Here is a 72089-nt window from a genome sequence, read left to right on the forward strand (position 1 = left end):
CCACACACAGTTTGTGCTGCAGTTTCCAGTTATGAGACTCGTTTAAATGAGTGTGTCCAGGCGAATACTGAAATCCTGACTAGTCAAGACTGTTTCAGCACATTTTGGGCATTTAGAATCAACAAAGAAACTATAAAAGTGAACATACTTACCCACTGCTGACCCCTGCTACTTATCAGTCATCCCAGAGAGAGAGTATGTATGCATCCAAGTGTGTTCGTGCTTGTGTATGATTGTGTTACGTAGTGCCATGATTCAAAGAGGAAGGAAAATCTGTAATGCCAGAAGAGGCACTTTGTGCCTGTTGTGTAAACTGCTGTATGATCTGAATGTGTATGAGTAGCGAATGATACATACACGCTGTGTAAAACTTAGATGATGGTATGGGAGTGGCCTGAACTTCTGTGAGACTGGGGTCGCAGGCTACGGGAGTTGTAGCCTCCTTCTGCCCTCCATCATCTTCCTTCATCTCCTCCTTTTCACCTTCCTCCTCAGCCTTTTCTGCTAATCTCTTAGACATCCTACCCGACCTCTGACCCTGTGATGAAAATATTTGTCAAAAATAAAGATACTTCATAGTATAGGTCTCACATAGAATCAGACACAAAATGTAGAAAATACTCTACAAGAAAATATATTGCCTATACATTTTTAATGGCTATCTCAACTTCTCTCCATGTTGAAATGACTTACCTTTGCTGTGGGTTTGGTAGTGGCAGCTTTTCTCGGTGCCCGTCCTCTGGACTTTGGCACCTTAGGGCCAGAAAGAGTCTTCATAGTCACGGCAGCATGCTGAAGGATGCAGTCAGTTCCACAGTAAACAGAGTCCGGTAGGGCTTGTTTGGAGCACCCGGGTCCAATGCACAGAGGAAAAGAGCTGTCTGTCTCCATCTCTACTTCAGGTTCAGGCTCTGGCTTAATCACAGGAGCCTCTTCCTGCTCCACCACCTCTACAGTTTCCTGAAACCAGAGACTCATCTTAGACCCCAAGACCCGACTTCCGTCATGCAAAATCAGCCAATGACTGATGATACAAATATAATACTGTGATGATGTATCACATATTTACTGTCACGCAGGAATGAAGGCTGCAGCAAACAAGTTGAACAGCTATTTATATTTTGTTGTGACTAAGGGCAGTGAGCCATCTGGAGATCAGTGAAATCTAAATGCAATTCTAACCTTGAGGGCTTGCTGCTCCTCATGCACCTCCCCTTCTTCACCAGAATGAATTAGTGTCAAGGAAAAGCTAGGCTCAGGTTCTGGCTTAAGGCGAGGCTCAGGTTGGAGCTGGCTCTGCTTCTTTGTAGTGCAAGGAGGGCAGATGTACTCCTGCCCTTTCCTCTCCATCTTACGGCCCTGTGTCTCGCTGATACCGACACAGTTGCCATGGAACCACTCCTGGCAACTGTCACAGCAGATCATGAACCTAGAAGCAGTGAACAAACAACAGTGATCAGGAAGTGAAACTGACAGTTGAGGTATGCAAACCTCCGATGTCCCTATTACCAGAAATGAGCATGTACCTCTTATTGTGTTTTTGTCGACAGATGCAGTACAGAGCATTGGAGTCATAACCCTCAGAGTCCGATATGCCAGAATACTCTCCTACATTCTTATTGTCTTTCTCCTCATCCTCCTCCTCCTCTGGTGCATCATCATACTGGCCAGGAGTTACAGTGATCTGGTCTAAATCAGAGTCTATGATTATGCAGTCTGAGCTTGATTGCTGATCAGTAATATCAGATTGAGCAGGCGATGTCACTATTTCAGCAGGGCTGTGTGGATTTTCTTTTTGCTCCTCTTGCAACTGCTGCTGTTCAACTGGATTAACAAGCATCACCTCATCATTGTTGTCCTCATCGTCTGCAGTGCTTGGCTGAAGCTCCACTGCCCTGCCCCTCCCTCTGCCCCTTCCTCTACCTTTTCCCCTACCTCTTCCTCTGCCTCTCCCCCTTCCTCTGGCCTTTCCTCTTCCACCTTTCCCACCTCTAGCTCTCGTGTCTCCCTGCCTGCCTTTAGATGCCAGATGCTCCTTAATCTGCATCAGAGTCATTTCATCACTGTCCTCTTCTTGACTAGAGATCAACACCACATCTTCGATTTCCCCTCCTGCAACATTGTCAGGAGCAACAGGCTGCGAAATCCCCATGTCATCAGCAGCTTCCATATCATCAGGCACCTCACTTCCATCTATAACCTCTGGAGGAGGGTCCTCAATGGCATCAGTGGCTTCCGATATGTCAGGGACTGCCAGTGCATTTGGTATTTCCATTGGCAAACCCTCATTCCCGCCGAGCAGTGAGAAGGCAGTGTGGAAGGCAGACCCAAAATCTTGCCATAAGCTGGGGTCAAGGCTTCCTCCTGCAGAAGCCTCTGAGGTTGGCTTGCCCTCCTCTGATACAGGTGAGGATGGGGCAGACCACTCGAGATCATCTATAACACTCCTAGTTGCAGGAGCAGCTCTCTGGGTTTCTGGAGTGACCCGGAGTGTCTGGTTGCTTCGTCGACCTCTGCCTCTGCGTACAAGTGGAGGACTGTGGGTTAGGTCTCTGACTTCTTCCAAGAACTCCCTTCTAGCAATGGTTGTCCGCCTGAAGCCCCAGGACTTTTTAACCTGAGACAGGGACGGCCTGACACTCGACTCTGCCCCTTCTGGCTGGCTCTGCTGTTCCTCTATAGAAAGACAGGAATAAACAGGAACCAACATCTCAATTGTGTTCTTTTACAGCAACAGCCCATTTAAGCAAGTCATAGGCTAAAGGATTTGTTTTACCAGAATTATTATCATCAGTGACGCTGTTATTTTCCATTGGGTCCATGCTGACATCCATTGGCTGTCAAAATACAGAAGATACACTTGTTAGTACACAAGCTTAAAGGAATGTTAACTATTGGGCAAGTTGGATGAGGACTGAATGCATAAAACAGGTACCTCTACAACCAATAAGCAGATGGCTGCCAAAGCCTAATTTTCAGGACGTGCAAAGTGTCATTCCACTGGTCTCTCTTTGCACCTGGGTAAATTAAGGAGGGAAAATACACGAAACAATCCACATTAGATTATGAGTCAATAATAAGCCACAAACATGTACCATAACAGTTTAACTCATTTACAAATACCAACTGCTATGCTAGACGACGGTAACGGCCATCCATCCCACATTGAAAGGTTAATTCAAAAACTCAAATACCTCTAATACATGTACAAATACACTCAATTGCCAGTTCATTTGGGTCACCAAGCTAAAAGTAATGCAGTCTAATACAACGTCCCTGCAAGAGTCACACTTTCATAGAAGGTTATAATTCTCACTTTTTGTAGAAACTGTTTGAGAGGTGTTTCTAGTAATTCAACAGCACCACAAACTGTTTTTTTAATCAAAAACTGAACAATATAATCTTCATGAAGGTAGGACTTACTGCAGGGCTGTTTGCATTACACTGCATTTGCTTCAGCTGCTGAGCAACTGAATGTGTATTTACATCCATAAGTCTTGACCCTGACTCAGTCAAGTCAGCCTGGAGCTTTATTTTATCCCATTTTACAGATTAAGATAAGAAAGGTGAGTCAATTGGGATTGATAAATAATAAATAATTACAATACTGACACTGGGCCTAACACATTTAATATGTGAAATATTAAGTTCCACTTCTTTAGCAGTGCAGACATTTCATGTTTATTAACGTCATTAGAGTAAAGGAATGTACGGCTAGGTGTATTTACAAAATCCATACAGTACTGGTATTATCTAACGTTAGTTGGCTGCTGTGTTGAGGCCTAAAGATTTTACCAACATGCTACCGTTATGTCTGGTGCAAACATAGCAGTATCAGCCTGGTGCAGATGGTTTATTTATGCAAAGACTCGTCAACATCAGTGATACGTGGGTGGACAATCCACAACGTCCCTGTACTGTAAATTTAGACTCGCAAAACAGAAACGAAACACCAACCCTAGTTTCACTATCTGACCCCAGTTGGCTGTAAAAGCACAGAAACAAGGAGTCCTTGCGCTGCATCTGCAACGCCTCAAACACTTAGAGTTAATCCGTTAAGGGAGTAGAGGAGTCTTTTTTTCTAGTGACGACCGACATTGTTCTCTGCAGCTAGTTTAGCTAACCGCTAGCCGCTACACTGCCTGGTAATACATGCAATACGCTGCGAAGCAAATTGTCTCCGACGATACCGACACAACAATTAAATGTTGCACGCTTATACTTCAACACCGCGAGGAAACTGAAAGCATACCTTGGATACAAATGATTACTTTCCAGTTACGAATTGATTCGCTCGGCTAGGTAGCTAGCACACAGCCTTCCATTTTCTCAGCCTGGGTGATACGTATCCTCGCGAGAATTACGTACAGACGGAGAGTACCGTGGTTTCCTGTTATACTCTGTTTCTCAGTGATAGTTTGATTTGTGGTCATTTCCATAGAAACAGGTCTGACACTATAAATTAATCAAGGTCCACAGCACTAAGTTGTTCAGAGCATTTTTATTTTTTCTTCACGAGTCCATTTATTGTATGTACAATATGTAAACACGAACGAGACACAAGCTCAAAACAGACATGCTCACAGGAAATAATATCCAGCCAAAATGCAGTTCCTATTTATGCCTACCCAGTTCTTAGACACAGTCTGATCAGGATTCACATCAGCTTTGGATAACCGGTTAACCGGAGACATCGCTCCGAGCTGACATTCATGTGAAGTAATTTATTTTCAAATAACTTTGTTTAGACACATAGAAATGTGATTTCATTAAACATACTATAAAAACATATAACACTATAAATATTGTTCAGGTATTTTCTTACAAAAACTTTGTACAGTTTATATTTTTTAGTTCTTTTTAATAAATCACAGATTTTTTTTTTATGTGGGTCTATACAATGCAGAACTACAATACAAAACTGGTATGAGCCAAAAATACCACCGCTGATATGAAGAGGAATAGTTGAAAACAACCAGCATTACTCAAAATACGTAAGTTGACAGGAAGCAGACATGGTTTAAAACAAAGATGAAACTTGCATAAATCAAAATACCTCTGATGGCACATGATAAATGAGTATCAACGGTTGATGGCTGTTTCAAATGTTTTGTCTCATAATATGGAGAGCAACAAGATAAAAACAGCCATGAAGTACTTAAGAGCAGCATTGAAAATGTTAATGTAGCAAATATTCTGTGGGTTGATACAATCTTGCTCAGCCTTGAAACAAAGTGGTAACAGAGCTATAACAAAACTACAGTATGAAAACATACAGACTCACGTTTTATTTCTCAAAACAGACTACTTTCACATGGTGAATCCACCTGAACACAGACTTGTGAATGAGAGATGAACCAAAAAAATGTCCACCTAGCAGATGTACATATGGGAATGGAAAAATCAAAGTGATATGTCACAGAGGTGCAGGCCTTCAAGCTTTAAGTTTGACGCCAACGCGACAAGCCCCACAACGGCCTCGCAAAATGTGCAAGAGTATCTGTAGTGTAGCAGTTAGGTCACAGTAACACCAGCGCTGTCCTTGCTCTTGTCCATATATGTGGGTGAGTTGCTTTTGTCTGATATGGACCCTGCTCCTGAGGGCAGGGTCTGTGTGGCAGGAGAGTGGCCTGATGGTTTGACTGAAGGGTCCGAGTTGGACTCTGCTTCTGGCTCCTGCTGTGAAGCTGTGGCTGGAAGGAAAAGCAAAATACAAAATGAAAACACTGTATGTGTGCTTGTGTTTGTTTGTCTGCAGAATTTGCCTCTTGTTAGGTAAGAGACAAGGCTGTGTCTACAAAAACAATCATTTGTTATTGCAGTCACATTATACTTTATCAGTTGGTTAGATACATTATGTGGAACTTTAAGGAATGTGTTGAGAGGGGCTGGGTGACCATGGGGATGGGCTTTATAGGAAGTGTATTGAGGTGGTGTCATGTTCATTATACATTTGACATTCATTGTAAAATACTCTAGCATGAATCTAGTTAAAGGTAGAGAAGGAGCTGCCTCAGAATTTCCATGTAATGCAGTCAAGAGTGAGAACACTTTCTTCTAAGAAATCTGACGGAAAAGTGAGTTTTACATCAGATTCAAATGTGAGTGGATAGAGATTATATTTTTTTAAAATTCTACTTCTACTACCACATAATCTGTTCTGCTGCAGATTACCTTCAAAACTTGAGCATGACATTTTTGTGTGCTTCCCCATCTTTGGCAAACTTCAATAATCCAGTTGCCAAATCATTGTGTGACAGCTTTGTGCATCACAGCACTCCAATATAAAATCAACAACAGATGTTGGTTACTTTATTAAAGCAGGCTGCCCATATTTAATCTATATATTGGACACACTAGTGTGCCGTGAGTTTGTTTTCCGTTACCTGACTGTGTGCAGGACTTCATGTGTTCTGGCCAGTGGGCTTGCTGGCAGGGGTAATCACAGTAACTTGTATTCCAGCAGCAGTAGAAGATGGCCTCCTTCCTGCAGTTAGCGCACCACTGTTTCTTTTTGGTCTCGTCCACTGCCTGCTGCTTCTCCGACTCCATCTGCTTTTTCACGTCAGCCACCAACCGTTCTCTTTCCTGCTCCAGACTCTGCCTCATCTCTGCCATTGTCAGTTCTGCATTTAGGTGAGACAACATAAAAATAACTTGAAATACCACGTGTGGAAGAAGAAGCATCTGTATTTATATAATATTCATGAAAATCTTACCGAGATTGTGCTTCATCTCTGACAACTCTTGTTGATGCAGCCACTGGAGCTTCTCAATTTCTATCCTTAACCGTCGAATCTGTGGAAAAAATACACCGAAATTAAAACTTGCCAAGTATTATTACGACACATTAATAAGCACCAGTCTGTATGTCAGAATCTACCTCTGCAATTGTGTTTCCTGATGTGCTTTTGGAAAGGTCATTGTAGATTTCAGTCATTGTCCCTTTTATTGAGTCCATGATCTGCAGAGGTTTGGCAAAAACATGTCACATTAGTCAACAGTTTTAATTACTTTCTGTAAAAATGAAGTGAACAGAGCAGTAATTCAATTTACATGAAGTAAAATTGGCCCTTAATTGTTTTTATGTTGTGGTTTTTCCTTATAGTATGTGACATACATGATAATCAGTGAAAAATTACTGATTTAGAGGGATAATGCAGTTTCTAAATGATAAATCACTGCAGTCCTTTTCACATTTCACACATTTAATCATGGAGCTGAGGATTCTAACTTACTTTGTTTGTGTACTTGGCTATATCTGCAGCCACGTCTGCAGAGACTGTGGGGATCTGCAAGTCTCCAGACGTGAAAGAAGAGGAGCTACCAGATGTGACTTGGGCAGCTGTCGATGAGGAAGTACTCTGAGGCAGGTCTTTTTGATGCACTGCAGGGCATAAAGGTGGAAAAAAATACACATTTTAATACATGTTATCATGTTAACTTTAACGTTCAGATGAATGATTATGCTGGTGTATATACCCTTGGCTGCTTGTCTGGTCTGATAGCGGGTACTTGAGGAGGAGTTCTGCTGTTGTGACTGCAGCTGCTGTGGGCTGCGTGTCTGCCCTTGACTCTGGGCCTGTGTCTGCACTGCTGACTGCTCTCCATGCTGCTGCTGCCTCTGCACCTTCTGCATGTGCCACTTCTGAGACGACGTCTGGAATTTGGTTGGATTCCAAACCACTGCCCGCTGCACAGCCTGAGCCGTCTCTTTAGGCAGTAGAGGGCGCTGTTTCTTTACAGCCGCAGGTACCGGGGATGTTGTGGAGACTGAGGCGGAGGCAGGAGAGGGAGCGCTGGTGGATCCGCTGGTAGCTGTGGTGGCACTGGGCTGACCAGAAGCTGCAGTGGAAACAAGGTTGAGGGCTGCTGTGATGGCGGGTTGCAAAGAGTCTTTCAGGTTAGAGGCTGCTTCCCGTGATGGTGCGGCTGTTGCAGCAGATGAAGGCAGTTTACCTGAAATAAAGAAAATCAGTGTTTGAATTGCACCGTTCCTCAAACCCTGAAGAAAATCATATTGCTCCTTAAGAGTGAGGCTGGATTTCTAAATTGGGCATTTTAAGCCCATGAGGGTTAAATGAGGACTTAGACTAGACGTAGACTTGTCTACTTGTCCTCCAGGGACAGGATTTTTTTTTTTATAATGATTGGAAATGTAGTCCACATCCAACTTGACACATCAAAGTCTGTTTACAGGTCTTGAGAAGTAACACTGCATACGTGAAAAAAGTCGTATTAGCCTTTTGTAGGTCCAAAAGGAAATCTGATTTAGCATAGTTTCTAAATCAGATTTAGCGTCAAGTGATCACTTGACTTGAGTCAGAGTCAGTTAGGCCTGAGGACTACAAGAAGGGAGCTTACCAGACCTCTGTAGCACGCCCCTCATCTCTGCTTGAGGCTAGCAGCTCCATGCTACATTACCCACTACTAGGATAACACATCTCTGACCAAACTGTTGCCGGTTGAATTATATTGTGGGTAATGTAGACGAATGCGTGAAATAAAGCAAAGCAATATCTCTGGTTGTGCTGCATCGGTTTACTTTAAACTTTCCATTGTGGGTCCAACAATTTTACTGGAGTGCAATGCTACATCTGGAGTACTCTTTTAATGGATGGATGTGTAAAGGTCAACCACAGACTTTGAAATTACCAAGGGTTAAACATAAATGTTTAGAGACAGAAGGGATTTGTATATACTGCGTTTTGAAAACTAAAGAATACATAATTTGTCGCACTTGTATATGGTATATTCTGAAAAGATCCTTGTCATACATTTTGTATTTATGGCAATTTATATTTCTCCTGTTTCTCATGTTTGTAGCCACTAAGAGTAATGGTATTTTGTTAATAGCATTTCTGAGAAAAGGCACCACCCTGAAGACAAGATAGCTGAGAACGCTTTGTGAACTGGAGTACTGGAGAATAGTTGTGCGACATGTTTTCATTTTGATGGCACTCACACAGTGCTGCACCTCGCTGTGTGTGTTCTAACATTATAACATAAGGACATTATTTCCTCCCAGTTGTCCTTCTGAGACACAAGTCATAATGAGAATAACAGGAGAAAATGGACACAGTATTTCAGAGGCCTCACCTTCCAACTTGGCAACATTAGACTCTTTGGGAGTTTTGGCAGCAGACGCTCCTGGCTCTCTTCTCGCCCTCTTTGAGTCACGGCCTCCATGTTCGTCCCCCAGGTCAATCACCAGCTCTCTTTCAGAATCAGAGTCTTGCTCAGCCACTGATGTGGCAGCGGCTGCTCTGCCCTCCTCTGCGGCTTTGGGTTTGTCAGTGAGGGGCTGAGACTGGGGCGTTCTGGGCTTGTCCTGGAGGTCCCGATCTGGGCCATTGCTTCCCTTTTTGTCTTTGAGCAGGGGTTCAGAGGTGGCTTTATCCGCGGTCCCTGTAACTCCCTCCTTATTCTCTCCCTCTATGCTTGCTTTGGGCCTTTTTCTCTCTGCTTTGTCCTTGTCGTCCTGGACGGAGCTCTTTGGCTTGTGTTCCTCGTCGCTGAGATACTCGCTGTCACTTGAGTCAGATTTCTCAGAGTCCTCAGAGTCACTGTGATCCACACCTTTATACACATCTTCAGAAATTTCATCTATTCCTGCAGAGAGAAAAATATATTCTTGATTACATGTTTTTAAAAGAGTTAAAACACTTTGTCAGACAGAGCAGAATGAAGAAATATAGACTTTTTTCTTTTGCAATAGCCTGACACTGTTTCCCACCACCAATCCTAAATCAGGAGCAGTCACACTGTGTCCAATATCACATATCACCTGGGGCACGTTGTTATTATAGTTGATATTAATATGTAGAGTCAACACAGCATGAGAGGTACGAGAATAGAGATCTGTGCCAAAAAATAGCACAAGGTGATTGTGTATGTACCGAGCTGTGCCTTGCAGCTCTCAATAGTCTTGTCCAGGCTCCTGATGGGTCTCTTTGGGGTAGGGAGGGCCGCTGACGAACCCTGTTGATGCTGATTTTGCTGTTGTTGTTGTTGCACGGTCTCACTCAGCTCCTTCAGATCCATCTCAGCCTTCACCCGATCTGAGAGGAACAGGTAAATGTTCGATTTCAGAACAAATTCAACATAATGATGATGACATGTTGATTATTAGCCTTTATGACAACATCCTTACAGTATATTTGTGCTATTGGTACTGACCCAGGTTGAGATTGAGGATGCCGCCTGTGCCTGCAGTCCTTTCCTGCTTGGGTACAAGTGCAGGGTTAAAGGGCTTTGGGCTGCCTGCAGGACCCATCTTCCCTGAAACAGGAGATGCTGTAACAAAATAAAAGAAAGGTTCCGGTATTTTTGCTTTACACGTTGAGGTAAAAAAAACTTTGGCTATTTGAGGGCAACGGAAACAAGTTGTGAACAAACACACTGGCATATCATCGCCTCTTAAGTTGATATGGCGAACTTGTTAGTAAACAGTTGCTTATTTACACATCTAGCAGTTACCGAGCAACATGTCATGTTTCTGGCCATGTTGTGAATGCAAGTCAGATATTCACTTTTTAGCTCTGGTATGTTTCATATATACCAACTGCTGAGGGAAATATCTGGCTCTTCAGCTGCTAAATGCTCCACTATGGTCACCAGCTACTCGCCAACTATGTCTGTCTGCTGTGCGGTGCTGAGCAGGTAGTGTACAGTGGATTTCGAGAGCTTATTACTTAAAACAGAAAACGATGCTAAGGGAGCTGTGAGAGTGAACCAAAACAGTAAAGTTGCTGGTCAGAATAGCAAAACAATGAGTTACAAAGCTCTGTAAAGCCGCCAAGGAGAGCCGCAGATTCAGGTGTAAAAATATAGATGTTAGCCACTTTCACATGTTATTTACCAGTACAGTCCATTGATTCCTCTCCAGTGCTGTAGTGGAAGGCTGGATTTCTGCTGGCCTTTTCCATATCCTGTTCCCCATCAGACCCTGTGTGAACTGAGGAGTTGGTGCTCATGGGAGACCGAGGCATGTCCGTCATTGAGACCCTCCGACTCATGCCACTGGGTGTGGAACTCTTGCTGAGCACCATCTTAGGAGATGCGGTTATATCAAAGTTGAAGCGAAGTTTATCCGGTTTCTCCGTTTTCACTGTCCCAGCACTGGGGTTGGAGGGGTCCAGTAGCATCTGTAGTTGGTTGTTGGGTGTGTAGGGAGTGCGGAAGGGTGCATAGTTGAAGACCCCAAATTTCTTGCGAATGTTTTCCACATAAACTTCCATCTCTTGCATGGCGCTGTTGAAAATGCTCTTCGTCTTCTTCACAGAGAAAGGGATCTCTTTGGACATGAGGTAGCAGTTGTTGATGGGGACCCAGGCTCTACATAAAAGCACAATAAAACATTATATTAGCACATTAGAATAACCAGACTAATCTTGGCTTAGTTTCTCTGATACAAAGATTTCCTCTACAATGCTTAAAAGCTTATTTCACCTGTCATGTTGCCCAAAGAAGCGTGCGTCTACCTGCCCATCCTTTTCTCGAAGTGCTTTTGCTGGCCAGAAAGGAAAGCCCTTTAGCTTAGCCCAGACCAGGGGGTGGGGTTGACTCTATTAGGGACACAGCAAAATAAGTCAATGCTTCACAGATCTAAAATCTAAACCAAAATGTATAAACACTGCTTGAATGTAGTATTTAAGATCGTGTAAACACCTACACATGGCTCACAAAACCAGTTGTCCCTTTTTTGGCATGCAGACAGGTAGCACTCTGGACACACCTCAATCTCATTCATCTAGAAATACATATTGAATGACAAAGATGTAATTAGTTCCTAAAATCAGACACATCCACAGAATCTTTTTATTACTAAGTTAGTAAAGTTTCTTTACCTCATGCTCACAAATCTTGACGATGACTTTCGCAGTTGCTGTTAATTTGTGATTACCTGGAATAAAGTCACAAGCTTCATTTAGGTTTTATTTTGTGAATTTGCAGTGTAGAGGGATTACTGATATATGCCAAAGTGGCCTACCTCCATTATAGATGATGCAGTTGTGTAAGATCCATTTCATATCAGCAAGAAAGGCTTCAGTGCAGCCATACATTTTCTTTTTGATATTCTATGTAAAAGTGAAAATAACTAAATCAAAGACAAGATACTCCATGGTGTCCTCAAATATGTTTTGTCTACATTCTGCATTTCTTTAAAGACTTTTTTGGATTTTTCTTTGTGCATTCTGTTGTTACCATTTTTATGTGCAAATCAAAGGAATTAAATAATGTTACCTTCTCTAAAGTACACAGGTCCATGGGGTGGAAAATGTACTCTGCGTAATCTGGGTGCTGTTCCAGAGACACAGGCTTCTGAAAAGGCTCAGTCTGCTCAGTTTAGGCAAATATGGAGAAAGAAAAACAGATGCATTAGCCAAAATTCGGAAGACTCATTTCCTGAACTTTTGTGCTTGATTATATAACACTTTCTTAGACATAGAAAGATTAAAAGACATGTATTAAACCAGCACACAATGGATCTTTACAAGTCTTACCCCAGGCTGTTTAATCTTTTGGAGTGCGAATTTGAGCAAGTAGGAGAGTTGGTCTATTGTCAGCATTGTCATTGCCTTGCTCTGGGTTTCAATGCATTCGGCAACTGTTATTTTCTGCAACAACAAAAAGTTTAATAATTAACGACATTAATGAATACATAAAACATAACATGAAAATAAACATCAAGCAAAATGCCTGAACACTGATACTAATATAATTTCACATCTCATCTTTTTTAAGTTTACATTATCAGCTGTCTTTTAATTTAGCTTGTACATATATTTGAAATTGTGCCAATGAAAGAAAGTGGATAGTAAATTTTCCTGAATGTAAAGAAGCAGATCAAAACCCTCTAGCATCCCTCAGACTTGTAGTGTGAGCAGTTAGCTTGCAGGGGTGTCACACCATGTGTCATGGAAGGCCAACAGTTCACAGATTTGTTCCTCCTCTCTGGCTGAAGCAGCTCATGGCACATAGTCTGACACCCCTTTTGTTAACTAAGCAAGCAAGCTTATGCCTTGAGTCACACAATCATCTGTGTACACCCACACACATACACATGTCTTCAGCGAGATACCTCACACTCTGGACAGAACCAGTCGCCCTCGGGCTCGGCTGGTAGTTTGAGGCACTTGGCGTGGTACACCCTGGGGCAGAGCTCACAGCAGAGCACCTGGCCCTCGCGGTGGCACAGCCAGCAGTAGAAGTCGTTCCTGCCGTCCTGCGGTACAACATCAACAGGGTCTGTGGTGAGTGCTGGCTGCTTCATATAGTAAAAGGGACCATGTCTTAGCTCTGACTGAAATGCAGGCAAGAGAAACAGGGGGGCAGGTTTCAAAAAACACGCAGGAACACAAAAAGGTGCAATGCAACATAAACAAGGTAGCAGTAAGGTGGGGTAAGCAGGGTAAGAAGCATAGAGGGCAGTAAAGGTGATAAACCCAACAAACTTTTTAAAGCAAATAAACTATCTAACATCTAATCAATTGACTGTTTCAACTGTGAGTCGAACACGACTAACCCAACAGGTTTTAGGGAGTGAGCTTCAGGATAACTGCTGTTTCTTTTTATGTTGTAATTAGATGGCTCATCTCTCACCCGAGACTAAACACAACCCATTATATTGTACCCAACTACTACTTTACTGATACTACATTAATGGATCAATAGAAGCTGATGCAGTTGCTTTCACATCTGGTATCACTTGAGCTTACACCAAATCAATGTTTGGTATTAATCAATCATCAAGTAGTGGTCAAATTTAAATTGCAGCTTATTTGAGAAGCATATATTCTAAACTTCAGCAAGCCACGAACTATGTCCACATCAAACACCTGTCAGGACATTACACAAAAAACTAGGATTAACTTTTAATATCATGCAAGTTCAACAGAGGACTGAAGAGCAAAAGGGAATCACTCCACTCAGCACCACATTCATTTGGCAAGCAGATAATAAAAACATATGCATCAGTCATATATCACCAAAATGCATGACACTTTAATTCAGCAAAACAACAGAATATAAATGACCACGTGATTGATAAAATGTGCAAAATGTCGAAAAAACTACTAAAAATGAACAATTAACTGTGAGTTGACCATGCACTCATGGCAGTGCTCCAAACCTACACAACATCTATTACAACAAGGTAACATCTATACATGTTTGTCCATCTTTAAGCTGACAGTATACTACATTCAAAATCAACACTGGCGTGCTCTCGTAGGCAACGTGGCGTGTTTTCGACCAAGAAAGAAGTCCTGCATTGGGCTTTGATCTCTGCAGTGTGTGCAAGCCTCCAGTCAGAGTTTGTTCAAATTTATTTCAGTACCTTTTTAATCATCTTTCAGATAGTCTAGGTTAGAGAAGTTGGATTGGTGGTCATTGTGTCCAACAGTTTTTGTAACTTTTCAAAACCGACATTCCCACCCACTTCACGCCACGATCAGCCAGCTGTGTGGAGATGAAAAGGGACCCAGGCTTTGAACTTCTCTCTCAAGCGCTTTTCTTTCATTCTTTGCACAACTTTTTGTGGCCCTTGTGTGTACAACAGTATGAATCCATTCCAGGAGAGACTGTCTGAGAATCCCTGCATTTAAAAAGGTATCACGTCCCCCAGTTCTCTATAACGGTAGGCTTTTCACTCCACCTTTGAGTAGGGCCGTTCGGATCAACTATAAAAACATTTGATTTCCAACAAGGTCGGAGAACAACGTGTACGAACTACTTCTTTTCGACCATAACACGGCCCTCAGCAATTTGTTACGGTTCATAGCCCTTTCAATGTGAGGAGTTGTTTTCTTGGTGGAAGACGAAGAAGTCCAAACTCGTGTTGTCTTTATTTTGGATTCTTTTTGGCACCATCTCCTTTGCTAAACTCCATTTTCTGGTGTGGAAGGACAGACCTCCAGTTGCAGCGAGTACATTGGCATTTGCCCCCAGCACCAAACTCCACAGCCTTTGAGAACACGCCAGATTTTGAAATCAGTACACCGAGCCCTTACCTGGTCTTTGCTGTTACTGTTGACGGCCCCAGGCTTCTTCTTTTTCTTGAGAGGGCTGGGGGAGGTGTCAGACGGAGAGTGTCCATTGGAGGAATGGGTGGGACTGGACACCTTTCTCTTCTGTGGTGCAACTGGCCGTTCTGCTGACCCTGGTGGATCAGGAACTGGATTCAGAAAGACAATCAGTTCATCACGTGACCGGAGACAAGTCAAGTCTAACACATTACACAAGCTTAAAAAGATTAAAAGACATGTCATCGCGGTAATCTAAATATTCCTGGAATAAATCAAGAGGATGAAAACAATCATAAACCATAATACATCATTCCCATCATCCCACATTCTTAGAGCTTATTGAGAAATCAAGGAAGCGCAAATTGAAGCAAGTCAGTATCAGCTGAGAAACTCGATCAGATGCAGCGTTCAGCTTTTAGAATTTTGTCATTGTGATAACATTGACATCTTTTACTGACAGCCATCACACTGATCCAAAAAGCACAGAAAGTATTGAAGATGCCACATATTAAATTACTACCTAATAGTAACAAATAGCCCTCTAAACTAACTAGACCCTATGTTGATACTTGACACAAAATCTAAACAGGCAGGCAGGCAGCCATTCATAATGGATTATCTTTGTAGTCCTAAGAGACCAACAAAATGCATTACACTGCTCTCGAAACTTACAGTAAATAACCTCGACATTCTCTGAAGCTAAGATGCCTGTTTGACTCTTAATGCAAGGTACTCGGCCTTAGAGACTTACCTTTGGATCGTGCAGATGCATCCATCCCCTCTACCACATCAGACTCTGTCTTTACCTCCTCCTCAGCCAGACTGCAGAGCACCGAACAAGAGCACACAGAAACACAGAAAGAGAGGCAAACACAAAGTCAGAAAGGGTGTTCAGAAACCACATCAGCATAACAGTAAACAAGTGGAACACCACCTAAGGCACCCGGGTCCCAGAGGATCTGTCAATAGGGACTCTGCAGGTTTCCATTGTTATTGTTTTCATTTGATTTCATCACATCTCTGACACTGTGGTGCGAGGTTCAAATCCTTTCCATATTATCAGTGACAAACGAGTTTGAATATGGTCTTTATGTTTCAAGAGGGAGAATGGTAACAATCACCATGGCAACGATCCTCTCCGCTAAGCACAAGTTGATATTCACAACACATAGGGCCATTTAGCTGACATTACCCTGCACCTCTGTCCTTCAGGAGAGATTGCAGCTGTAGATTGGAGTCGGACTAGGTTCTGATCTTTGCTGTGCTTTGTTTATAACAAATCGTGAACAGTCCTATAGTAAGGAGAGAGTCAAGAGGGAGTCGGTCCATACTACTGGAGGGACAGTGTCTCATGGTGATTAACAGTATATGTCTCTGCTACCTCTCAAGCCCCTTCAGTATCAACAGGCTACACCCAAAGGATTTGGGCCCATTCTTGGAGAGCAACAGCAAGAGATCCATGGAACAAGCTTCAAGCAAGCCTAAATCTTCCTGACATGCATTATCACCCAATCTGTAAATTTGCTATTCTGCAAATATTCACATACATAATTGTTGAGTTACATAAGCATTTTTAGGTGTTTTAAAATCACAACTTAAAATATCTGGCTATTCTACTGCTGTGTTTACAAACTGATGTACAGATCAATATTAATATAACTGATTAATACATCCATAGATTATGAATCAATCCAAAAGCTAAGAAAACGGTACCTCCAACACACACACTAGCATGAGAAAAGCCTGATTTCCCAGGTCTGCAGACCTGCTCTCATCTCATTTCCTCTGAGGAAAAAAAAAAAAGGATGAGAATAAAGGGGGTCTGGCGATAAATGAAAGTCTTTGAGTGTTTGGCTCCTCCTTTGTCAGAGCAACAGAGGGCCTCGTTCCAAGGATGTAGCCTTTATTCACAAGCCCCGAGAAGAAAACCCTCGCAAGGACCCCTGACAGGTCACACACTTGACCAGTTCATAGCTTTGGCTGCAGCTCTGGTTTCCAGCTAGGATGATGGGTTTACAGGCTACGACTCAAAGGTCAACCACATTTGTGGGATAAGCTTTTTTTTCTCTTCTGAAAGTAAAGGAATGCTCTTCATGTCCCCTCCTCCAGCCTTAAAGAGACATTCCACACAAAGTTGATCAAATGTCAGTTCGCTGATAGGCATAGGGAGGTTAAAATACATATCCTAAAGGGTTTCATGAACCAGATATGGCAAAAGAGATTGGATGCGATCACATCAGCTACTAGACCTACACTCATTTAAACACCAAGACAACCTTGATGTTTGCTTCACACTTCAGAGCTTTAACAATGATTAAAGATCTTCTTTCTACCAAACAAAATACCAAATGCTGTTACCAAGCCAACACTCTAGCTCACAATCAAAGCTATTCTAAATACATTCCTTACTCTTTCGGGCATTCAACCTGGCAATCACAGACAGCTTATCAAACTGAAACTTAGGACAATAAATGCATCAGAACTTGCGTTGTCTGAAAAATGACAGTTGAGTAGAGTTTCTTTAAAAACATGGCATATGGGTATCTTGTTTCAGCCTGCCAACAGTCTCACACACACACGCACACCCCAACCCCTCCGGGGCCTTCCTGTTCCGGACTGAGTGAACAAACGAGGCCCACATGAAAATAAGAAAACGTTAGCCGAGTCGCTCTGCTACACGTACCACAGCCCTGAAAAGAGAGAACATTCGCCATCACCAGGCAGCCCAGAGCTGCTGAACAAAGTGCCACAACCCCATATTATATACACACACTTAATACCAATGGCAAGACATTGCTGCAACTACCAGGAAGAGAAAATGACCAGCAGTAAAAAAGTATGCTGATCCAAAGGGCATTCTCAGATCAGGAGCTATGATCCATCACACAATGAGAGTTAGGCAAATAAATCCTCAGCAGAATCTGGGATATATTCCAGAGAGACGCGGGTTCAAGAAAACACTGACAGTATTCCCCCTCTGCAAGTAGTACCTGATGGACAAAAAGGAAACAACACTGACTCAGTGCCTTTAGATTCCAGTCCTGTGAGAGACGAGCAGGGTTCTCTCGTCACAGAAAATGGAGGCCACAGCTTGTTCCCCTCCCCCCTCTCCCCCATCCCCCACTCCGAGGCTCAGACTCAGGCACTGGCACATCCATGCAGGAGGACCAGAGAGATCTGTGGAGATTACAGTCCAACATTTTAAAAAACACGGCTATGTCAAGACAAACCCTCACGGCCGATCACAGAGACAGAGCAGAAGCACAGAGAGGAAGACACGAGAAAATCCAGCAAAGTGAGAAGCACTCATCTGTGGGGGGGGGTTTTTGCTTTTCTTTTTATGTCTTCGATCTTGGCTTCCCTCCTTCCCTGTGAATACTGCTGTCATAGAATAATTAGATTTCATTTTCAAGAAAGAGACGAACACTGTGAAGCCACACTCAGATCCTGGCAAAGCTATTCTTTCTCTATGCCTTAAAGACTGCGTAGATTTTACACATCAAAGAGACAAATACCTGAATAAATGGCCTCTCTACATGGCACTCCAGGAAAGCCATTCGACGCAAACATCATATTGTACTCTCTGTGCTGGAACCGCCATTGAAAACACTTGTTATTAATACCACTGACCAAAAAAACATCCTACTCACCCTGCTACACAAAACCCCAGAGAGATTATTAGGTTTTGAAAAAGGACTTGATATATTCAGCTTTCACAAGACCAACAACCACATGCAGACAATGAAGAAATGCATACTATTAGCTTTTGCTTTTCCTGAAATCAACAAAAACTAAATAATTAAAAGCTGAAGGTATAATGTCTACATTTCATAAAATTATGATTTTAACTACATAAAGATGCCTGTTTTAGCATTACTCCTTTACAATGTTAAAATGATGCCCCAACACCAAAGTATGCTACTGATATGCACAAAATATCCTGCATGAAAGAAAGATTTGACCTGGATTTTATATAAGGCTGTAAAGGGTGAATCAAAGATGGCTGTGGAATTTTCCAGAAGGCCCTTGCTCTCCCCGCTGCTCTCCCTCTGATTGTCAATCTTTAACCTCGACTGCAGCTGCAATTGGCTGGAGGGCCAACAGGGTGGAACATTATTGGTCGGCTGTGCTATGCCACACAGATCACAGTGTGCAGGCTCCCCTCTTCCTCTTAAAAAGCATTTTTGCTGCAATGCAGACATTTCCCCCTGCATTAGACGGTTTATACTCCTTCAGTTTAGCTTGCCCTTCTTAACTATGACAGTATAAACCGGAGGGGATTTGAAAAAAGGCCTTTTGGGAGATTAAAGTCGTGGTTTTGATGCATAACTCATGGCTCTGCTATTCGACCTCTGCCGTCCTATTCGTAGGCTACGTTGCCTCAGAAAGAGGGTCCGACGATTTGTCCCAACACCATGACGTTACGCATTGCTGACATTTCAAACTATCAATGTAGCATTTGTATTACAGGCTTGTCCAAGCACGGTGGAGTAACTCATTCCTATTCAGTAGAAAAAAATTAACTTTTGGTTTTGGTTTTACAGAGAGAGTGACTAAGTCATAGGCTAAGAGGAAACACTGATTGTAACGTTAGAGGCAACATGCCTTGTCTCAGTCCACAAGAGAAAGAAAACACTTTGTTTCCCCCACGCAGTTGAGACAGCTAAAACGATGATACATGATACAATGTTCAGTCTATCCTCTGAAAAATAGTTTCCTCATACACCTTGTCTTTGTTTAGATTTCTTTTAAAATATCTTGACAGAAAAACAGCTTTTTAATCTATCATATGTAACAATGAAATTTCTGACATTTGCATATATATATATATATATATGTATACACAAATGTAATTTAAAAACATGTAACGCCTAACGTTGTTCCTCTGTCCTGCGGTCTGATCTGTAAAGCAAGACTGGAGTCCTAAGAGCTCTCTATAAATACAAAATGGCCACTGTCTGTCTGAGGCTCAGAGAGTGGAGGAAGCAGTTTCACAATAGTGAAGTGGAGTCGGCGAAGCCTCGGGCAGTGAACTCTGGGCCTGTGGCTGTAAATAGAGGTAACCTGTGTCTCAACATTTAGTTTCTAAAGACTAGACTGGAAGAATTGGAAGAGGATTGCCCCTTCGACAAAAGGTTTGTTTCACGTGGGCTCATCCTCTGACCATTATGGAGTGCAGAAATAGTACAGTACTTAGTACAGTTTTCTTAAATGTGTGCTGAGTCATACAGTCTTCAGGTTCTGAATAATTTATTTTACATGTACAAAAAATTATTAGATTGAAAACCAGTATTCAGTTCTGCCCTGTACTCCTTGTCCTCCTAACAGGCACATCTGTTGCCCCCCACGTCTATTCCCCGGCCTGGCATAACACACAAGAAAACAGCACAGAGCCAATCCACTTACAAAGGGTACATAATACCCCCCCTCCTCCTCCACTGCCCATCCCCCATTCTTTCTCTGCCAGCCTACAACACAAGACTGCCACAACAGAAAGGAGATGTGGGTGCCATTTTTAAATCTAACTCTCTTTTGCATTATAAAAAAGGAAAAGGATTTTCCATGGTCCACTCTGCCTCCTGTATGGCAGCCTGGTTGTCTGGGGCACCCATGTGACCCTGAGACACAGAGAGAGAGCAAGGGTGAGAGTCGTTACCCAACCCCCCACCCTCAGCGCTGTGGAGCAGAGAGGCCTGGCGAGGCCTTCAATCCACCCCAGCTCCTCCTCCTGCACACTAAACTGATTTTAAGGTGTGCACATTCATCATGAGAAACCAACAGTCACCACAACAAGAAGAAGGAAGCCATGTTGTTATCAGAGAGTTGAGATAAAAAAGACAGAGCTTACCTCTGTGGATGCATGGCTGCCTGACACACTGTTATGTCAACACTTATAAAACATGGAGGACACTCTCAGCACTCAGCCGGGGAAGGCTCCGCTCTTCAGGCAAGGCGATCAGGCCCCAGTGATGTTAGCCAGATCCTGACTGGCCGCTTTCCTCACAGGCAGAATACAAGGCCGCGTCTGATTGGCCGAAATGTTTCCTGAGTAATTATCTTTGTTCAGTGCAGGCAGGGGCAGCACTGTGAGTGTCAGAGAGAGGGGAAGAAAAATAAGCACAGAGCTAGGCCTAAAACCACAAAATAACATAATTAGTATGAGTATTTTTGACATACAAACCCCATATAACAATGTTTTAAAGCCTCCAAGTGTAGAATCTCGCGGTAGTTGTCTTATTTGAAGGCTTTAGAAGGAGAAATGGCAGCATGTAGACAGTGAAGAGCAGGACACCATGGCTTCTCTGCACAAGCCTCCATTTTTTTTATGTGGAGAGGGCCTTTGTTTAAACTCCTCCCTCCCTCTTGGCTGTTTCCAGAGAAAAGGGAGACTGTAGCTCCTCACCTATTTTGGTAATTCAGTCTGCAAAAAAAGAACAGGGAATTTAGGCTGCTAAAATGAGAAATTATACAGTCAAAACACTATTCTGGTGTGTTGTAAAGGAAGGGGAAAAAGACCGGGAGTTGTGAGGAAGCCATGCTTTTTTATGTCACACATGACCGTTGTTACTGTAATAACCTTAATATATAATTCCCCAGTGATATGTATAAACTCATGACTACAAAAATGTAGCAACTATGATTAAAAAAACTAAAATGAAATAGGTATCTCCTCATCTCCTCCTCCATGAGAAGGATTACTAAAACTGAAAAATGATATTGTATGTGCATAGGGTTTCCTCTTCAACGTCTATGCTAACGTCTATGCTGTAACAGTGGTCCTTAATAATTAAACACAGCTGGATGAAGCACCAGTTTTGTTGTCCTTTTGGCATTCAGCAGCAGCAAAACATAATGTAATGAAATCCTATATAATAATCCTGCCAGAAATGCAATCTTGGGGGCAAATAATGTTTTAGTGTCCAATAATTTGTAAGGCTGTAATTCATGGTGCTATTCTGGATTAAATTATATTGAAAGGTGTTTACTCCTCCATAGATGGGGGGTCCAAATATTAGAAATAAATGTTTACTGCAACGTAATCCATTAAAACACAAACTTTTGTCTCATAAATTGCCATTGATTACATTGTAGATAGTACTCTGTTGGAGTGTCTATGCACAGTTAAAATTAGTGTTCTTCATCAGTGTGAGAGAGAAAAATTTGCGCCCAACGTGGGGCTCGAACCCACGACCCTGAGATTAAGAGTCTCATGCTCTACCGACTGAGCTAGCCGGGCTACATGCTACCTCCAAATAATAATATATTTTAAAGTACTGTACGTAACACCAATACTCACACTCACTATCTGAAATTGCGTCACTTTGTACTGGCGTGTATTGAACTAAGAAAGGGAGGGTTTGGCCCTGCTGTCCCGGTTCGGTCTCATACTGACCTCTAGCGTCAAAGAACAAAAAGTGTTATACTTAACTTGAGTCAGCCCAATGTTTCTTTGATGTAAGCAGCCAATAGTTGAATAACTATAATTTACCGGTCATGTTAAACGGCCCAGTTAAATAAAAGTGAAATGAAAAATGCCTTTTTAACGCTTTTAGATCATACCCCCGGTCATATTGTGCACGTATGCAAATACCCCCCAAAAAACATAAAAATTCAATTTCTTTGTATTTTCATATCAAAATCTATCATGTTTTCTGTCTATAAAACAAAAGATGACGTGTGCTCAGGTGCGCTTGAACCAACCAATTTCTTACCAATCAAGACACAAATTACTAACGTTGGCTACCTAGGGTCTGAAGAATAATCAATTAAAATGTCTGGCTGTCGCTAGCGTCTTTTACAAAAGGTTTCTTTCATAGACGTTTAACACTGGCCCTACAGTCTCAAAGAAAACTTAAACTAACGGTTAATTAAGCTAACGTTGATTAGCTGACTACAGTGAAAACGTTAGATGACGTTCGGTAAGTAGCGTCGTTTGTCTTGAACGCCATGTAGCATAAACGTTAATTACCTGACCGTTTGTTTCCTCTGCAAATTGTCCGAAAATCACCGTTAGGTTAGAGGAAATACAAGCCACCATCATCTGACTTATTACCTGGTAATTGACTTGGTTTACCTTTTAAACGGGAGCACTGCCAAGCAGACAAAGGTGCAACATCCGGTCACCCTTTTCAAAATAAAAGGCAAGTGAAAAAATGTACCCACGAGAAAGTAGTAATTGTGTTCTCTTGCCAATATTTTCGATCCTTTACTTGGGTAACAGTAGAAATACCACAATATAAAAATACTCTATTAGCCTACAAGTTAGTCCTGCATGCAAAAGCATACAAAAGTACTTATCATGCACATTGGACCTATTCAGTGTTGTAATATATTATCTGATTGGATTATTCCTATTGATGCATCACAGGTGTAAAGTAGCATAAAATGGCAACCGAAAATACTTCAAAACGTATCTAATTACTTCTACCACTGGTCTCCATAATATCAAATTACACATACAACATTATACTAATACCACCTCAAACCCTGGCATCAATATTTACCTTGGACACAGGGCACAGACTTTTCACAGTCTTAACAGAAACTGAACACCAGTGTCACAGTTGGGCTATATTAATAGCAGGGCTTTTGTATTTAGTATGAGGTTTCATTACATTGTACAGCAATTGCTATTTTTCTGGACACTGGGGTTAATGATATAAGTAAATCCTTGTGGAAAATCATCGGGGAAATGAACAGGGAGGGGGAGATGGGAACCTTTTTGAGTTCTTGAGTAAAATAAGTGAAATACATTATTCCATTGCACAAGTTATTATTTTGGAACAGTTGATGATGAATATAATATTAATTTAATTAAATATGACCTACATCTCATGACAATATAGCACTCTAGGTGTGACTGAGAGTGTGAATGGTTGTTTATATGTCATTCATGTGATTGACTGGCATCCCACAGATGGTATGTATGGACTACTTTATACTGTAATATGTACCTTGTGAGCACAAAATAGTAGATAAATAAACAAAACTATAATGATAGTCTAATGAAGGTCTTCAAACTAGAATTTGACTCAGGGATCCTCTATATGGCAGGCTGACAAAAGTGGGTAATAATGCCTCAGATGATGTTGTTCTTTAGTGGTGTGAATTCTCTAATACTTCTCTAATACTAATGTGCAATTAATAAAACTACCAGTTAATCTAGTCCTGCTATTTTGATATACACTATAGTTTATAAATAGGCCTATCGTTTCAGATGATGCTGTGCTGAAATATGACAGATCCCCAAACAAGTCTGCATCACTCAAATTATGGAACTCTCCTGAAAAGTGGCGCTTACGTGGAGCACGTGAAGGCACCACGGGCCTGGGTTCTCCTTCTACGTCAATGACACTGGGCGGTTCATGAATGGGGGTTTGAAGTGGGAGGGCCCGTCATCTGACTTTACCAGGCAGGGGGAAGAAAGTGGGTGTTGTGCTGTAGTGTTTGGTTTGGTGCGATGCATCTTCATGACTGTTTTTAAACACACGAGCAGCGGGTTCACTGTGCTTAAGTTACGGACCGCGGTGGAGCGATCAGACCCAGAGCAGAGCAATCATCCGTCAGTTGAGACGTGCAGCAGGGGGAAAGCTAGCTCCAGCCCAGCTAGACTCCGTGACGGCAGCCCGGGAACCAGAGAGGGGAGAGCCGCGTCGGTGAGCCATGGGTTTCCGTAAGAAGAACAAGAGCCCGCCGGTGCTGAGCCACGAGTTTGTGATCCAGAATCACGCCGACATGGTTTCATGTTTGGCCATGATTATCCTCCTCGGCCTGATGTTCGAGGTACTGTGTGATTGGACAGGAAAGGCACGGGAGCTGTGGTTAGCCGTGTGATGTTAGCTGCTGCAAACTATCGTTAGCTGTCATGACAGCAGCACTCCAGGGGCAGGGCGCTAGCGTGTCTTTCTCCTTCCCTTCTCATGTGTCTCACTGATTGCCAAAGAAGATGGCGAGGAGGCCCACTGGCACAGCTTTAACAGGTCATTTTACCAGTCGGCTAATCCATTGCCTCCTTAGCAAACATGTAGCCATCTGGCCCTTGGCAACAAGCTAGTCAGGCTAAATGTCAGTCTGCATGCTACACATTTGATCACAAGCCGTTTGGTTCGTCAGACAAATTATAGCTGACTAGTACCTAGCCACGTTTGAATGAAACAAGATAGCGCTCCCCACTAACCTGCCCCCACCCAAACTCAGACACCAGGCTGAAAATATTGTGAAAACTGATAAGATTTTGTCATAACGTGAAGATGAAGATGGGTTATAGCTTACAGTTATCAATGCCCACACTCGAGGAGAAAGTGAAGCCCACCACACACACTCCTCCTGACGCAATGAGAGTCATTGTAGCAATGGAAGTGAACTTAAAATATACCTAATTTCGCTAGAGACCCCTGGGTGCCCCTCCAGGCAGCCCCTGGAGGTCCCCAGACCCCAGTTAGTGGATTCAGGATCTTGCAGTAACACAGCTGTCCTCACTTATACTTATAGTGATGTCTGAATTTTTCACAAATGTGTTGAAAAAGTTTGATACTAAACGTTCAAATGTGGATGCAGTCTTTGTGACGCTCTGTTTATGTACGCCTGTCAAAAAAAGGATCATGACTGAGAGTAAGGTTCTCTCTCCATGGTCAGCGACAAACCTTTCCTCTGACCTCAGAATCTGTCCATTAATCCTGTGTCTTTCTTTGTGTTCCAGGTCACAGCAAAGTTTGCCATCATGTTCATCACTGTCCAGTACAACGTAACACAAGTTCTTGGTGAGCCAAAGTTTGTAGGTCCAGTGATCATTTCAGTTAACTGCACTTCACTTCATTAATTGTTTATTCTGCCTCTTTAGCCACTGTTTAGGATTTAAGGTTTTAACTTTGTGTTTCTCTTATTTTGCAGATGAGAAAATTGAGCCAGTGAACCTTTACCAGTATGGCCCGAAAGATGTGGCCACTGTGTTTTTCTACCTGCTCATTGCGGTCATCCTTCATGCCTTGATACAAGAATATATTCTCGACGTGAGTACATCATCACCCAAACTCAGCACTCATCATATTGGCTCACGTTGTTTGTTAGTTTTTCATTTCAAAAGCGACAAATAATGTCACATGTGTTGGTCTGTGTTCTGGTCCATGACTAAGTTTTGGAGAGCCGTTTTATAGGTAATTAGGTCCAGTCCTACCAGCTGCAATGCTCATGTTTCTCCTGACATCTTTTGTCTTTGACTTCAATTCCCAGAGGGATATTATTAATAGAAAAAAATATTTTTATTCCAAAAATAAAAATCTTTTTGTGGACCACATTCAACAGGATTCTTTTAAAAATATCTGTCTGTCTTGAAGGATAGGATCCCACATTTTCTTAAAACAGGTGCCGATGTGAACATTGAAACCGGTTTTGCTCCCTGTAATATTCCTCCTGTTAATCCTGGACATTAAGAGATGGAGGACAAAATCCTCAGCCCTCGTTCTGTAAAAGAATACATGCAATTTGGGGTTCGGTGTCTTGCTCAAGGACACTTTGACATGTGGAGTGGAGAACCCGAACCCTGTAATTAACAGATGACCCGCTTCAATTCCTGAGCTGCCCAACTGAAGACAGACTTGGAAACAAATGTGAATTCATCCTTTAAGGTCAAATGATTACAATTACAACATTTCTGCAAGAAGGAAACAGTGGAGCACTTGCGGCTATTTGTGCTGATCACCATTTATGTTAGAGCTGTGACCGTTATAACTCAGTCACAGGCAGTGTTATATACTCACGTATACTTTTCTAGCTACAAGGAAGGAACAAAATGTCCCCCACATCCACATTTGATATATTAGTTCACCTTGTGTATGATTTTCTTCTAATTTCAGAAAATGAACAGGCGGTTGCACCTGTCAAAAACCAAACACAGCAAGTTCAATGAGTCCGGACAACTTGCAGCGTTCTACCTGTTCTCCTTCATCTGGGGCTGCAGCATCCTGACAGCGGTATGAGGGTCAGGAGTCACAGAAACACACCGTCCCTGCCTGCATTAGGCTTTATCTTACGCAGTGTCTCTTTTTCTCTGACAGGAGGACTTTGCAACAAACCCTACGTTCTTATGGGAGGGTTACCCACACACTCACATGGTGTAAGTAGAGATTAATAGACTCATATGTTAGTGATTAATCCCAGCACAATCTAAACAAAACATTTAGTTCCAATTTTAAATGAGTTCTTGTTTGATAGAAGATAATCAGATGAATTCCAAAGTTTAAGATCACAGTCCAAGCTTAATGTCAAAGATCAATGAGAGATCATGTTTTGGATTCCACGCTGTGTTTCCTTCCCATTTTCTTAATGGTTTGACTTGTCGTGTGTGTTGCTGGATTTAAAGTAGAAGTTACATAACAGTGAACTATGTACAACATGATCTATTGTATATTAATACTATATAGCTTCTGTTCATGTGGAAATAACACCCAGGCTCTTACCTCTGCACAACCTGTCCTCTGTCCTAGTTTTCAGGTCAAGTTCTTCTACATTTGCCAAATTGCCTATTGGCTCCATGCACTTCCTGAGCTGTACTTTCAAAAAGTACGGAAGGTGAGGGTCATTTAAAAAAAAAAATCATATATTGGGGGGGGGGGGGGGGGGTCATGTTTTTGTATGCTGCCCTGGGTTAGCAGAGCAGCGACTTACTTATGTAAATCAGTGGTTATGCAGATGTGAGATGGCACGTTGGCTCAAGTGAAAGACAAAGCTGTCAACTTTAATTGGGGTTTTATAGCCACATCAATCCTATAACGTCTTAACAGATGAGAAGTGGTGAAGAACTTGAGTGTGAGTGTGTCAACAGTAACACATAAGACTACGATAAAATTAATTTCACCAGTTATTGTTGAAGTTTTAGTCTGTAGCCTATGATGAGTGCAGTGGTGTTTAGACCTCAGTCGGTTCATGTCCCCTCTAACCACTTCTAATGCTCGCTGGCGTTTTCATGTGTCTCCACGAGGAATCAGCTGAGGGCTGGGCAGATGTGCAGTATGCGGCACATAGGGGCTAGGAATACCTTTTAAACAATCAAAGCTCTGTTGCAGTACTTATACACAAGCAAGAAGAAATGTTTTTTCTCAGTGGAAGTAGCATGAAGACGCTATCACTTATTAGTGCCCCATTTTCTAATCTGTTGAAAAAGCATTTTGATTTGGGGTTTGTTGAATAACGTGTGTGTGTGTGTGTGTGTGTGTGTGTGTGGCTACTTCGTTTACATATTTTGTACATACATTCATTTAGAGTAAATTGGAGCCAAGCGCATGTCGAGGCTTAATTTGCATAGTAAATGTAGTATAGCGTCAGAGCTAAAAGGTGGTTGGTGAGTCCTGGCTGTGTTTTAAGGGCTGCAGACTTTAAAGGAAGCCATTGTTCCTCAAGAAGGTTTCACTATACAGTAAATACAATGACTAAAATCTACAGTATACATAGATACTTCAAGTCCAAAGTTAGACTAAAGGCCTACTTGAAGAGATGTTTTGTCATCCAGATATCTTAACAGCAAACTGCACTGTTTGTGGTAGCTGATGTTGCTGCTGTAGAGCTGCTGCTCTTACCAACAAACTCTCTCCTCTCCGCCGTTGTTTTATTTCTACAGGAGGACATTCCCCGCCAGCTCTATTACATTTGCCTTTACGTTGTCCACATCACTGGTGCCTATGTCTTAAAGTGAGTGAAATTATTCATTTTTCCTCTGAGGGTGAAATAAAGAATATTCTCAAGAAGCATATTCTACATATATCATTTATAAAGATCTAATGTATCCTGGTAATGGCTGAGAAGGTGTCAGACCAGGGCCTGATAAACTTTGATAAATGGTTTTAGCTTGGGGTTTTTTTTTTTAACAACCTGGTAAAAAGTGTTGCTTTTTGCTATTGCAGGAATGTGTATAAAATTAAAATTATCATTATGCTTATTAACAACTTGGACATCTTATGTGACACAAAGCTGCTACACAGTATCTATGAGTTTATGGAGTAATTGTTTTTTCTTTTCTTCGAGTGATGAGCTGAGTAGTTTCCTTTATTGTCCTCACACAACCTCATAAAGATTATCTTTAAACTGTAAGCCATGCCAGCTGACTTTTCCTATATATGGAGGATTGAAACCATAATTCACCATGTGTCTTACTGTACTTTGACCTGTGAGCCCTACCTTTTTTTAAAAGTCTCTTCCCCTTCCTCCAAGACTATTGATCTAAAGAAAAGTAATGCTAATACAAAAAGTGTTATCTCCTGGTTCACAGACGTTTTCTTTAATAAGAGTATATGTTGCTGATGGTGTTCAGTGTCTCCTGCTCTCCTGTAGTTGACATTTCTTTCTTCGTGTCCTGAGTTGTCCTCGGTTAACTATGTGCTGCCATCCCTCTCTCTGTGTCCCGTGTGATTAGCCTCCACCGACTGGGCCTGGTGTTGCTGGTCCCTCACTACCTGGTGGAGCTCCTGTTCCACGCTTCACGCCTCTTCTACTTCAGTGATGAGAACAAGCAGAAGGGGTATTGCTTTCATTCGTCTAACAAACAAGTTGTCATTTTTGTTGGGTGGTGGTGATGCCTTCCGGATCTGAACCATCTGATGCCAATGTCATTTTGTTTTTCCTTTTACAGTTTTACTCTGTGGGCGCTACTTTTTGTCATTGCCCGCCTCCTCACCCTCACACTCTCAGTTCTGACGTTTGGCTTTGGGCTGCCCCGTACAGAAAACCAGGGCTTTTCCCTAGCAGAAGGCAATTTCAATGTGCTCACCATAAGGCAAGTCCAGATGGCAGTTGACAAGAAGAGCCCTTAAAGTCTCGTACCTAGCTAATTTACCCATGGCATTAAATTTAAAAAGGACAAAGTTTGGTTTTCCTGTTCACAAGTTAAATCATTTCATCAATTCATCAAAATTTTCCCCTCAGGATGACTTGTCTGGCAGCTATCTGCCTGACGCAGGCTTGGATGATGTGGAAATTCATTAACTTCCAGTTGAAAAAGTGGAGGGAGCACAGCCAGAACCAGGCCTCAAAGAAGAAGGCGGTCAGCCCAAAGAGCAAGCCTCACAAAAGGGAGCCGACAAGGGGTGAGTATTCAATAACCTCGGCATCTGGTGAGTCAGCCAAATGGACATAATGTTTTTCAGTTTATGTCTCGCACACTTGATTTACAAAATTGCTCATTGTTGAACATCTGAAATCGCTTTCATCAGGAATGTTTCTATCCACTTGTCTTGTCAGGAGGTGCTGCCAATGGGGTTGTGAAGTCTGACGATAAAACATCACCGCGGGCAAGAAAAGCCAAAGCTTCATAGAGATGGAAGAAATGGGTGGGAAAAAAAACTGAGTGAGGGAGTTCTGACAATGTGACATAATGTCTTTACACAACATAACATTTTGTCTACTGCTCTCCAAAACAAATGTTTAAGCGCACTAAGAAATCTTACATAACTGTCCCTTTGGGGTTGTAACTCCCATTTTGAAAAAGTTCAGTGTTACTGTCTGCTAGAAATGTTTATTATTCATTTGGGTTGTCTGCAGATGGCACGTTGACAGGACAGTGCTGGTTTTGATGCTTTAACAGGATAGATTTAGCTCTTCAAAGTGTCCTTTTGTGTAAAACTACGATCACTCGCCGGGTACTTTGAGCAACTGAGTTGCTCTTCAGTAATTTGGCATGGAATCAGTTAACATCACAGTACCTTTTTAAAAAGCGAATTTTTGACTTCGGGGCAACTTGGTATAAAGTGTTAATGTACAGATTAACTGTACGGGGTGTCATTTTAAACTTGCAAAACAGGCCACTGGCTCAAGTCCCAAAACAAAGCCTTTCTTGCTCTGCAAGACAGCACTTTGATATTCTGCTGTTGTCAGGAAAAGATCCTAAATTAATTGCTCCAGAGGAATATTTGTGCTATTTAGGAATTTGGCATGGCTGCAGCCAGAAAAGTGAAGCTTGTACTCAACTCCTTTATCGTTTATTGCCATTATTTGACAGCCTCTGCCTTTGAAATCCAACATGTGACAGGATTGAGGCACATTTGTATTTTTGTTTGCTTTTATCACAAGCCTGGTAATCAGCTTCACCCTGTTACAGGGCACTCATCCAGGTTAGGTGACTTACTTACCACGAGGAATCTGTACTGTAACCTGTGATGCTGTACTGTTTGCATACAGTTAAACCTTATATAATGGCATGATTGGAAACTTGGGCAAGAAAACTGTGTTTGAGGCTGCGAATTCAGTCTTTTATATGGTAATGTCAATGCATGATGGTTTAAGGCTTAAGACTTTATGTCTAGTTCCTACCTGTGCTGTTGAGTTTGCATCTCTCTCTCTCACACACACACACGCACACACACAAGCATTCAGTGGCCTTTTTACAACTGCTGCAAGAGGTTTGAGTTATTTATTTTTGCCATATACTACAGATAATTATGATGTTATATGCTTTGAAAAGCTATAACCAGCAAACACAGCGGTACATAGCAACTGCGTTTAGTTAATCCAAACAATACAATCTTTCTTCAAGTGTCCTTATAATGTCGGTGGTTTGTATCACTTGTTTTGCTCGTGTTGCGTTCTTTTTGCCTTCTCTGTTTGTTTTTTTTATTCTTGGGTATCAGGGGACAAGCTATTCACCACGTAACACTAAGTTACATCCCATGGTGCAATGGGAGGTGTGTTTGTATGCCTGTGCACTTACTTGTGTGTGTGTGTGTGTGTGTGTGTGTGTGTGTGTGTGTGTGTGTGTGTGTGTGTGTGTGTGTGTGTGTGTGTGTGTGTGTGTGTGTGTGTGTGTGTGTGTGTGTGTGTGTGTGTGTGTGTGTGTACAGTATTGTTTTGCCTACTGTGTATGTGAATTAACTGGGCGTGAATGATGATGATGATGACGGTGATGACAACGATGTTTATCGCTTGTCTCGTAAAAAAAATGATTGCCTGCGTGCAGAGCATGAAATGTGACAATCTGTTCATTGACTCCTGCCCTGTTTGTTGTGTTTCACAATCAAATCCTGTCTTTTAGTTCGCTTTAGTTGGGGCCCGTCTCAGTTCCCAACACGCTTCTGTGTGTATGAAACACTGGGTTGTGGATAGGTGTATGTTCTAGGTTATTGGTTGCTAAATGCTTATGTGTTCAATGTCTCTGCCCCTCAGATGCCCGTTCCTGTGTGAGAGAGATTCTGTGATTTCTGTTTGCCAAATGTGGCATGTTTTGTCCTTCCTGCTTCACCTTTTCAATGATCCTGACATTGCTATGGAGCACACGTATTGTACCGTTGGCCATACTCTTTCCTCTCGTGGGCCAAGTCCTGCTCTACTACTAAACCACTGTGCATGTGAAGCTCTGTACAGAAGAGACTGTACTACCTGTCTGTAGACAGTTTGAGTTTGGAGTCTTTAGTCTACAGCAGGGAGGAGATGAAGATGCCATTCATTTTTGCTCCCTTTAGCGCTCCTTATTGGGACTTTGGTGGTCTTTAAAGCCCTATGTCTGTGTATGGCAGTGTCATAGGAGGGAAGGAGGAGCAGAGGACTTATGTACCAGCCTGTTATTAAACTGTCTCAGATGTTAAAGAGAAAAAAAAAACTGACTCACACCCTACACTGTACTAAAATATGTGTCAGATTTTTAAGCTATTTTTATAGAGGGGAAACTGTTTAAATTCACTGTTGTTCCGTACACACGTGTGAATATTTGTTTTGCATCCATATTGATATGAATTGTTTTTTATATAAGAATGAAGCTTGCTGAACTGTTAGCGTGGGTATACATTGTGGTATGAGTGTAAACATTTACTTAGCCTAATGGTTTATTTAACTTCATGGCCTTATTGGAGCAAAGTGAACTCAATTGTGTAACAGTGCTCAGTTAACACAATGCTGCAGGTGCACACTGCAGCTTTCACAACTACTTGTTTCATGATAGTGAAATACACCGTCATACTGACACTAGTCATTACCACATCAGTTTAAATATGTGATCAGAGGAGCAAATGGTCAGTATCGTGTCTTTATTTGTTCCAGTCCTGCAGGTGTTTTTCAGAACTCGTGATTACAGGCCCGGATATAGAACGGACAAACTACATTTTGCAGCGTGAAACCATCTGTAAGCTTTTCTTGCTCATCAGATGTCATACTGCACAACAATCAGCGGACATTTTAGGCTCTGAAACATGAGCCACTCTGCAGTTCACGGTCCCCTCGCTTTGAGACACAATAGCCTGTATAATCCCACAGGAATGCACTTTTTTTGCATAATATGCATTATGTCAGAGCACCATAACACTGCTCACGTGGGCTGTTTCTGCATTGATTCTCAATAATTTATAAATTGGAATTAAAACATGTACATTTTGTAATTGTTGAAAACTAAAATAAAAAAAAGACTGCAATGATTTAACTGTATGAGCAGCCTCTAGGTGGCAACAATCATTAATGCATTTGACCATGAGATCACTTCTGCGTTGTCCTTGATTTGTTTTTATTTTGCTGCTTGTTTATAGATGTTGCAATATATTTCTTTTACAAATATGTTGTATCTGAACTGCTCTGATGGTATATATTTATGCAAATTCTTGTGAGTTCTGATCATTTTTCTTTGTCACTATTTTTTTTATTTTATGTTTGAATAAAGCTTTTATTCATTACACAAACTTGTTGAACATATTGTTTCTACATACTGCCCACGGTAGTAGTAGAAGTGTCTCCATGGAAACTCCATGGAAAAAAAAACATTGCAGTTTCAAAGTGCACAGTAAATTATGAGAGCTGTAGATAATTATCCACTTCTGAGGTGAACCAGCAGTGAAAATGTCATTCATAAAGCAGGGATGCACACAAGATATTGGTTTTTGAGGCTTCCCTCTCTCACCTCCTGCTCATTACATCTTTCCAACCATTTCACTTAAGGATATATTCGGAGACCTACTTGATTTTAAACATTTCTCATTTATACAACCCTTTGGGGATGGTGTCAGGAGACATGAGGAAATATTGGCCAAATCCTACTTCTTGGCTAATTACCACCAGGGGGCAACGCTGAGCTTTTTTGCCTGAGGGACAGAAGCAGTCTGCAGGGGCATAGCTGCATACAGACCTGCATTAATAAATCACTAGTCAGAGTGAGAAAGACAGAAACATTGTCTTATCACACAGTCTGCAGCCCAACACTCTTAAACAGACTTTAGTATGCAGTCAACCAACAAAATGAAGCAAATGATGGGCTGCACTATGTGTTTATACATGTGTGAGGGTACATTTCCAATGGGAGACCACCTCAGCTCCACTCTTGTGCAATTTGACTGGCAGGGCACTGTAAACATGAGATCTGCATCCATGGATGGTGAGGAATGAGCACAAGACAGAGAAGAGACACCTGCACCTCACTGCTAATGTGTTGTGTTGTTTCAGAGTAATGGGTTTTCTCTGGGCAATCAGACAGCATGATGGATCAGTGGGAACCACAGAGGCAGGCAGGAGCTCTGCAGGGTCAGCACAAGGACAGGAGTTCACACACTCGCTCTCCATCACACACATACACACTGATGGCTGTATCTCCAACCCAAACATACATGACCTGAAACCACTAAGGGTGTGCTTGAAAAGCAAACTTGCAGAAAGAGTCCAACAGCAGGGACCTGCTAAGGCGAGGGAGGAAAAGAATCACTATCCCGCTTTTTTTTTTCTTTAATTCCTCCCTGATTCCTCCCCTTCATCCAATGAGGATAAATCTCTCGCTGAATCGTCAGTATTATGTGTAATTTCCATATAAATTAGCTTCATTAAAAGGGGAGTACTTTCTTATTTAACGAAGCTCATTTGAAATTCTGTATTTAATAAGACATGCAATCCCAGACTTGCAGACTAATAGCCAACAATTAACAGGACTGGAGCATGTGTGTGTGTGCCTTTGTGTTTGTGTGCGTCCGTGTAATCTCTTGGATGTATTGTAGTTCCTCAGTGTTATTTTCATTGATTGTCTCAAATGAGCAAATTGGGCAGCAGCTGCTCTCCCAGCCAGGTTTACTTACAGTGATGCATGAAGCACGGTGGAGATCTAAGACGTTCATGACCTCGCGGCTATTTGCGAGTGAGCAGACGAGAGGGGAGTGTTTGAGGTGGGCAATAGAGCAGGTGTAGACCAATGAAGGACAGAGTGTAGAAGGGGTGGAAACATCTGGATGGATCAGAGGAATGGGAATGAAAAGCAGACGGGACTGAAGACAAAATGGTAAAGGAAGTGAGAGGAAGAGAAACAGTCAGACTGAGAGCAATGTCGAGCAGAGTGCTATGATTTACAGTAGGACTAAGCAGGATAATAGAGGGAAGAGTGTGTGTGTGTGTGTGTGTGTGTGTGTGTGTGTGTGTGTGTGTGTGTGTGTTGTGAAAAGGAGAGCAGTGTCCATCTGAGCAAATGCAAATTAAAGCAGACTCCTAAGTGGAACACATAAAGAGAGGAAACTAAAGAGGCTATAGACAACAGTGAGATGAATGAGAGAGATGAAATGACTAGATGGGAGGAAAGAGAAAAAGAGATTTAGGAAAAGGCAGAAAAAGAGATGTTAGTAGGTATACTTTCATCTAACATTACCCCTCATTAAATGGCTTTCCCCCCACCGTACTCAATATCCAGCTTTCTACCATTTAGTGTGTGCATTTTTATATTTGTGTGTGTGACTGTTTTAATCAGGCAAGTCAGTTTAGAGCAAATTCTTATTTAGTACGAGCTTGGCAACAAGCAAAATACTTCTTGATGCAAAATTGAGGGAAAGGCGAAAAGACAAATAACAATAGGAGACAAAAAAAAATTAAAAGGCTCTGAGGCTAAACATTACTGCTTATGTGTGGAAGTCCATTAATGGCAAAACAATTGAAAGGGCATAAAACAATTTAAATGGAAATCAGTCTTCAAGTCAAGATTTGAGTAAGCACAGGGATGGATTCATGAGCACAGAACAAGTTCTGAGAGTGAGCCGGGACAGAATTGAGTGTATTAGGTGCTTTCATCCTGCAAGAGAGAGTTTGCTCGTTTGCTCGGTATCCTGTTGCACACTTTCAGTTTTGGAAGTTTGCAACCCTTGCAACCAAGTTGCTAAATATCCAATGGATTTAACCTGGACGTAATGTGTTAAGGCCACCTTAAAACAGCATTTAAAAGAGCAAAATTTCACAGCAAAATGTTTTCAAGTGAATTTTTCTCCTGACAGGTTCTCGCAATTAATCAGTAGCAGGTTGTCTCAACAGTGCTGACTATTGAAGGAGCAGAGAGACAGAGTCCAAAAGTCCAATGGAGGAAGCTATTGTAGCTTATTTGCTGTGAACCAACCAGGTTTATTTAACCCTCCTGTATCGGCGTACAAACAGTTATGAGAAAGGAGCCTGTGGTACAAATTTGTCTTTTGAATAAATAGTTTGAACTTATCCGGTTAGCAACCACACTAACCGAGCTAATGAGCTTGCTTTCGGTCAGTTAGCAAGCTAGCTAGCTTGAAGAGCTTTTCCCTCCTGTTCAATAACTCTTAATTGACTGAAATGATGTACAGTCCTGAGAATAAAATACCCAGGCTGAGTAAACAGCCCAGTGCAGAGAAAATTGAAAGAAGCTAATATTACTGACTAGCGTTAGCATGTTCACGGCTTGCTAGTGTGTTAGGAGTTAGTTAGCTCGCCACCTACAGTAGTTTATCAACTAGCCCTGTGAGTATGTCACCAAGCCTCTAGCACCGCATATTTCATGGAGTCACATCACTTTCTGGTGTGACCCCACCCTCAGTAATGTCACCTGCATGGTCCACTGGCTTTGCCATTTGTCTCCAGACACAACAGTAAAATATGAGTTTAAAAATCCAGCATATAGACATGTCCTTAAAAAACTTATCTATTAAGCATCTTTGTACAGTAGGTTCCTAAGAGGTTAGGCTCTGCCAAAACTGCTGGGGAAAATTATGAGAGCACATGTTGAACTGAGTGCACAACAAAATCAGGATTTTGTGCTTAAGACTTGCTTCTCGCTTCCAAATCTGCCCCGTGTGCTCTTAAATCTACATTGATTACAGCTTGAATTTGTTCTGTGCTCACGCAATAGTTTTGAAATTAATAAACTGCCTTAAATATGGTCATTAGCTGTGTTTCTTTAAGAGCTTTTGTGCTATTGTGGTCAGTCCTTGCTGCCTGTGGCTGTTTGCTAGACCATATTAAAGCCAGATACTGTGTGGCATGTTGCAGTGTGAGCTTATAGAGCTAGTGAAGACCTCAGTCATGGAGTCAGCACGTGTCACTTTTGCCACAAGCATTCACATTGAGCGACACAGAAATCAACAAAAATGTAGAGGGAATATGAATGTGATTTATGCATGTCCTCTAGACTGTGAGGAACGTTTTCTGTGTGAATGTGTGCATGCAGCTGTGCAACAACAAGCTGTGCATCTGGAAACATGAATCTTTATGCACCTACACACACGTGCATGCACACACACTCATGGCCCAGCCGCAACTGGGACAGCTGACAGCACTAGCAGGGTCACGTGTGTTTACACAGTCTCATCTGTTCCTCCATCGCCTGAACTCTCTCGGTAACACTCAGTTTGTGCACTCTTCCACAGTGACGGTAAACACACAAATGCCACGCTCCATCTTCCCCCCTCACTTATTCCTCCGCCTTGTGGGTTTTGTTTTTCCAAACAGAAACTTTATCGCCAACAGAGGCTTTCGAGCCACTGATTCTACAACTGCCCCCGTTTTTGCTTTGTCTGTTCAATCACGTTGTATTGATTTTGTATTGACTGATGCTAAGGTAGGTTTCACAAACAGAATTGGAGACAGAGGGTGACGGCTGAATGGGACTCGACCATATGGTGGAGTCATAAATGTATGACTAACTAATTGTTTCCCACAGCTCCACCTTTATCTTTACTCCTTTATTTGTGGCCAGATCTCCCCGTCTCTTTTTTCCTGATTACTTCCAATTAATAATTTCTCTCCCTTTTGAATACAACTTAATACATTATATATCCATGTGAGTGCTAATAAACTGTGTCTGTACAGTCAAGGTCACCTCTTAACCTTCCTGCGTCTTCAGGCAGCTACTTAGCAATATGTAGGTGCTGTTGTAACTACACCTGCCAACTAGGTTAAGGAAATATCTTTTCAAAAATCGCCTTGATGAAGGCCCGGTTCCAAAACGCCTTGATGAAATAAAGAAGATTCTTCCAGTTAGTCAGCTAGTGTTGCAGAGTTAGTGTTTTTTCAGAGTCCCAATCGGGAAGATGTGCTGTTGATGGTGGAAAGTAACATTTATCATAGGCAAACAGTAAATGTATCTACCTGGTCCATTATTTAGTGTATATATTCACATATACAGTACAAAACAAATAGGGCTGCAACTAACAATTATTATTATTATCTTATCCACCAATTGTTGTCTCGATTGATAATAGTAATTACTAATTAATAAAATAGTGAAAGCTGCCCAAGTTGGTGCCATGAAATAGCTTGTTTTGTCTAAAAAACAGCCCAAAACCCAAATATTATTATTAATATTAATATTTTTATATTAAATACTTAACACACAAGACAAAGCTGGAACAAGGGGATGTTTGGTATTTTTGTTTGAATAATTACTTGAACAATTAATCAATTACACAAGTATTTGCTGATTAATATTTTCAACCTGGCGAATCGACAAATAGATTAATCAGCTAATCATTTCAGCTCTACATATGAACATGTAACAGCATTTTCTGCATGCGTTGCCTCTTTTCTCTCTCCATGTCTCACATCTGTGTATGTTAGTGTGTGTATGCACGTGCTTGTAGCTGTTTCACTATCCTCCTGAAGCCTCGTCCCTACCTGTTTGGAATTTTAAACAGCTTCCCTGTTCGTCTCACCTTCCCACAACTCTCTCTGCAGTCCCCTAAATTCTCACTGAGGGACTCTCAACAATAAACTGCATGCTGGTAAATAAAGCATGATCATCTTCTGTCCACACTGTAACCATCTAATGGATTGATATTAGGCCGTTAAGTGTGCTTTATTATATCTTTGTTCAATGCAGAGGTGCTAGTACAGTAGAGGTGACTCTGTTGGGAGTGTGTGTGTACATGCATGTGTTTCTTCACATTACATTTAATTTTCTGCCAATTTCCGCTTTCTTTTGGCCTCGGGCAATACTATGGAATTTTCCAAATGATGGACAATAAGTACCATAATAATGTGGTTTTAAATATTGTGGAACTGTAACCTGAAGCCAGCTGGCTATAGAAAAACAATTCTCCACTGTTTCACTCTATCAGGAACAGGCCTAATGAATTAAAATGTTTTGCTCCAAAATGCAATTGCGGCACAGCCACTTAAGAGTACACTAGCAGATATTCTCAAAAGCTGTTAATAATTCCACAGAATATATTTAAATGGAATTATTTGTTAGCAAAGGTCTGAAACAATTCAGAATTTTGATAATAATCCAATTACAGCTTTGCAGTTCATGAAGTAATAATTTTATAAAAGTAGTCTCGCGTTCTTAAGAGTAAAACTATCCAATTATGCTGGCAGTCCCCCACCCAAGAATAACTAATGTCTGTTAAAGGACCATGCCAGTGGTTTTGCCTGCTTTAGCCTATTCATTACAAACATACTTACTGCCAACCATTGTCCAAAGCATACAGTAATGCTTAATGTCTTTTTCCTACCTTCCAGGCAACCATTAGTTTCCTCTCATTTAATGTGGAATGAAAATCAGCTTGTGCTTTGTAGTTGAGTCACTAAAATATGCAAAAACACTGTTATGATCCCTAACAAATGGAAGAAGTTAATAAAAGAATGATTACTGTATTTAGAATGTATTAATTTCAGCAATGAAACAGTTTCTAAAATAAAAGTAGTGTTCACTTAATTCATTTAAGTACTTGTTCAGAAGTGTGCTTGGTCTCACATGTAACAACACCCAACAGTGATGTCACAGTGTACCGACACACCCTGGAGTACACTTCTACATCCATGCAGCACGGTGAGAAGTTAAAGCACAACAGGACAACAGAAACAGGATTTTCTTGGGGTGTAAAAGAGGCACTCTGGCAATTTTACACATGAAGTTTGGTTGTTCTCACTGAAGAGTACTACTCGGTCTGTGAACTCAGTTGTATAATCTTCTGCAGCTCAGGAGGAGCTTTTCCAAAGTTTGAAAAAACATCCGGGGACTATAGACTAAAATTCCCAAGTATGGATCAAGGAAATCTTTGCTGCTGCGTCTTTTTATTTTTAGCATTCTGTGTTTAGTCTTTCTCTTGTGCATCCCCCAACTTTAATGAAATTTGCAGGAAATTGCAAATATACTCTCTGGTATACTGTTTGTTTTTGTTTTACAGTGTGTGACTGTTACAGCTTTCCAAATAAATGGTCAGTGTAGAAAGGTACAGCTCATCTTAAAGGACACCAACTGTACAGTAACAATGATACTCAATGCTATCATTAACAGTTTCTCTTCTCTCTTGACAACCTTTTACCTGTATTTAGCTTTTACACATGCAGTTACCGGTTCAGTACAGCCTGCCAGTGGACCTGAAAATGGGCTCCAAGTCTAATTTCTTTTAAAGGAGGCTTAAAACGTCTTTAAATCCTTTGGCTCGGACTTATCCCAGTATGTGTGTCTCTGAGTGTATGTGTGTATTACAGGGTTACGGTGTTAACATGAAGCACACACATTTGTTTGGTTGTTTATGTGAAATGAGCAGTTGGTTTCCTTGTGTATGAAATGCACAAAAGTGATAAACTTTGATAAAACGTAAAAAGGTTGAGCTCTTTTTTTTCCTCCAGAAACAGTAGGCTACTGAAATTAAATTTTAAGGCTCTTGCTAATGTAATTTTTGCTTTCCAAGAACATTCACATTTTTGCATCCCTCTCTGAGTTATATTCTAATCACATTTTCTTCTTCTTCTTAGCCGTTCTTTTAGTCTTGCCTGATGAATTATGCCTGACCCATGAGGCTAATTGCTTTAAACCTTCTCCACAACCCTATTTCAACATGTTCTTACTCTCCATAGTCTCTGAGTCAAACTGGTGTAGTTCTACCTTATTTTCACTCTCTCTCTGTTCCTTCAAGCTACAACACTTCCTCTCCTCCTTCATCACACTGACAACTCCACACTTGCTTCTTCTCTCCCCTTTTCATACTTAGTGTTTCTTTAACACCTATAGGTTTTCCCAGCTACCCTCCTCTTCAGGCAATAGGCACCATTTATCATTATCTGTGATCTTGTCTCTGCGTCTTCTTAAACTGCCTTAAACTAAACTCCACTATCTCATCATCTTGTCTCACTTCTCTCTCACCTTCCTGTTCTCATCTTCTTTCAGTCCCACTGTCATTGACACAACAGGATCCTTACTCACTCTGTGTGTGTGTTTTTGTATGTGTATCTATCCATCTATCTGTGCTCTTGTCCGCCTGGCATCACCATAGTGACGGATTTTGGTGCTATCTGTCCCTGCCTTGTATATCTTGGCAGCAGTCGGGGCGCTGTGCCGACGTGTCCCAGTTCATAGGCCACCCGGCTCCGACGTCACTGCTCCACGCTGACCCTGCCAGCTCGCATATGGAGCCCACATATGGGCCTCATCTATAAGAGATAGGTGGCCTGAAGGAGCCACAGTCCCTCCAGTGAAACAAACCCAGTTAACAGAAGGCTGGCTCCTGTAAAAAGGCTGCAGGATGTGAAGTGACATTTTAGCATTTGTCTGTTTCATGAGGGAAGAACAGCCCCTTTCTTGTATCTGTAACAGATTTTTACACACATTATATTATAAAAATGTCCCTAACATCTTTATTTTATAATACAAAAAAATAGCATCTCTATTGTGACCTGTAGTATTCGTTATTAATTTCATTTCATCTCATTCACTGAAGTGTGCCATATGAATTAACAGTCACACATTACATATTACTCTCAATTGCATGGTCTACAATATAATAGTTGCATTTAAGAAAAAGAAAAAAAAAGATAAATTAGAGATGAAATGATTAGTCCATAAATTGAATAGTCAGTTGACAGAAAATTAACTATTTTAATAATACATTAATTGTAACCAAACATTTTCTGTTTCCAGCTTGCGATTAAAAGCTGGTACAGACACATCATGACAGGAGATGATCAACAAGCCAAGAAAGATGACAAAACACATCTGCTACATAAAATTTGCTTATGAGACAAGTCAATTGTCTTTGAAATATTTGATAGTTTTACCTCTTCCAGCCTGAAAAGCCAATTCAAGCAACAGTCTGAGAAGGGGAAAAAAAACCCTCCTTTCTTCAAGTGCTCGTAGCTCATAAAATAATAGATAGGACAGTAGACAAAGACAGAGTTATTAGACTCTAAATAAGATGCTCACCCCCAACCCCAAGATTTCATTTAAAGGCCCATACCAGTGTTTTTTTTGCTAATTTTAGTTCCATAACTAAAATACAGTTTTAGATTTGTTTTTTCCCCCGACCATTCTAGGCAGTAAGTCTGCATTAAATTCAGTCAGTGACATTATTTTTGCATGGTGCTGTTATTAAAGTGCAGATTGTAAACTCTGCACTATGATACCCCCCGACAATAACAAAAATAAATGCAGACTTGATGTTCACTGTGATGGAGTACACAACTCAAGACAATAGATCATGTGAGGAAATAAACCAAAATTGGATCTGTAGACATGTACATCAAAATGTCTAAAACAGAAAAGCATGTTTTACAAAATGATCAGCTGTAATGTAAAATGTAAGATGAGTAGTGGATTGGCTAAAACATGCATAACCACTGGTATGGTCCTTTAAAGTGTTAGAACTAATCCCAGCTTCCCACTGGCACACAAACGAGACTTTTATTTATCCAAATGGGCCAAGTCATCGTTATCAGACAAGGATAAGACCTTCGCGTCCTGGTTTGCTCTCAAGTTTAGGGCTGTCTACTTCTGTGTCATCCCCTCTAGCCAAACGATTTCTTTGGGTAGAAAGTCTGGAAATAGTGCTCTTTTAGCCTCCGGGCCCCATTAAACAAACAAGTGAGTTTGCTTTTCGTTGCGTCCTGAGTTTAACTGAAAACACACGCCGTGGCATCTCTCTCCGCGCTGACATCCGTCTGTAGGCTGCTAGACAGACAGTGCCTGCACCCCCTCCACCCTCACCACCACCTAGCTACCTCCCCCCTGCGGTGGTGGAGTCTGCCTGTAGTCCGTATCCGGGTTGGACGAGGCAGCCGGAAGCGCGGCGCTCCACTCGAACGAACTCCTTTACCCAGAAGCCCCCGCGACGCCTCAACTTACAGAACTGGCTTCTTGGGCTTCGGGAGTGTTTCCCATTTAAACAAACAGTGCCGAAGATGGCGGAGAGTTAATGGTGTAAAGAAGAAATTATCGATCCGGTACACAGATACGTCCACAAGGTAAGCCCGTGCTGCGTGTTTGCTAATATCCAGCTAATTTAACCCGACTTTGCATTTGGTTTGCATTTCGATAGAGGACGGAAATGTACTGACTTGGGTTCCCAGCGGCAGTGCACACACAATATTGGCATCGGTGCGGTGCGGAGGGCACAGTGCATGGTCATTTAGTACATGACAGCAAAGATTTACTAACCTGCTCATGACGGCGACGAAGTGCATGCTAGGTGTCATGTATTTGTCTGCCAGCGCGTGTTGCAAAATGAATGAATGCAAAGCAGATTTGATAAACTTAACTTGATCACGCAAACTGGCCAGTTTACGCACAAGCTGGTAGATCACAGAAGTGTTTCCAATAGAAACAACGGGAAGTTTTTTTGGGGGGGAGAGGACAGACACTTTTAACACTCGCATACTCCACGCTTAAACACAAAACAAACAGGGTGATAGTTAACTATTTTCTCTCGCTTGCTGCTGACTGTCCGCGGTGCTCGGCGGGGACACTGTACAACAGCTGAGCCTGACGCCGTCGCAACATGAGGGGATTTTGGACCGAAATGTTTGTTGATCAAGTGCATGCAGACGTACTCAACTGTGTATCATATGCATCATGTTTGAACGAGGCTACTGGTGTGTGTTACCGGGTTCGTTACTACAAACATGCGATACGGGAAGATGCAGACGATCCTGACTGCCTGTCAGTCAACCAGCCAGCCTGCCTGCCTGCCCGGGTCCCGATTTCTGAGCGACAAAAAAAAAAAGTGTCTCCAATATGCACATCAGTGCACTGGATGGGGCATGCATTGCCTATACATGTGTGAGGGGAAAGAGTGAATGGTCGCTTGTGTTTTTCCCTCTTAAGTCTCCTTCATAACCCCTTCTGTCATCTGCTTCATCCTTAATAATGTAACTCACTGTATATCTGCAGGGGGCAGCAACGCGGCCCTGTGCATATACGCTGTCCTGTAACCCTGAAGGTCCACGGTCTGATCCCTGAAACAGCCAGCCATGTGTGTGTGTGTCTGTGTGTGTGTACATGAAAAGCACCATGTCCTTGAGCATGACACCAGAGCTCTACTACAATACCTGCCCGCACTGGATAATAGCAGTCTGCTCTTCATTGTGTGTAAACAGTAGTTGAATGGAAGTGATGCAGATGGTTTGTGTGTCCGTGCAGACAGGTGAGGGATGTCAGGTTCAGTTAATTACACTAAGGTCAATGTTTTAAATTTAGATCTGCTTGCAGATTTGTTTTGTGGCTGATAAAGGGTGCAACTAATGATTGTTTTCATTATTGATTAATCTGTCATTATTTTTTGTCTATAAAATGTGAAGAAAATGCCTGTGTCAGAGTCCGAGCTGACGTCTTCAAATGTCTTCTTTTGTCCAACCAACAGTCCAAACCCCAGTTATATTCAGTTTACAAAGACATTAATCAGAGAAAAGCAGCAAATACGCACATTGCAGAAGCTGAAGCTGAATGGTTTGAGTTTTTATTGAGAAATGCCCTGACACCCTCAGAAAAGCGTTACTCATCTCAGTCCCTTTTTAATCAGTCATAAACCTATTTTCCTCTGAAAGGTTTACACTCAAAAAGTGTTAGTGAACTGAATTTACAGAGGCAAGAACATGGTAAAAATGTACTGTGAGGTCTTTTTTTTTTTTTTTTAACCTATTCTGTTTTTCATTTGTTTTATATTCCTGAATCATTTGAAAACAGAAAGCCTCACTATTGGATGTATAGTTTGTGAACTCTTGAGTGAGGATTTAACCAGCTGCTGCTTATTAAGGGGTTAAACAGTGAGTCGGTTTATGAAAATTGTTGCCGATTTATTTTCTGTTGATCAGCTAATCATTTAATCACCTAATCGTTTCAGCTTGTGGCTGAACTGCCTCTAAAGTGGAGGGGTGTGGCGACAAGAAGCCCTTGTCTTGTTCCCCGGCACCCCTCTCCTGACAGATTTACAGTCAACTCTGTGGCCCGAGTCTCTGCACACGTGCAGACACACACGCGCCTGCAACCTGCTTACAAGGAATCGAATGGACTGGGAGGGGTGTGGGCAAGCTGCACAGACCCATAGGCACCCATTATGGGTCTTCGCTAAGCGGATGAATGTGTGGACGAGGAGGGTGACAGTGATGCATGATGTTTGCTGAATGGGGAAAAAGGGGACAGAGGTTAGCAGGGGATGCTGGTGACTGGGTCAGGCGCTGGGGGCAGGGCTCACGAGGATGAGCGGGAGGGAGCCAGGACCTCACACACCAGCCCGGGAGCATGGGAAGCTCTGTGTGGAGGAGGAGGGAGAGAGGGAGGGCTCAGGTGGAGCCTCATGCTGGTATTCTACCTGGCTTTATCTGTCTTTTTCGTCTTTTGTTGGTCTCGCTTCCTCCCTCCTCGACTGTGCTCAGTCATTTACGGGGTTTTTTTCCTTTCCTTCTTTTGCGGAATCAGGAAGTTTTCTGACTCGAATGGACCACATTCTTGCTGTGCTCTCTCTTTCTCTCTGTGGTATGTCTCTTGCTGTCCCCCGCCTCCCCCAACTGCAGTGTAGTGAGCTGAACTGTTGTCCTGTTGTTGTTGGGGGCCCCTCTCCCATGTGTTAAATAGGAATTAATCCTCACTAGCTCACATTGATTTCGCTCTGTGGAGGAAGGGTTTTTTTGTGGTTACTCATTTTTGTCTTCTTGTCCTTCACTCGGGCATCTCCAGTCCAGCAGTTGATACCCTCGCGCCTAATTTGATGCAGTCTTGCAGGGTTTGTCCCAAATGACAAGGACTGGGTATCTTTGGATACTATTGACTACAGAATTAATATTAAGGGTGCGCCGAGCAGGATTTTTGGGGCAGATCACCGATTGCTGTATGCAGTATTGGCCGATACCAATCACAGATCACGGTCTATTTATCGTGTAGCAATATTTATTCATTAATTAAATATTCTTAACAACATTGTATATTAATTATTAAAATTAAGACATGAGAAAGGATCTTGAATCGCAACTCTGTCTTAGTGCTAGCTAGCTTCGAAAACTCGTCATATTCTTTGACGTGCCTAACCTTCAAATGTCTTATGAGGTGTTTTGGTTGTGTTTCTCCGCGAGGGATTTCCGCGGACCACACCACGTAAATTGCAAATGTATTGTCTTTTTAGACACCAGGTGGAACGGCCAGACTGTTGAAGCCATTTTAGCGGCACGTAGATAAATTGTATCGTGTGTTTTGCGTCATCTAATAGCACCCTTAATATATAAATTTTTCAAACAATGGGTTCTTGACCTTTATTTTGTTCTAACATAACCCTGTCTAGCTGCTTCAAATGGTATGTTTTGACTTTTAAACTTACAAGACAAAATGCTTCTAGGATGAGGATTAATCGATGTGTTTGGCAAAAGTAACGCTATCTCGGGTAATTCTGGCTGGGTTTGCTGGTTGAGCGTGAACTTCCCCAAATCCAATAAAGAGCACGACGAAAGAGCTGCTAACGTTAGCCTAAGCTCTGATAGCATAAAGGACCGGCTTCCACACATACCCCTTTTCTACCAACTTCCAGTTTGCGCACGTAATTTTGAACCGTTCTGAGCATTTTGACTGGTTCAGAGCCTGAAAGTTGGTTCCCAGCTGGAACCAAAAAATAGCAGGTTTTGTGAACTGAGATCAGCGGGCGTGTCATATTCTACAGGTTGGAAAGACAGGATGGAGAAGGCAACAATTTGCAAACCTCTATTGATGCCGCAACCTTGATTACAATGGTTCCGCTCAAAACTGGTGTAAATGCGGGCTGGTCGCTTCCAAGAATCCTGAACGGAACCGGTTCAAGAACCAGAGCCAATTTAGTGGAAAAAGGCTAACAGTAGGGAAATACTACAGTGGCTGTGCTAGTCTTGAACAGGGATTTTTCTAATGTAACCTGCAACGCCACACACGAATGTAGTTAGTTAATGATTTGCTCATTGGCCTTGGAAGCAACACTTGGTTATTACTCTAGGTAATAAGTTAATTAGCCAGAAATGCTAACAATTGCAGCTTTTGTCAGAGCTGATAAACACACTGTTTAATATATTCCTCATACTTTTGCTCTCTACAGATGTCAAGTCAATATTTGCCAACATTTTATGGCTGTCCTCTCAAGCCAGAAACCACAGAGCCAGCATTCCCGCCTGTAAAGTTATCAAGAGACACGTTTTGTTGCTTCTGATAATGAATTGGAGATAGACAGAGGTCTATTTTATCATACAGCTCACAGTTTGAAACCAGAACTACTACCCACATCCCGTTTAAAAAAAAAAAAACATCTTGAAAACTCATATGGCCACTATCCACTTAACTATCAATGAAAGTCCTTCAGAGTCTTTAAAAGCTTTGAGTTTTATTTATTTAACATTTATCCTTAAGTGTTAACAATTATCTTAATTACTTGTTGATTCTTTTGTGTTAGATAGCTTCCCCTCTGTCTCCCTCCCTCCCTCTCCTTCCTATATGTACACTCGTCATATTTTACATTCAGATAAACTGAAAAAAATGATTTATACTTCTAATAATACAACTGTAACTTCCTTTGTTTATTCCTTTTTAAATGTGCTACTGATCTCATCGTCAGTGGTGGTGGTGTGTGTGTGAGTGATATGATAATGCTGTGTGTGTTGGAGTCAGTGCTCTTGTGGTTGTGCCGGAAGCTGACGTGCTTTCATGAGTCAAGACGATACAGGAAAAAAATGTTGGGGCCACACATAATTTCTCATGTGTCTACACCACCGGCAATATCACAGATCATTATTTCCAAAAGATGCCATGACACTGAAGTGAAATAATGCTAAGACATCACAAAAAATTAAAGCAGTTAAAAAGAAATTGCACCTATTTCGCACCTATTCATTTTATATATTTTTCCTATGGTGAACATTTTTTTTGGCCACAACGTTGCCATTTTAGTGTAGTCTATTTACAAATACAACTAACATGGCGCAACATTAGCATGTATTTTTAGTCGTGTTTGCAGCCACCTGATGAATTTAAGTCCAAATTCACTTTCTTTTTAGGTCTACTTTTGTCCACCAACTCCTGAGGGCTCTTTAGCTGCTAAATGCTGCTAGGTATTCACCAGCTAGTCGCTAACTTTGTCGGGCAGTTAGTATACTGTCTGAAAACAGCTGCCTGCTGCGGCTGGAGAATGAATGAAGTGAATCAAAACGGTAAAGTTGTGGGCCGTAAAACAAGAGCTGAGTGGAACTGTGGGTTTGTCACTACAAGCGACCCCTTTCACATTACATGTAGTCATCTGACCAGCTGTTATTAAAAATGAAAAAAAAAATTGATTAGAGCAGCTTTAAGTTTCTTTTTATGTGACATTTTTGCATGTATCTTGATAAGAATCATGTATTTTGTTTTTTCTACGCTCACATTCTTATAGCATCATCCATAATGAAACAAAACACACCCAAAATCAACTCTTCCCAACATCCCAGGGAAACTCAAGTCACACATGATGTGTGAAAGATCCCTAAAGAGTCCTAAAGATGATTACAAAACTAAGTAACATTTTAAAAATCTTAGGGGGATTGACTAATTTCTCATCTATCACTGATGCACTCGCAAAGAGATGACACTTCAGCGGCTAGCCAAATGGTTATTAAGAACGGAGAACATTGACTAAAAGCGTAAATATGCACCAATTTGAACTTTTATTGGTTTGTGCAATTTTAAGAAATCTGCAGAAATATGAAGTGAAACATTTCATGAGAGAAGTGTCAAAAATTCAATTATAGGAGAAATTCTTGTTAAATGGAAGGTACAGTTTGGGTTTCCTTGAGCATAGTAGTTCTCAAAAGAAACCACATATGGAAGTAAATTTGTGACTGATATTTCTGTCACACGCAAACCATGTGAAAGTAAATGCACATTAAACCCGCCTTTGACCGTTTACACTGATTGTTGGTTGCGGCTGTCATCGTTCATCTAGTGCAGTTACATACACATCACCGCTATACTTCAGATTTATACCAGAGCTTGAATAGATCTCAAGTTTCAGTTCACTAAAAGCGGTTCCTTGTTTACATTTGAGAGTCTAAAGTGAGTTGTTATTTGAAACAGTTCGCTTTCTGCAATCATGTTTGCATGTTTGTGAGATTTAAAAGAGTGGAATTTACTGCAGAAAAGGTTAGAATCTGCTGCCAGTCTCCACCACAACAACATGCAACAAGGGTTGTACTCGAACTGGGAACGTTGTGGATCATGGTCAAGACAAACACGTCAGAAGTAAGCCAACTTCAGAAAGGAAATGCACGCAGTAATGTTTGTAAAATAAATCCACAACTGTTTTGATAATCAATTCACTTTTTAAGGCAATTTATCTGGCAAAAACATCCAAACATTCTGTGGTTCCAGCCTCTCAAATGTTAGTGTTTACTGCTTTTGTCTTTCTTATATTATTGTAAATTGAATATCTTTGGGTTTTGAACTGTTAGTCTGACAAAAGAAGCAATTTGAAGATATCATATTGGTCTAATGATGGGCATTTTTCACCATTTTCTGACATTGTATAGACTAAAACAATGGACAATAAGGGACAGATTCATTGATGATCAAAAATAAGTGTTTAAAAAAGTAAGATTTTATTGTTATCAAGGTAAATCTGACATTAAACATTAATGTTTATGTTCTTCTGCTCTAGTCAGGCCTGTGTTAAACACTGATCTGGAGCGAGTCGGGAAACTGGGTCACTGAACACGTGTTGACCCATTCAGACTAACGGCAAACACAGGTCATGTCCTTGCATTGGTCTGAAATTGATCCAAGAGTTGTGTTTGTCACTTTTGCTATTTGACACGTCAGGAAATCTAGTTGTTTTTCTGTCGCAAAATGTACATGTACATCAAGTTTCTGAGCTGAAAAGTAGTTTATAGATTTGTCTGTGGTAATGTAATAACTAAACATCAAGCAGAGCTGGAGGGATGAACTGAGGAGAAACAGAGCTGAGGGAGAGGGATGAGCTGATGCTTGTGTCAGAACAACGGTCTAATGTGTATCCTCGCTTTGTGTTTCCTTTCTTTCCCCAGAATGCCTCAGTGCTGCTCATGTCCTCTGCTGCTTTATTTTTCTGAGAGCTATTTCTTCTGTGAGAGGAATGTCAAGTGCCCATGTCAGTGCATTTCTCCCTGTTCTGTGTTTTGTTTTGTTACTTGCGATTCACTCTTGATTTCCGTCTTTTTCTCCTCCTCTAGTCTTGTTCACCTCGGGCTTTGTCTTCTCCGCTGTGTTTCCTTCTCGCAGTACACAATTAGCTGATGCTCAGGACTAAATAAATATAAATATAAGTGTATGTGTTAATATCAAACATATTGTCTTTGTACAACCAGGGCTTTCTTTTGTGTTAGTACAGATCCGTGTGTGTGTGTGTGTGTGTGTGTGTGTGTGTGTGTGTGTGTGTGTGTGTGTGTGTGTGTGTGTGTGTGTGTGTGTGTGTGTGTGTGTGTGTGTGTGTGTGTGTGTGTGATGAGTGAGGAGGAGAGGAGGGGGGAGGAGACGTGGAGAGTCGTTTTATTAACGTGGCGAGTCCCGCTAAAATTCAGGGAGTGCTGTTGCATCCAGCTGTTACTGGTTGCGCGAGGCTTCGTTGCCATGGCAACACAGCCCTGCGCGCCTGCTCAAGGTCGTTCATCCAGTTCTGAACTGAGCAGCGTGCTGCACATAGGATGCACACGGAGAGAGGGAGAGAGAAACAGAAAAACTACTTCAAAGTGACCAATCAAAAGCACTTCAGTGACGTTGTGGTCGGTGAACAAACTCGGCGCTCCCTCCTCTCTGACACACACACACACACACACACACACACTTACTTTCTTCAATAAAGAAACAAACAAAAAAGAACCTTTGGCCTTGGGGCTTGTAGGTTCTTCTGCCAGCTGATAAAATATTTAGCTGGTCAGTGGGGGAGTGAGGGATACAGTGGCCGGAGAAGAAGCGAGCAGCAGAGCTTGGCTTTGTGTTTTCCTTTCTCTAATGGTGCATTGCTGTGAGGCTACCTGGGGCTTCCTCCACCTCCTCTCCTCTCCTCTCCTCCTCTCCTCTCCCCAGAGGGCTGCAGCATCCCTCTGGGTTCTGCTGCATGTTTGCCGGCACTGACTGGACTCGGTACAGCACACATTGTACGTTAAAGGCCCCAATACACTGTGTGATAGCAGCAATCTTGCAGGTTCATTGCATTTCACACTGTGCGAAATTGGGTCTAATAAAATCTGGGTCGCAATCTGTGTCAGAAAACATCAGTTGTGAGGCATGTCATTGTGTGATGAATACCTAGTGAGTTGTGGCGCTACGAAGTACATGGAGGAAAGAGACTCTACAGAGTCTACAGTCATGCTCTGTGTGGCTGCACAGCGGTCCTTTGAGCTAAATGCTAATACTAGCAAGGCAAAATGCTCACAATGACAAAGCTAGCTTGCTGATGTAAAGCAGGTGTAATGTTTACCGAGACGTTCCCAATATGATCTGCATCGAGTTGAAATTAGTCTAAAGTCTGATATTGATCAGCTGGCCTTAGCTGACTAATACTGATAATGACTGAGTTTATTATGCAAAATGTCATTCCATGTTCTTATTTGTTGGTTTGTATGCTGGTGTGTTGTTGTCTTGGTCCTAAAGTTTGGACACAGTGAGAATTTTGATGCATTTTTGGTCGCCAAAGCCTTAAATCAGCCATCAGAGTCTCTCAGTGCAGTTTAAGGCCACGTCCTCGATTGACGACCAAAGATTTGACCTAATTTCTCTCATGATTGTCAACTTTTAATCGGAGAACATTGGGAATCATGCAGTGTAGAAACCTTAAGAAACCTCACTCACATCACATCGATATCAACTGAAATGAAATATTTTATCATGGTACATTTTTCAGCCCAGCCCTATGTCCTGGTGCTTGATATGGAGGGTGGTTTTCTTCTCTTTTTTGAGTACAGGAGGAATTTCACAAACCAACATATAAAATCACCATTTTCTGGGAGAGGAGACTAATCGAGCTGCTTTTTGTGGTCAGTGACGTGATGGTTAAGGGCAGGCGTGTGTGTGTATGTATGTGTTATCATTGTTTAAAAGAGAGTTAGAAAAACACAATCTGTCACCTTTTTGTTAGCCCCGAGCAGAGGAGAGCTGGGTTTTAGGGGGAGGAGGGGGGTTAGTTTCACGTTTCTTCTTGCTGTAAGGTAATAGATGCTTATTAAAGGGGTCCTCAGAGGGGTGTGTGTGTGTCTAAGAAGGGAAGTTCTGTTTTTTTACTTATTTTCCATTGTAAAAATCCAGGCCTAGTTTATGTGTTTTAGAGCTCCTTTACGTGCTCGTGCACACACACACACACACACACACACACACACACACACACACACACACTCACCCAAACATTTACGAGGTAGGAGTTGAGGTAAATGTTACCAGCTGCAGCACAGCAAGCAAGTGGCTTCAACTCTGCCTGAACCCGGCTGTTACGTGGCCACCTCCTCAATTTAATTCACTCCCGTCCTGCCTTCCCCTCAGCCGCCACACCTCCCATATCACTCTACCCCCACCACACACACACACACGTATATATATATATATATATATATATATATATTCACACACACACACACACACACACGCTGCCATCTCCATCCACCAGCTCCTCTCTCCAGTGTCACCAGCAGCAGCATCACTCATCTCAGGATAGCGGGAGAGCACTCCAAGGTCTGCTACCCCCACCTCGTCACCTTGGTATGGAGCAGCGGGCTGGCCAAGCGGGCTTCGTCTGATTGGCTGCCGCTCCGCCTGCCCTCCGAGGCCACACTGTTGGTGCTGTGATGTCACAGAGGCTTGTTTATCCGTACCTCCTGTCAAGCTTAGTTGCAACACAACAGCACCTTGCATAAGCATTAACGGAATGATTGTTTTATTCTTTACTCGTTATTTGGATCCTCATTTGCTTCCACAAGCGCGGTCACTAGTCTTCCCCCAGGTCCACACAACAAAGCACAACAATTTAAAATCACACAGTATCAATAAAACAAGAAAGGGCAACAAGCCAAATATAAAGATCAGAAAATAAGTGAAATAACAATAGAAACTTACAGTGAAAAAAATAAAATACATAAATGGCAACAAAAATAAAATAAAATAAATACATTTCTGTTTTAGTGACTTTATAAAAGAAAATCTACTTTTGAGCTGTCTCATGTTGGTGGTGAGCATGTTCCAGGCAGAAGAAGCTCTATAGACGAATCCAGCGACCGCTTTATGTGGAGCTGAACAAATTCACACTGACGGTGAAAGCAGAGATGTTTGGGTTGGCAGTTGCCACCTCCGACAGATGACGGTAGTCTGTGTGAACGTGGAAATTATTCAGTCTCTAGTCTAATCTCTGACTAGTGAGGTCACCACAGTGATGGCAGCTTGTCTACTTCTGCCCACAACCATCATTTGTCTATAGAGAGCCGTTCTCATCATAGTGCTCACTGGACTTTTACTAAACCTACAACAAAAAAACTGTATATCCTTCTTCTTCACACAAAGAATGTGGTGTATTATTCCAAATTACGTTTTGCATGAATAACAGACATTTTTATTCAGCCTTGATAACCATTTATGCATCTTACACACATTAGCACAGAAAGAACAATGAAGAAATAATCTTTTTTTTTTTTTATGTTTCTCAACAGCATTTGACCAAACGACAGAAGATGCAGAACATTTCCTTGACACTGGAATGCCCTTTGGAAACAATCTGATCAATCTGATCAGAACAAATAACCAAATTTAACACCCAGTGTTAGTGACCTGCTCAACCGATAACCTATCCAGACAAATACAGTAGAGTTGCCTTAGTAAGAACATTGCTACTACCAAACACAATACATTTTCATCACTAATTTGTTCATTTAGTAAAAGTAAGAAACTCAACATGTAGGTTCTCTCTGCAGCTCTATGTGCTGGGCAGATCTGCTCTATTTGCATTTTTTAATTTGGTATCGCTGCGGTTACTGACATGTAACCCCCCCTCCCCCCAACCCTTTATTGATTGATCCCATTTTGGCTCAGTAGGTGACATCAATGCCTTTAACCCCATGAAACTGTTGTGTAAGAGACGTTCAGATTGCTCAGTGAAACATATGACTCAGGAGATTTTGGAAGCGTGCACATGACATGCAGAGAAGACGCAGGCTCAGGCTTTAGTCAAACTGCTGAATTTCACATTCTGATGTGGACGGGGACTAGGCAGAGTTACTACCTTCACCCATCTGTTTTTTGCCAAGCTGGGAAGAGGAAAGAAGCCCCTCCGTACATCGGCCTCAGCTCAGGCAGAGGGAATTGGTTGAATTAGCTTTTCCTCTCCCATTTTCTTTTACTGCCTCCCTCCCTCACAATGAATCTGTTAGTCCTGCGAGATCCGAGTCGTAGTAAACAGGCAGTGACATCCGCCTGCTCTCTTTAGAGGAAAAGGGGCCAGAATTTAAATATTGATTTGATGCAATGTGAGACAAAGATTCCGGTTCTTCTCGTGTTCCTCTTTTGGGGGCTTTTTATAGCTGCTGTTTGTGTATTTTAGGTGTTGTCCAGCACTTCAGACTTTACCCAAAAAGACGGCCTCGCTTGTGTCCTCCCCTCCTTCTGCTTTCTCACTGTGTACACGTGCATGTTCCTGTGTCTCAGTTCGGCATCAGTTAGACAAGATGCCCAGGATGAAATATCATCTCCTGTTGGACTCGGGCTGCCCACTCAGGTAACCATCAGGCGAACAGCTTTGGCTTTGCCTGCAGATCTAGAAGGCTGCTGGTGATGTTTATTGAGCTGATCAAGCCTGACTAATTGCACCGCTGGTAGATTCAGGTGCAGCGTGCTGGTGGGAAATGCTGCCTTTCCTCCAACTATTTGCTACATGACTGATAACTGTGGAGTAACAGGAGGGCAGATGTGAATGGAAAATTCTCTTCCATTAAATATATCTCCTTTCAGATTGGTTTTAATGATCCCTCTCTGTTCCATCCCAATATCCTGTTTTGACAGGAAGCACAACATGTTAAAGAGGTGAAATGGTCTCAAAATGCTGTGTCATTGCGACTTGAATGACACGCCACGCCACTGCAAATCACCTCATGTGTCCCTGAGCAAGGCAGCTGCTTCACTAACATTTCAGCAGCATCTCCTGGTAACAATGTTCAATTCATACTGCTTAGGAAACTAAAGGAGGAGGGCACACATGTAACCTGCGATTCGGCATGTTTTTAAATAAAGATCACACTTTTTCAATGCAGCATCTTGATGATAATAATGTAACTTTTTTTGTTTGTCTAATTTGTGTTTTTATTTGTAAATATATTGGTTTCTGTTGGTCTAATTGTAATGTTATACCCTTGTCATTCAATAAAGAGTGAATTCTTTTCACTCACATCGCCCCCCCAAGGCCAAAGGTCACGCTCAGCTTCAGATTAGTTCCCCCTTTAGCTGGTATGGATTTAATGTCTTGCTCAATAACACTTAAAAGCCAAATCTGTAATGTTGTTGATAGTATAAATCCCAGATACATAGCAGCATGAGTGCTGGCAGGGTTGAAGATCTGAAGTGTTAACTGATCACCATGTCCGGTATCAAAGTGCTTTCGTGAACTCCCTAAGGTGCACTCCAACAGCTGCTCTATTCTGCATCCCATAACCATAATGTGATACGGCTAAATTCATCACTGACTGATGCATGGCAAGCTCAAACCTTCAGCGTAACAGTCTATGTGAACAAACTGGTTCATCCACGCTGTGCGCCGTTAACAAACGTTGTTAACATGACGGACGAAGTTGCCAAACTGCCGTCTGCCAGGCCAAAGACGACCTGATAAAACACACTGAAAAGAAGATGATGGCCATTAAGTAACGCTGGCTAAGATTGAAACTGAAATTGAAGCTCAATGTTTTCTGAGCTGGTCCAAGAACTTGAGACTCGAGTGTCAACGCTAACCAGTGCTACATCGGAGACTCTGGCAGCCACACAGATAACACAGAAAAGCAAATTGCAGACGTGACAGACGAGGCTGACGATCTTTGAATTTAAAACAGAAGGCTTTGACGACTTTTCAGCCCTAATCACATTGAGGAGGCCTCATCGCACCGGCAAAATCACAACCTCGACATATCATCACTCTCAATTTCAGCCACAAAGTACTGTCAACCTAATTTGGCATGTTTTTCACAGTTTTTGAACATTACTGATGTAAATTAAGGTTCTAATCCTGTTTTAAGTTTTGGTGCCGTCCTTTTGTTTACATGTGCATCACAGATTGTACCTTTAAACTATGGTGGATGCCTGTTATCACAGGAACTTTTCTGCCTACTCGAATGAAAGCAGCTTAGTAATGTTTACGTGATACTACAGTAAGCACACACACACGGTGGAAACACACGTGTTAACTGAAAACCGGTTTCCTCTCGCACATCGGTGACAGGCCTCCAGTAAGGGCCTTGTGGAGAGTATGTGTTAGCCCAGTGTGATCTCTCTCCCTATCTCACCAGGGCTCAAAATAACACCATCTCCACACTAGACTTGCACAGAGAAAAGGAGGGAGGCAGAACACAGAGAGGGTGGAGGGACAGGAGAAGGAGAAGGTGGAGATGACGATGGGATGAGAGTGAGAAAACAACAATCAAAGTGGGAGAAAGGGGAGAGCAGAGGTGGAGGGAGGAAAAGAAAACAAGTCATTAATAATTTACACGGAGGACACCTCTAGTTCGACCTCTTAGCGCTGGTCAGTAGTGTTCAGCAGAAAACGAAGTGTGCAGGAGTTTGTTTAGTGTTGGAGAAACTCTTCCACGTGATCTGACTGGTGTGTGCCATCTGGGACGTCTGTGCCCACAGCGACTGGCCAGGTGTGCTCAGGTGCTTCGTGGGCGTTCAGTACAAATTAGCACTGTGATTAAAAAAAAAAAAAAAAACATGGGCACCAGTGCGAAGATGAAACCCGATCTAGGAAGAACGACTTAAGTAAAAGATCCATGAGCTTCTAGCTGCCAAATACTGGGCAGCGGTAGACAGAATTTTACAATTCTGGGAAGTTATCTAGACAAAAATAATTGTGTCCTCCCTCGTGACAAACTCGAGATAAACAGTCCAGTTACAAAATAATCTACAAGGAATGTGTGCTTGTAGTCAGGCTCCAACTTTTAACAAAGATTGCAGACGCTCATCTGAAAATACACACAAAGGATAAAGCTTGAGAGCTACGTATGCTTTACTCAAAACAAAATGAGAGACTCTAGCTATTTATAAAATATAATTGAGGAACTTTTCTAACATATTCGGACAGAAAGGAGCTTCACTGTCTTCTGATCCCCTCTCCTCACTTTCTGGTTCCACAGCTCGTCCTGCAGCTGCTTCACAGTGAAAGCCTGAATCATCGTTCGTAGTCAAAGAACTACTTTGTTTTACTTCGCAATTCTGACTCATTTTCTTTTTGAGTTAGCTGTCTTTTACTGTCAAGCAGCTGCAGGAAGTGTTAAATTGGCTGTCATGCCCCCTCCCCACACACACACTCACTTTTCTGACGTCAGAATTGCTTTCGGCTGCGTCCAACGATTTTTGTAACTTTCTGAAACAGGCAATCCGACAAGCACGCCCACCCGACGCAGTCATTCGCCAGGTGTGTGGAGGTGTGAAAGTAAGCAGGATTTGAACGTCTCTCCCAAGCTCTTTTTTTTTTTTTTTTTTAACTTCCCTCACTTTTCGTGCAACACGTTAAATACCTTTGAGGAGATGCTATCCGAAGTGTGTGCCGTTATCCTCCGCAATTGTACTCCGCCTTCAAGTGTGGCCTTTCGGTAAAACACACTTTGCCTTAAGCGGTCGGATGAAACTTTGTACGACCTAGTTTTTTTTCAGGCATTTTTAGCTGCTTTTTTTTTCAGTTTAAAAATTGTAAACAGGAATGGACTTCATTATGAGAGCAAAGTGGTATAAAACAGGAAACTTAAACTATCTGGAGAAAGTTGAATCTAAATCAGTGGACTGGAGTTTTCATTGAAGACTTCTTACTGTCTCCTAAAATAAGTATTACATTATGCAGAGACTGACGTGTAGCACACAGTTTATAACCCTGCCAGGTTCTGTTGCATGGCTGGTTGACACCTTGTGCAAAATAGTTCAGAAGGTTTGATTGGTCACAAAGCCTACATGCTGACAAGTTCTTGTTTGTCATCACTGATTTTCTTCTTTGCTTTGCTGCCTGCTGTATGTACTCTGGCCCTTGTTCCTTTGACACCACATTACTCCAAAACACAGACTAGTGAGGACTAATTTGTGACTGCTCTGCATTTAACCTTTGTCCTAACACACTTCAGCTGCACAAAAGAACAGAAATATAGCTGGAGGAGGTCAGGGGAGGGGTTGGGCAACTTGTTGCCTCATGATTACGGTGCAATGACAAACACTGTGCAGGGCGTGTTTGTATTTCAGCGCTTTTTAGAGTTTGTATTTACCAACGAAACAAACCGAGGTCCTGGTGAAGGGTTGGGGGGACGCGGTGATGCTGATTTTTCCACAAGCTTTGCTCTGCTTCACAGTTTCAGTTTGCTTCCTCTGCACAAAAGAGAGACAGAAAGACGGCAGGGAGGAGAGAGGTTTCTGGTTTTAGTGCCACAGAGGTGGGGGGTGTGTGTGTGGGGGGGGGGTTCAAGCAGCAGAAGAATGGGCAATGCAGTTGACATTGTTAAATTTCAAGTGTTTTTCAAACAGTCCATTTACTGTGTAACCTTAAACCCTGGGGTAACACTGGGGCCTCTCTCCCTCAGGCAAGGTGTTGCAGACCATTTTACCACAGCAGCTTAGTCAGGTTAGAGTGCTCGTGCTTATGCTGGGATGTTTTACAGATTCTTAAACTCCCATATTTGAAATTAAATGCATTGTTTTTTCCTCTAAAGGTGTTTCATTTAGAAGTAGCACCTAAAATAGAAAACCCGATAACTTTAGCAAATCAATATTTTTAACTTACATAGCTGTGAAACTAACTTTAGCTGAAGCGTTCAAAGAAGGAAAGACTTGGACTGATAATAACCAGTCAGGAAGCCATTCGTTGCTTTCAACATCTTCTCACACCTTCATTACCACGATCAACCAACCTGAATTTGATACGGCCACTAACCTTTGTCTAACCTGAGAACTGGTAAAACAAAATGGCCGAGTGAGGACAGGAGAGAATGAAGCATTGAGAGAAAGACGGACAAAACACCACTGAGATGATCTGTTTATGTGAGACACTGGCTGTGTTTTAGTGGCTGGTGGCTGTGAAAAGAGAAATCTCAGTGAAGAGATGATTCTCTGCTTGTCGGTTGGCTGTCGGTGGCTGGATTTCCATCCATGTACTTTTGCATCATCATTGGATAGTTTGAAATGTTTGCTTTCTGTTGGACACCATGCAGATATTGTGAGTGACATGTCTTTTAACAGCAACCTACAAAAAATACCAGGATGCCAAAATTCAATCCGTTGCTGTTTCTGTGCTTAATTAATTGTCCCGGAAGTATCATGTGTGGGTGACGATAAAAGCTGGTCAAATCTCTAAATGTTAAAAGAAAAATGCTTCTGTGCTGTCTTTCCTATTTCCTCTTTTTACCTGGGATACAACTATCTTTTACAAAGGAAAAAAGTCATTAATCCATTTGTTGATCAACGACGATTTTAATAATCATTTAAGTCATTCATGAGAACAAATGACTGGTTCCAGCTTCTCAAACGTGAGACTTGCTGCTTTTCTTTTTTTTTAATCAGTGAAAATTGGATATCTTTGGGTTTTGGACATGTTTGGTCTTGTTTGGTTGGACAAAACAAGCAATTTAAAGACATCACCTTGAACTCTGATGGGCATTTTCAGTATTACTGCTAGAAACAGCAAATGTTTGACATATTTCCTTGATAAATGATTTAAATGGCTGGTCATCAAACTTGTTGTCGATTGATTAATCAACTAATAATTTGAGCAGTAGCCTTTTTTTATGTAGTCCAGTTTTTTGGAAAGCCCATGTCAGTTACAACATCTAATGATAAAGGAGCCTATAGAGATCCTGGGTTTGTCTTTCGTTAACGTCTTGTGATTTTTCTGGCACACCAATTTTGAGGTAACCAAAGTTAGGAAGCTCTCTAGTCACACAGCCCTTAGTTTAAGCCCATGGAGAAGGTGTCTATGACAGTCGGACCAAATTGTATGAAATATGAGGAACATTAGACACTAAAGAATATGAATATAAAATCCTGAAAGACAATTATTCTGACAATGAAAAAAAGCCCAGAACCAACAGTATGTTTGTCTGTCTCTCAGTGCTTGCCAATTACCCCGTCTTGTCCCCCCTTTTCTATTGAAGACTTAAATCTTTAAAACTGGGTCACACATATATAGTTACATTTTTTAAAAAGGTTAAATAATGTCCTAAAACTGCTGGGCTTTGTAGCTTCCTAGCAAACGTTACCCAAACAGGAGTAAATAGTGTATTTGTTGGGGACTATTTCAATCTGAGGATTTGGTGCTCTGCTTAGTATTTACAGCAGCAGGACGGTGTGTGTGGGATTGACTGAAAATAAACTAAAGTGCCCATGTTCATGGTAATGAAGGAACGTGTCACTCAGCGCAACAGTGCAGAGGTGTATTTTTAGTCGTTTTTGGACAACAATTGAGCTCTATGGCACAGAGGAATATCAGGGTTTAGGTATACAGAAAATAGGATATTTATTTATTTATTCATTGTTGGTTTTGGTATTTTAATGGGATTTATTGACAGTAAGAAAAATATAGACTATCACCAGTCCTTTTAAATCCAGTTGATTGTAAGAGACGTATTTTATTGTCTGGGTGGAGAGCTGGATGGAAACGCAGCGTCTGTGAAGAGAAAGTCAGCCACAGGTGGAAGGGTGGCTATACATCTCGGAGTCTGCTCTGTCCACACTTCATCTGCACACACTCGTGATATTCACAGCCTGCTGCTCTCATGAGGATGTGTGTTCTTGTGTGTGCGCCTGCGTGTGCCTTATTATCGCAGTCAGGTGGATGGAGGAGGAGGATGGTGGGGGCAATTGTGCAGTTGATGTGGGGAGAATAGAACAACAGGGAGCGTCTTCAGTGACCGTGGCTGTTAATTAATCAAATACGCACATGCACACTCAGACAGTGATGAAGAGGCTATAGAAAACACACACACACACACACACACACACACACACACACACACATATATATAACCGGCCTAGTCTCCGTACAAGAGGCTTGAAGCCATTCTACTTACCGTCGCCAGCCATGCCGACTGTGCTCGCTCTATTTGCAGAGCCACCCCTCCCCTCTCTGATGCTATGATCTAACTGCAGCCTCCTCCCCCTTCATAGACACACACTTACACTCTCTCCCCACGCTCACATGCCTGCGCACACAAACACACACACAAACACACAGGGGTGCTTATACACCCACCATTCAGCACACTGGCAGCATGCGGGGTGTGTCTCTGCAGTTGATCTGTGAGTATTTATGTGTATGTTGTTTTGATCAAGTGGCGTTAACATGGACTCTGGACTCGCGTGGCAGCGTTGTGGCATTCATTGTTCATCCTGTTGATCTTGTGGTTTTTCGACCCACGCGCCGTCTAGGTGGCATCTGTTTTGGAAAGCAGAGGAAAAGTACTGAAATACAAAAATAAAATAAAAATCCAGAACCAAAAAAAAACAATAAAGCCTCCTGTTTTTCCTTCCATCCTTCTCACTATCCCCTTAGATCAACAACAACTGGGTTTTGTTTTTTTGTCCTCTGTGATCAAGGACAAATAAACATGCAGAGGGAGGAGGGGGGGGCTGCTTGGAAAAGGTGGGAATAATAAAAAAAACAGTATAAAGTGGAGAGTTGGTGGAGAAGCAGAGGTGAGCTTCAGATCTTTACAGTCAAATTCTCCGAGTGGGTCAAAGTTCCCCCAGCAGCCGGAGACGCGCTCTGATTGGCTGTGGAAAGGTGAAATTAAAACCACGGTAAACTTTTGACCTCGCAGGAGCCGGGGAGAGGAACGCCCATCGCTGTAGCGAGAGCGAGCTTCTCCCTCCTCCTCTTCCTCCTCGTCGCTGCTCTCCCACCAACCCACCCCTCCCTCATCCTTTCCCCTGTATCTCTCACTTTCTCCCAGTCTCTTCCTAACTGGCTCGCCCTCCTTCCTCTTCCTTTCACTCCCCGTTAGTCTGTCGTTCCCTCTTGTTTTGCTCTCTTTCAGTCCAAACCATCTCTCCCGTTTCAAACCCCCTCTATCTCCAGTTCTCCTTTGCTGTCTCTCTTTCCCCCGATGAATTTGTGCCTTGCTGCATATAGCCTGATGAGGAGGAGGGAGGGAGGGAGGCACAGAGCAGGAAAGAGCTGGGGGAAGGGTATGGAGAGGGAGGAGACAGACAGAGAGGGGGGATGGGAATAGAGACAGAGGGAGAGAAGCAGTAGAAGAAGAAGACACGGGGAGAGGAGGGCAGGAGGAATGCTGCCTTCTTGACTGTGTGCTGCACAAACTGCTCCCTGTTAGAGAAGAAGAAGAAAATCTAAAGAGGAGTGAATGTATAAATAGACATGTAACTGTGGCTCTGACTAAGATCTGCTGAGCGGCAGGGCGGGGAGAGCCCATTTTTACTGCTAATGGTTTCTCTCATTACACATCAAACGACTGGGGGTGTGTGTGTTTATGTGTGTGTGTGCGTGTGTGCGGAGTGGGCCGATTTTTAAATGATTTCATGAGCCAACTAAAAGAGCAGCCTTCTCGCTTTGATGCCACCGTGCACACACATAGACACGCGGGTTTGCAGCTGCATTCGGCCATTAGCAATTACTGAACTACACAGTGTGGTGGAGTACTGTCTACTGTAATTGTTGTTGCTGCTCAAGTAGACAGTCTAGTAGAGATGCCCCCCGGCTGATGCAAAGTATCGGTATCTGGGCCAATCTGGGCATATTTTTATGGATGGGCTAAAATAAAGCTGGACTCTACTGTGCTTCTTCCCTGTGCTCTGCTGTGTATTGTCACCCCAGTCTGCTGGTGTTGCAGCTGGCTCTACAGTGCAGCATTTACCTCCATATGCGAGTGACAACTAATGTGCGTAAATGTGACATTCACCGCTTCTCATTTTAAATCCGGCGCTGACCGTCACTTTCGCGGTCCGGTTAAGATGACGAACGTCACCGGCGGCAGGTCGCATCAGCTGTCGCTAATTAATGTTAATTCCGTGAGCGACTTGACAGCAGGACAGAATTGAACTTGGCTGTTGTCTGGTTAACGCGCTCTCTGATCTTTTAGAAGAAGCTCTGCTCTCTAACACCGCTGCACAATTGTGAGCCCAATCAACTCCAAGGAAGTGATACGTCTTCTCTCTGGCGGATCACTTCAATTTGTCGCTTTCTCCCCGTTAAGCTTTCATCTATATCATATCAATAATTTAAGCTGATTAACTTAATAGTTTTGAAACAGGAGCTTCAGTATTTGGATCAAGTAGCTCTTAAAAAAATAAGGCAAATTTAGAAGGCTAGAGATGTTATTTCAATGTGTCTGATACATATTCAATGAACATTTAAGTAAATGAAAGTACTGGATCAGATCCGGATCAGGGCCAAAAAACACTTGATCAGGACATCGCTACAATCTAGCAAGGATGTAGAAGCTATTTCAGTGTCGTCCCCCTCTTGTGCCGCACACGTGCATGTGTAAACATAGTCTCAATGCCTGTCATCAACGAGATGGCACCAACAGAGGGGCCGTCAGTTTTCAGATTTTAATGCGATTGAAGTAATCCTTTTTGGTTCGGATTAAGCTCTACGATGAGTGCGCAGCATCCAGTGGGGGGAAAAAGGTGCGGAGGAGACGAGAGCCAGAGCCGATCGTCTAGGATGAGAGGAAGCAGGAGGAGAAAGGAGGCTGAGATTTAATTTTTTTCTTTGCTTGCCAGTAAAAAAAAAAGCAAAAAAAAAAAGCAGTGAGTTAAGAGAGGAGGCTGTGGATGTTATTGAGTTAACCAGACAGAGCTGGAGAGGGAGAGGGAGGGAGAACAGAAGGAGCCGAGACGCTGGCTCGATAGACGAGTGGATGAGCTGCGCTGTGGAGCTCTGCCTGCTCCTGCCGCACAGTGGGCACCATATGGTCTCATAATGTATAGAGCACACAAGTTTGTCCTGCCTCCCAAAATCTTCTCTTCCTTCATCCTCTTCTTCTCCCCCCGTACATCTTTCCAGCTAATTACATCACTCAAGAGACAGCCCATTAGACAAAAAACACACACACACACACACACACACACACATACACTCACCATGCATCCCATTAGGTAAGGAGCACCCCACTGACATGCACTCGCACCATCTTCAAGATAAGAGGCACCCCCCAACAAACATGTGGGTCTGCACACACACACACACAAACAAACACACGGTTAGATAAGGGCCCCATCCCCCTCTAATGGGAAAGAAGATTGATACCGACAGAAGAAGAAAAAAAGATTTCTCAAGATGTGGCTCTGCCCCTGCTTAGCTCCCTCTGCTTTAAATATTTAAAGCAACCATGGTATGTTTTTTTTTTCTTCTTATCTCCATTGTGTTATTATGGAATTGTTGATTTTCTCTGATGCTAATGCAAGTTTGCCGAGCGCACAGAGCAGCAGCAGCAGCGGCAGAGCACAGAGGTGAATGAGCAGATCCCCGAACGTACGGTTGATGTGTGCTGACAGTGATGTGCGCGCAAGTGAATGCAAGTTGATTTCTGATTGGGGAATATTGTGTGTGAGGAGGGATTGCTTTCTCCTGCATGCTGTCATCTGTTTTCGAGGTGTGTCGGCTGCTCTGTGACCGACTGTGTGTTTGTTTGTGGGTGGTTATGCATGTTGCCGTGCAGTTTCCCTGCCTCTCCGGCATGTGCTTTTGTCTGTGGGAGTGATGGATGTCAGGCAGGCAGCTAATGTGATTTAGATGCTCCACCAGGAGTGTGTGCGCGTGTTTGTGTGTGCGCGTGTTTGTGTGTGCACACGTGCGTGTTCCATCCACGTGTGTGCAGCTGAATCTGCAGTGCATGTTTGTGTATCTACCTCCCTCCCTCCTCTCCTCTTTTTCTCTCTTCCTCCTCCTCCCCCTCCCACCCCCCATCATTTTTTCCCTGTGCTGTGCAGTTTTTGGACTCCGAGCAAATAAATAGAGGGAGGAGGGGGAGGAAGGGAGGTGTTTATGTGGTGAATCTGCTCCCTCACTGTCACCGCGGAGAAGGAAAAGCGCAAGGAAGGAGGCGAGGAGGGAAAGTAGAGGTGGAGGAGAAGATGGTGTTCTCTCGCTAAGACCACACTGATGGGTTATTGTGAACCAATTATGTCCCATTTCCACTAAAGAAAGTCTCGCAGCTTATTCACTCACACACACACACACACACACACACACACACACACACACACACACACACACACTCACTTATCATCACACACACCTCAGCATCATCTAAAGAAGTGCTCTTTCTCCTGGCAGCTTGAGCAGTGAGGAGCTTGAGTTTTATCTGCATGCAATTATTTTGTGAGAAAAACACCTTTACACTGACATACTGTTCTTTCACACTAACTTCACCCTCCTTTTTTGTATTGTTTTTCAACCCCACAGAGTTTCATTTGTTGACCTTTTTACATCAACCTTATTGTATCCCACTGTAACGCACAAATCCCGCATTTGATACAGGATACTGAATATGTTCGACCATTCACACCTGATTTTTGGCATAGGTTACTTCCTGGTTGTCCCCATTTGTTTCATGCATACAGTGGTGGGAGAAGTACTCAGATCCTTTTACTTGAGTAAAAGTGGCATTAGCTGAAAGTGAAAAATAGTCCATTACAAGTTTTGCATTGAGAATCTTACTTAAGAAAAAGCATAGTAGTATTATCTACAAAAAATTCATGTATAAACACCATTTCATTGTTGTGGCTAGTTGACTTGGAGCTGATTTTAACTACTTTATAGGCTGTTGTTTAGTCCAATCTATAACTATGTATAATTTATATACCTTATCATATGTTTTCTTATGTAAAATCATCATCTGCAAAGTATCTTTAGCTGTTAAATAAATGTAGTGGAGTAAAAGGTACAATACATACATCTGAAACTTAGTGGAGTATAAAGTAGCCTCAAATACTTACAGTACTTGAGTAAATGCACCACTACTACATATCCCTGCTAAACCCAAAGAATTATACAACAAATATGTTTTCTGAGGATGTCATCTTAAAGGTTTTTACAGTGAAGATTCAACATGGTGGTGTTTCATTATATACTTTATTTTCTCTATTTGGTTGTCTTTTAAAAAGTTAGTATAACAACCTACAACACATTCACCAGTCGTCTTCAAGTGTTTCTGAGATTGAAATGAGCAGAGTTTATGGTTGAGAAGGTCTATCTATTTTATACTGTAGTTTAAGAGTAATTACATGAATCAACTGTGAGAGTAATCCAGTAGTTGCTGCAGGAAATGTTCACCCTTTCGCATTAAAGCAGGGCAGTACTTCGACCCAGGTTAAACTGAGCTCAGGAGCAAAGCCACGTCAAACTTGTTGACCCATTCACACCAGCCTCAAACGTGGGTTCATATCTGCATTGGACTGAAACTGCACATCAGAACTGTTGATACTGCCGTGTTTTTCATAGTCTGTGAGTTGTTTTGCCTGAAGTGCTTTGCAGCTATGGCTTTTAAAGTTACCATAACATGCTCTTTAAAGCCCCCTGAGGCAACTTTGTGATATTGGGCTATATAAATAAAATCGATTCGACTCAACTCTTTAAAACGTTCTCAACTAAAACAACAAGACAAGATGATGAGATATTTTCAGCTCAGTTTATTGGACTTTTATGGGATAAAATAATTGGTTTATTTGAATGTTCAGCAGTTGGTCCCACAGAATGAAAAAGCAAAGACTTCTTTTACAGACCCGCCATCCGTCTACTGTCTCAGTCACGCAGGAAGTATTTAATTTAGCAGAAGCAGAGATGCCTATCTCCTCACCAGCAGCAGCCTCCGTATCCCACAATGCAATGCAGCGAAAACCTGCCACTAATGCTGTTTAGACTTTTTGTAAAAGCTGGAACACTCAGGCAAACAAAGGCAGCTTTTTTTTCAGGAATCACTTACTAATGTGTATGAAAATAATTTGCAGCAGCAATAATAATGAAATATGATGTTTTTATTGATATAAGCACCTTTCATACATACAGTGCATGAATAAGTGAATAAGTGCATATATTGCAGTTTGTTAAATTGCCCTAAAGAAAGCAACCTTTTATTTAGAGATTCCCTTCAGACATGTTTTAAGACATATACAAATAATAACATAATAGAATAAAAGTAGGAGGTTTTAAGTGTTGACATCACACTTGTTTAAGTTGTATTTTGGACCACGACTTAACTAGTTGCGATGTCTCAAAATCCTGCTCGTACACACACGTCTCAAACTCAGATTTTAGGTGAGAGCGGAGACACTTCCGACTTCAGCGGATGAAAAACAAACTCTGCACATACATCATTCTGCACAGTGAAGGTCAAACAACAAGCAAAATACAAAACCTCTCCTTCTCATGTCGCCTCCTGGTTTCATGTATTTTACATGCTAAATTACACGTTAACTAAATTTACAAATGTATTTTAGGAGGCCGTCCTGGTAGATCAGTGGGTTCCCCCTCTCTTGTTTGTTGCCATAGCAGCAGAATGACCATCAGAGGCGGGGTTAGAGATGAAGGAGGTGTGTCTCATTGATTGACCTGTGACACTAATTAGGTGTGAATAGTACAGAAATCCCCCCGCCTCCTCAGCCATTGGGCCTCACTGTGCCTGCCCCCCCTTCATTTTTAATTCATTTCACAAACAGTAACTAAAAGCAGGTGACAACTGTTTTCCCACAATCTCGCTGCATTTCTTTCTCAACCCCATGAGGCCTGTAACTAGGTAATTTACTCTTTGTGATGACAAGAATGTTTTAAGTATTTACCAAAGCCCCAGTCATTCCATCGCTCTTGGATGTGACAGCCTTGCCTCTCGGTTCATTGTTAATTAACTCACAGAAATGCTCCTCTATGTTATGATAATGCACAGCTCCTGCATAATTGATGGATTCCAATGAGGCGTCTCATTTAATCTAGTTCACTGCTCGACTATGCAGACATGTTAGACGGTGAGTTTGATGCGTGTTGCCCTCTCTACACACGTTCTTGACCCTGAGATTTCTGCGCACATTCACAAAATGAGTCTCACGTGTGGCTGTTAGTTGTCTTCCAGGTTCATCTGAAGAAGACAGATGAGGACGTGAGGTTTACTGTCCTTATCTTATCAGGGCTGTTTGTTGGCTCTGCAACATCACTGCCATCACTTAACACACAAGATAGAGTCCATTCCTTCATATAGTCTGTCTCTCTCTCTCTACACACATGTTCAGCACGTGGCTGGGTTCAAATGAAGCCACTGGAGCTGTTGTTGACAACATGCACTCAGGGTTGGACTGAAATGCAAGATTACAGTTCAGCAAGGCTTTTTAATGATCTGTCATCCCTCATGTCGTACTTTGCAGCTCATGTTACTGGAGAATGAATGAAGGTAATACAGAGACTCTCATCTGTTGTATGACGACACAAACCAAGACACTAATTTACTGTACAGGCAAACACGGTGTCAACATTAACACGGTGAGCGATTTGGTGTATCGTTAAACTCAGTGGTACAGACTACACTTTTATTGCAGCTTCATGAAGTTTTACAAAGACGGGTGACAGGTTAAAGGAAAGAAATCTGACTTGATGAATCCAGAAACGTAACAAATGCAGATGTTTCCAAGGGGGTCACTGAATGGTTTCAACACTGAAGCTGTTGTGATGGTTTTTGGACACTTTATATTGTTTTTTTTTCCTTTTTAATTTGTCACCGATGTGTAAATGTCAGCATTAACACACTACAAAGTGTCCCAATACAAGAACATAACGGACTGAGTGGAGCTGTGATGTGAAGCAGAGTGGTGTTTCCTCCTGCAAGTCCTTTATTTCTATTTCAGGACACCTCAGAATGAATTATGGCACTGAGAGAAGCTGTTTTTAAATCTTCATATTCTATTTTTAAGTTTGCAGTCAGTTTAGCTCATTTTTAGGTCAGATATCATCAGTGGGTGAACAGGTAACGGACAGTGAAGCATTGAAAGTATATTTTTGAAGGTATTTGGTCATAAACCAAAGTATTGCACACATTTTTCACCTGTTGATGGCGCTAATATGGAAAGTCATGGGATCACCAAAGTGCAATTCATCCTGAGGGAAACACGAATCTCTCTACTAATTTTCATGACAATCCATCTGACAGTTATTTCAGGCAAAACCACAAATGTCAACCTTGTGGTGGCGAAAGAGAAAACGTCAGAGGATCACCAAAGTCAGTAGGATTCATCCTCTGGGGATAATGAATGTCTGTGCAACATTTCATCTTTCAGTATGTATATATGGACCAAAGGGATGGACTGAAAAGCAAAATGACGCATTGTAACTTCAGATCTTGCTCACAAGCCTGTTGCACTCCACTACATCCACTCGTGTAAGTAAATGTAATGAATAAGCATAGACATGTAACTTGGCTCTGTATAGTGTATCTATATTATCTATATATCCTCCCCACATTGGACCATATAACATGGATAAATGAGCTTTATAGGCCACAGATAACCTCAGTCAAGTAGGTCAAGTTTTTCTTTTCAGTTGTAGACAACAGTTCATCAGGAGAAGTAAGAATACAAACAGAAATAAAGTAGCGGTGCGTGTGTGCCGTGATCCCCCTCATTTTTTGATCTTCAAACGTGGTCTTACAGTGTTTGATACTCTGTGAATTGTGAGAGAAGAAAATTGCCTCTTTTATTACATTGAGTGTCAGCCTGTACTCAAAACAGATGTTGCACCGTAAAGTCATTTTAAAGTGGCCTTGAGCTATTATTACAAAAACCTGATGCAATGATTTTTTTTCATTTCTTTTTACGGTCGCCTCTTTTTAACAGTCTGAGAGGTTAAGTTAGCTACTTGTGTGACTGTGGATTCATTGTTGTGGACTTGATACTATAGTGCGGTGCAATGTGTGCAGTTTGGTTTCCTCTACCTTCTTGGAAAGGATGACTCATGCAAACGCCTGTTTCCTTTTTTGAATATGTAAATGCATGTTTGATGGCAGCCTTACAGCAGACACACCCTGGATGGCTGGATGAGCTTTAGTTTTAGACCTGCCTGGCCTATTTCTGCCCTGAGCCAGACGCTTTCCCTCTGCCTTTCTTCACCCCCCTTATCCCCTCTCTGAAGTGTGAAGTTTGGAGCAGCAGGCTGTGTGCTATGATAGCGGTAATTGGTCTAAAGATGGAAAGTTCACTCTCGCTTTGTCACTGAACTAAGAAGCAATTTGTTTTCAATGAGTGTTTTTTTAGCCAGGCTAGTTAAGAACAATATAGCATCAAAGCACTATTTAACAGCACAGAAAAGGGGGGTTGGGACGATGGAGACAGTGGAGGGACTGGCACTTTTTGTTTGAGTTGAAAAGCAGCGCTCCGTCTCGTACGAGTTCATTGTAGATGGAGCCGGGTAGCTGAGAATGGCTCCCCTCTTTGGTACCCCCTCGTCTGTGGAGGCGAGCTTTAGACTCAGAGTTTTTTATTAGCCTCTGTGGTCTGATTTGTTTAAGGGGAGGCAAGGTGCCAAGATGTGGCTTGGCTCCTATTTTGCTCCAGTGTGAGTGCTGGATTTGTTTTTTGGGAACGGGGTGGGGGGGCAGACTGGGCGAAGCAAAACTAAAGCAGAGTTGCCCACAGTACACACACACACACACACACACACACACACACACACACACACTTACACACAATGTACTTTTATGCGTTCTTCACTGTGCCGTTGTGTATGCTGGCTAGCGCACACAATTTCCCTTATTCACAGTCATTACAGAAGACGGACACATACAGAGAAAAATCCTGCTTTAAAAGAAGAAGAGAAGGAAAAGATGACGGCTCACAAAGAAACGACCAGTGGATGTTCCTGAATTTCATTTGCCTATCTATCAGTCGCCTGGAGATGTTTCTTAAAGGCACACATCCACATCCTTCTGGCTGGACATGAATGTTTTTTCTTTTAAAGGGTGTACTCAAATAAAAATCAATGTAGCGTGCACAGGGTTGGTTTTTGGATTTGGTTCCCGTTTGGCAAAATACCCAGATTCGCTAAACTCAGACACCAACAAATCTCTTATTGAACATTTTATCTCTTCTCTCTCCTTTTGATTAGCAAAAAGCCATGAACATTCAGACGACGTTAGCAAGCTTCCCAGTATAGCCTGACCGATGCTGGATTGTTTGAGGCTGATGTTGATATTTGGGAGTTTAAAAAATCTGATAACGATACATCGACTGAAACAATCTTCATACGGATCCCTTAAGATTATTTGTAAATGTTTTATCTGCAATAAGCTAACATCTGTCTCTCTCTACTTCTCAGTATTAGCCAGTCCTGTCATATCTTTTGCTGCTCATCTCATTTTCAGATTGTAGCTACAACTTGTGAACCTCAATTAACTGCTACTAAAAACTGCACTGTTTCTGTCTTCTCAGTCAACAAAAGGTGATTATAGATCTTAAGTAAA

General features: G+C 42.1%; 2 protein-coding genes and 1 non-coding gene across 7 annotated transcripts; 1 reads left to right on the top strand and 2 right to left on the bottom strand.

Moving 5' to 3' along the window:
• Positions 1–4482: 4482 nt before the first annotated feature.
• On the bottom strand, positions 4483–20906 carry LOC139288556 (MYND-type zinc finger-containing chromatin reader ZMYND8-like). Of its 5 annotated transcripts, none has more exons than XM_070909873.1 (20): positions 20878–20906; positions 15781–15851; positions 15015–15178; positions 13085–13228; positions 12507–12620; positions 12247–12339; positions 11993–12080; positions 11850–11905; positions 11675–11752; positions 11452–11567; positions 10862–11337; positions 9900–10061; positions 9100–9612; positions 7612–7911; positions 7483–7560; positions 7239–7387; positions 6884–6964; positions 6720–6798; positions 6387–6626; positions 4483–5693 (listed from the first exon to the last, which is right to left on the bottom strand). In XM_070909873.1, the coding sequence occupies exons 1-20, from the start codon at positions 20889–20891 to the stop codon at positions 5515–5517; spliced, it is 3195 nt and encodes a 1064-aa protein (XP_070765974.1). In that variant the 5' UTR covers positions 20892–20906; the 3' UTR covers positions 4483–5514. The 5 variants fall into 5 exon arrangements, with proteins under 5 accessions (XP_070765974.1, XP_070765973.1, XP_070765972.1 ...); XM_070909872.1 differs by adding an exon at positions 10180–10296 and having other exon boundaries at positions 7483–7959; positions 13085–13306; XM_070909871.1 differs by lacking the exon at positions 20878–20906 and adding exons at positions 10180–10296; positions 20436–20482 and having other exon boundaries at positions 7483–7959; positions 13085–13306.
• Positions 20907–22193: 1287 nt separating this feature from the next.
• On the bottom strand, positions 22194–22266 carry trnak-cuu (transfer RNA lysine (anticodon CUU)). The gene has a single exon. It is a non-coding gene; the product is annotated as a tRNA-Lys (tRNA).
• A 2300-nt stretch (positions 22267–24566) lies between these two features.
• On the top strand, positions 24567–30331 carry LOC139288953 (translocating chain-associated membrane protein 1-like 1). The gene is made up of 11 exons (XM_070910422.1): positions 24567–24812; positions 25729–25789; positions 25920–26038; positions 26882–26998; positions 27083–27141; positions 27512–27596; positions 28642–28712; positions 29434–29538; positions 29650–29793; positions 29943–30103; positions 30258–30331. Exons 1-11 carry the CDS (start codon positions 24693–24695, stop codon positions 30329–30331), a joined length of 1116 nt encoding a protein of 371 aa, XP_070766523.1. The 5' UTR covers positions 24567–24692.
• The last annotated feature ends 41758 nt before the right edge of the window (positions 30332–72089 follow it).

Source organism: Enoplosus armatus, chromosome 8 (assembly GCF_043641665.1).
Source record: "Enoplosus armatus isolate fEnoArm2 chromosome 8, fEnoArm2.hap1, whole genome shotgun sequence".
Lineage (NCBI taxonomy): Eukaryota > Metazoa > Chordata > Actinopteri > Centrarchiformes > Enoplosidae > Enoplosus > Enoplosus armatus.

Coding starts and splice junctions, on each gene's coding strand:
- LOC139288556 (XM_070909870.1), bottom strand. CDS start 18,146: ATGGGGGAGAGGGGGGAGGGGAACAAGCTGTGGCCTCCATTTTCTGTG. Junction 12,081..12,246: donor ACCTGTGTACTTTAGAGAAG/GTAACATTATTT, acceptor ACTTTTACATAG/AATATCAAAAAGAAAATGTA. Junction 9,613..9,899: donor GAGCTGCAAGGCACAGCTCG/GTACATACACAA, acceptor TTCTCTCTGCAG/GAATAGATGAAATTTCTGAA.
- LOC139288953 (XM_070910422.1), top strand. CDS start 24,693: ATGGGTTTCCGTAAGAAGAACAAGAGCCCGCCGGTGCTGAGCCACGAG. Junction 25,790..25,919: donor CAACGTAACACAAGTTCTTG/GTGAGCCAAAGT, acceptor CTTATTTTGCAG/ATGAGAAAATTGAGCCAGTG. Junction 26,039..26,881: donor TACAAGAATATATTCTCGAC/GTGAGTACATCA, acceptor TTCTAATTTCAG/AAAATGAACAGGCGGTTGCA.